The following is a 72,089-nucleotide window of genomic DNA, read 5'->3' as shown; positions in this document are numbered from 1 at the left end:
ACACTGATGACTGAGACCAGATGAGTTGTGGAATGACATCAAGGACATCATACATGAAGAAAGCAAGAGGTCATTAAAAAGACAAGAAAGAAAGAGAAGACCAGAATGGATGTCAGAAGAGACTCTGAAACTTGCTCTTGAACGTTGAGTAGCTAAAGCAAAAGGAAGAAATGATGAAGTAATAGAACTGAACAGAAGATTTCAAAGGGCGGCTCAACAACACAAAGTATTATAATGACGTGTGCAAAGAGCTAGAGATAGAAAACCAAAAAGGAAGAACACACTCGGAATTTTTCAAGCTAAAAGAACTGAAGAAAAAATTCAAGCCTCAAGCTGCAATAGTGAAGGATTCCATGGGGGAAAATATTAAAGCACACAGGAGGCATCAAAAGAAGATGGAAGGAATACAGAGTCATTATACCAAAAAGAATTGGTCAGCGTTCAACCATTTCAGGAGGTAACATACGATCAGGAGCCAATGGTACTGAAGGAAAGACAAATAGCAAAATAATAAAAGAACTCAACAACACCATCAACACACAGAATTTAATCAACATGTATAGAACACTCTTCTCAACAACCACATAGTACATTCTTTACACAGAATGTATACCTAGATAGACCATATCCTGGACCACAAAGCAAACTCCAACAAATTGTTAGAAATTGAAATCATACAGAGAGTCCTTTCTGACCATAATAGAATCAAGCTAGAAATCGATAGAAAGATAACAAGTAAATCTCCAAACAAAGAGGAGCCCTGGTGGCACAGTGGTTAAGAGCTCCTCTGCTAACCAAAAGGTCAGCAGTTTGACTCCACCAGCTGCAACTTGGAAACCCTGTGGGGCAGCTCAACTCTATGCTATATGGTTGCTGTAGGTTGGAATCGATTCAACAGCAGTGGGTTTGGAATTTTGGTATTCAAAGAGTAAGTCTCAAATAAAATAAAATAAATTGAACAGAACGAAAATGAAAATACCGCATATCAAAATACATGGGATGTAGCTAAAGCAGTACTGAAAGAAAAATTTATAGCACTACATATTTTCCTTAGAAAAGAGAAAATATCTGAAATCAATAAGCCTTAGTTTGTACCTCAAGAAACTAGAAAAAGAACAAAGTAAACCCAGGGCCAATAGTAAAAAGGAAATAATAAAGATAAGACCAGAAATCAATGATATTGAAAACAGGAAAACAACAAAGAAAGTCAATGAAACCAAGAGCTGACTTAAAAAAAAAAAAAAAATCGATAACATTGATTACAACTCTGCTAAAAATGACAAAGAAAAAAAGAAAACAGAAATTAGTGATATCAGGAATAATACAGGGGATATCAATACAGATCCTGTAGCCATTAAAATGATAATAGAGGATGCAAGGATTGTTCAATATTTGAAAATCAGTTAATGTAATCCACAATATTAACAGGTTAAAGAAGAAAAATCTATCAATTCAGAAAAAGCATTTGACAAAATTCAATATCCAGTCATGATAAAACTCAGAAAAATAAGAATAGAAGGAAAAATCTTCAACTCGATAAAGAGTGTCTGCAAAAAACCTACAGGTAATATCATACTTAATGGTAAAAGAATGAATACTTGACTCCTAAAATTTGGAGTCAAGAAATCAAAACACACGTTGCATTGGGCAAATCTGCGGCAAAGGGCCTCTTTAAAGTGTTGAAAAGCGAAGATGTCACTTGGAAGACTAAGGTGCGCCTGACCCAAGCCATGGTGTTTTCAATCCCATCATATCCATGCAAAGCCTGGACAATACATAAGGAAGACCAAAGAAGAATTGATACTTTTGAATTATGGCGCTGGTGAAGAATAATGAATATACCATGGACTGCCAAAAGAACGAAAAAATCTGTCTTGGAAGAAGTACAGCCGGAATGCTCCTTAGAAGCAAGGATGCATAGGGTCACTATGAGTCAGAGCCAACTCGATGGCACCTAACAACAACAACAACAACAAAATTTGAAACAGGGCAAAGATGTCCACTCTCAGCACGCTTATTCAACACAGTGCTGGAAGATCTAGTCAGTGCAAAAAGGCAAGAGAAAGACAAGTCATATACACTGTAAAGGAAGAAATAAAATTGTCTTTATTTACAGATGACATGATTGTCTATATACAAAGTTCCAAGAAATCTAAAACAAAACAAAATTCCTAAAGCTAATAAGTGAGCTCAGCAATTTTGCTGGCTAAAGGATACCAAAAAAAAAAAAAAAAAACCCAAACTCATTACCGACAAGCCGATTCTGACTCACAGCAATCCCATAGGACAGAGTAGAAATGCCCTATAGGGCTTCCAAGGAATGCCTGGTGGATTCAAACTGCTGACCTTTTGGTTAGCAGCATGCAGAAATTGTTTTATTTCTATATACTAGCGATAAACATGTGAACACAAAAATTAAAAATACAAATTCATTTATAACGCCTTTCCCCTAAAAAATGAAATACTTCGATGGGAATCCAAAAAAACATATACAGGACACATATGCCTAAAACTACAAAACACTGATAAAGAAACAAAGACTATAAAATAAATGAAGAGCTATACCATGTTCATAGTTTCCTAGTACTAAGTCCAGTGTCTGGCATAGAGCTGAAAATCAATAAATGTTTGTAAAATAAAATTTTTAATAAAACACTAAATATCTTCTAGTTTATTTATAGTTTCTTATTCACCAAACCCTTAACCCCAAATTGAATGTAAAAATGAAATGGGAAACATAGAAGTTTGACAAATTAGTTTTCTGTTATCTAAGAGTTAAGGAAACATAGTCTTTTGTTCCCATTATTTTTATCTGTATTATTTAAAGCTTTTGCTTTTCTAAAATTAATTCCATGTTTTGTTTTGTTTTTGTCTCAGCATTTATTGAATTTTATATTTATGTATCCATGTATCTCCACTCCTTTTTTAAATTACTCATCCCAGGGATTAGTCTAATGCTCCTACTCCAAGTCAAAAGGCTTTGGGCAAGTAATTTCTTCTGATTGCAAGCTTCCTCATCTGCAAAATGAGTGCAAATCAGCTCTATCTTCTCATAGCATTGTTATGAGGATAAACAAACACATGTAATATTCAGAATCCCTGAGCGGTGCAAATGGTTAACATGCTTGGCCGCTAACTGAAAGGTTGTAAGGTGCCTCCGAAGAAAGGCCAGGAGAACTACTTCCAAAAAAATCAGCCATTGAAAACCCTGTGGTGCACAGTTCTACTCTGACACACATGGGGCAACCGTGAGCCGGAATCAACTGGTGGTTTTAATGTTCACTGCCACTTCCTCTTACTCTGTTAACTTCAAGCCCTACAATTTATTTCCTTCTCTTTTTTGCAATAGCTGTTCTGGGTAAAGAAGTCACATAAATCTAAACTGGCTCTTCCCGGAACATCCAACCACAGCACAGCATTAGATCAGTTACATATATGAACAATAACCAATTGCTAATTTAATCCTGAGCATATTGATTTAGCCAGTATTGATTAAATAACTACTTAAGTCATTGTATTAGGGGCTCCAAGAGATACAAAAGTAAATGTCACAATTATCTAACATCAGAGAGACTCTAGTTTTAAGAATTACCCCAAGGGGATAATTGTGCTTGTTGGAAAAAATATAAAATGAAAAAAAAAGAAAGAGAAGTAAAATGTTTTATAGTGTTTTTATAATAGATAACAGGAAGAAAAATAAAGAAAATTATGCAGCAGGAGAGATTGGATGAATGAACCTTAAAGAATTATTAGCCTAGAATAATATGCAGTCATCAAAACGGTATATATTTCTATACCCTGACACTGAAAATACATAAAGTGTATAATTAAATGAAGAAAAGTGTTACAGAAAATAAATGTTGCTCTTTGTACAACTTTTACACATGAATCTAGGTGCCTATATGAAAAACTTGGCAATATTTCTAAGTTTTTCTTTCTTTCTTTGGATTCTTTTGTGGTGTGACTCATTTTTTTTTTTTTTTTCATTTACAATGAATAAGCATGATTTCTTCAGAAACATTAAAGCTATTTCCAAAGAACTGGAAACAGCTGTCATAGACCCAATCTTCAAATATTTTACAACTAAAAAAAAAAAAACCAAACCTGTTGCCATCATGGCGATTCCAACTCATAGCGACCCTATAGGACAGAGTAGAACCGCCCCATAAGGTTTCCATGGAACACATGGTGGATTCCAACTGCCAACCTTTTGGTGAGCAGCTGTAGCGCTATAGCAAGAGCTATAACATATATAAAACAACTATAAAAATTAGTAATGGCTAAGTAGGAAGTAGGATGTGAAAGGTAAGCATGCAGTATCATCAGAAGAAACGAGAAATGAGCAAGAATATTGGAGCAAGCAGAGATAGAAAAAGTATTTTAAGCAGAAAGAACAAAATGGACTAACAGATTAAAGGTATTGAGATAGAAATGTGTTCTAATTCATTAAGCATACTTTACTACAAACAGAAATTTCACTACCAGGTTTGAAACTTTAAGGCCAGGTCAGAGGAAGGAGTTGGGCCTTTGCTGAGCTGCTGATGGGAAGTGTGATAATTTTGGAATGGGAGAATGGTATACTTAGATTGCACGGTAGAACAATCCGTGGATGCTTTGGTATGGCGCCTGGCAGTATCGCCCTTAGACTCAGGCATGAAGGGTCCTCATCATGGGCCCACTTCTAGGGACAGCATAAGTTGTACCTGTCGTTCCAGGGTTTGAGGTCTCCAACAAAAGATGACACACACGCTCTGACAGTGCATGGGAAACGCTTTACTCACATGGAGAAGGGAGAGAGCAACCATAGCTTCACTAATGGGCACTGGTCTGCCATGGCCAGCAAGATCATCCCGCATATGGCCAGTGTGGGGCAGATGTTCTACGTTCATCCCTCTAGTGCCATAGTCAGAAACCTGTTCCCTCACCACCGGAAACAGATTCAGAAGAGGAATTGGCCAGATGCAATATGGTGCCCACACACATGTGCGAGAGACAGAGAAAGTTACTGTGTGCCCAGAACAGGGGGAAGGCTTCCCTGATAAGGAGAAGGGGCTGGGAAAGAGTGAGAGACCTAAATCCCAGCCTCCTTATCAGAGATGTTCTGGGCTTGAGGCTTTTTCTTGGGTTACCTGGATGGAAGGTGCAGAGGCCACGTGGCAGACCATCCCCCAACAGTACTGTGAGTTGAAGAATGGTGCAGTGGTGGACTGTTGTGTGACTTGTTATGAGCTTGGCTGTACAAACTGCTGTATTTAATCCATGTGTGCCAGGTCCCTCACAGTATGGGATATAGCCAGGAGTAGGAAGAGGATCCATGGGCTAAGGATCAAGGGCAGGGGACTGGTGGCTGATAATACGCTCTTTCTGCACTGCCATGCTGGCAAGGAAGACTGAGGTGCTTGAGAATTCTAAATCTGAAGCTGGTCTTCCAAGTTTTTATGAAGGCATATTTGTCAAGAAAGGAAGAAGGACTAATTTCATTGAATACTTTGCCAGTTTGATTTATAAGCATTATGTATGCAGACATATGTGTGAGCCTGTAATGGTGCTGGTGAGCTGAGTCCTGCAACTGTGAGTGGCAAGGTTTCTGCCTGGTCTATAGTAGACGCTCAGTAAACATTTGGTGAATGCCTACACGGCAACAGTGTAGGAGAAGACTCAAAATGAGGGGAGACAGCAGAGAGTAGACCAAATTGGCCGGAATCCCCAAGTGTGGAAGTGTTTTGCAACAGTTTCAATTAATGTAGGCAGTGAAACAACATACTTTCAGCTATTTAGAAGAAAGCCAGGAAGCCATGTTTGTTATTGTATTTAAAAATGCTTTGTATTTTTTTTTAAGAAATTTAAATTGAATAAAAAAAATATAAATGCAGCTCTAAAAGCAGGGGCTTAAGGATTTCTTTTCAGTTCACCATTTATTCCTGGACACTCCTACTGGAGAAACTTGCCATGATCCCTGGCATGGAAATCCCTGATCCAACAACATGCCTGACTCATTGAGTGTGACCCAGGCCAAGTCACTTGACTTCCAAGCACCTCAGATCATTCAGCTGAAAACAGGGGTGTAAAGCAAGAGACTGTTGAAAACCAGATGCTACTTCTAAGGAGGTTTCCCCAGGTAAATAAATTATGAAAGAAGCAGACGAGCTTTCCACTCTTTTGAAGGATGACTTTCAGGCCTTTTAAACATGGGGCTTCCGATAATTGAGGTAGATTTAGTAAATACGTTAAAGGAGCCCTGGTGGTGCAGTGGTTAAGCACTCTGCTGCTAAAGGAAAGGTGCGCAGATCGAACCTATCAATCTCTCCTTGGGAGAAAGAGTGGGAGTCTGCTTCCATAAAGATTACAGCCTTGAAAACCCTATGGGGAAGTTCTATTCTGTCCTACAGGGTTGCTATGAGTCAAAATTGACTCTAAGGCAACTTTTTAAAAATTTTTTTGGTTGGTGGGTTTTAGTAAATACATAGCAGACTCTCTCTGAGGAACATACTTCCTGCTGGGTACTAAATTAGTATTACAAAGTGATTTTCTTCAGGAGTTTGTAAAGCAAATCTGTAGCTTTTAAATCTTTAGGAGGACTTGGCCAGCTTTTTAAAATTTTCTCCCAATTCTGAGCATAATCTAGAAAGTACAGTAGCAGGAAGCTTACCAGAAATTGAACATCTCCACTGCAACCATGGAGCAAGTTTTTGGGGGCAATGAGCATGCTTATTTTTTTACTTAATCGTGTTTTCAGCAACACCAATCATTATGACTAACATGTATTAAGTGCTTACCAGAGCTTTCAAAGTATGATTTTATTTAGTCTCCACAGTTAACTACTAAGGTAAAGCCTTATTACTATTCCCATTTTATATGGGGAGAAACTGAGGCTTAGAGAGATTAAGCAATTTGCTAAGGACCACATAGTAAGTGCAGGGGTGCTGAAATAGGTTGGCTGAGTCCAGAGCCTCATTTTTGTACTTGATGTTGCCTCGCTTAAAGTAGAAATTGCTGGATTAATGTGCTGGCAGATAACCTATTAAATAAATTCTCGTAGTGTTGAAGGAAAACATACTGTCATTATACAGAGGAATTCTTTAGAATTCATAATGGTGTTTTGTAAAAGAGGCATTGTTACTCTTTTAGTATCCAAGTAGAGTTAAAAACAAAAATCCAATTTTAAAGGGCTATCAGTTAAAAAGAAACCCTGGTGGCATAGTGGTTAAGAGTTTGGCTGCTAACAAAAATGCCGGGAGTTGGAATCCACCAGGCCCTCCTTGCAAACTCTATAAGGCAGTTCCGGGTATTGTGCTATAGGGTTGCTACAAGTCGGAATCAACTCCATGGCAACGGGTGTTTTTAGTATGTGTTAAAAGCCCGGGAAAACCTATTTCTTTATCTTCAGTATCCTTAAGGCAGGAGTTCCCCAGCTTTAGAGTACATAAGAATCACCTGGGGGAGATTTCAGACTAGGTGTATTCCTAGGACTCACCACCAAAAATTCTGACGTAAAAGATTTGGGGCACAGCCACAGACTCTGTATTTTGAAAAGCACACAGGTGATTATGATGGCCACCCACGGCCCGCACTTTAAGAACCAGCTTTAAATTTCTTTTTGCTGCTGTTTCTTGGAGCCACCTGACTTTTCAAAACAAACAATGAGGTGACTTCCTAAATTGCATAATTAGAAGTCTGACAAATTTGGGGTTAACAAACAACAGGTGCTGTCTGTCAGCTATAAGTCAAAATAGGTCCTGGTTCTTTGCTCAAATGTAATGTATGAATGGAACCACTGCACACTAAATTCTCAGACCTACACAAATCTGGGTGAAACTCTGGAACCTTAAAATACTAGAAAGAAAATGCTATGGAAGAGAACACCCCTGTAAGTGAGAAAGATGTAATTTCTTTGGTAACTGTCACGATTGTTTATTTTTATCTTCGAGTTTTCCTGAGATGACTTTCAAGGAAGTCAGGGTGTGACTAAAGCAAGGAGTCACACTTCTTAATGATATTTTTAAGACTGATAGTGGCACTACCAGCCTTCAGGTGCCATTGGAAGGGCAATCCTGCTAATTGGGTCTTGGAGCTAATACCTCTCTTGGATAAAGGTAGGAAGTCTCACTTTGTTGAATTGGTTCAGGTTTATCTCATTAAGGAATTCAGCCACTGGTACTTGAAGGCAGGCTTAACTTGAAAGCTTAGAATTGTATTTGGATTTCCTGTTTCTCCTAAAAATCAGATTTGAGTGCCTGAGGGAGGAAAAAATAAAATGGATTCCTGGAAAATCTTGTATTATCAGGTCCTTATTCCTCTTTTTTTTTTATTCCTCTTAACTTTCTCTAAAATGAGTAAGAGTCCCTTCGAGAGCCCCTTCCCCATTGATGCAATTTTTAAAAATGAATGCAAAGCACTGGAGAACAGAATTGGAGAGTTTTCTCTCTGTCTCTGTCTTTTTTCTAAAAGTTTTAAGTGTATGCTTGTGTTTTCCAGTTATTTGGAGGAAATTTATAGTTTCATAGACTTTTCAAAGACTGCACAACACTATTCTTGGCTAAGGGAATTTTTCTCTGTCGTTGGACAGGTTTAGAGGAAAGCAGTCTGTGAACTCACTAAATTTTTATGGAAATTTTTAAGTGTATATTTACTTTTCTGAGAATAGAGCTACTTTTTTTCTCCCAAAATTATATTAAAATAGAAGTTCCCTTTACCTAGAAAGAGGACCACTGGTGGTGCAGAGGTTAAAGTGCTCGGCTGCTAACCCAAAGGTCTGTGGTTCGAACTCGCCAGCTGCTCAGAGGGAGAAAGATGTGGCAATCTGCTTTCATAAAGATTTATAGCCTTGGGAATCCTATGAGGCAGTTCTACTCTGTCCCACAGGGTTGTTATAAGTCAGAAACAACTCAACGGCAATGGATTTAGTTTTGGTTTTCGGTTACCTAGAAAATTCTAGCAAAGAATAAATCAGTTTGTAGAAACTAAGCGTATTTTCTTAAGCTTCTTAAAAAGTTGGAAAACTTCTTAAGCTTTCCAGGAATAAGATACAAGTGCACAAGTCTCCAAGGAAGGTTATTTAGATACAGTCCAGTGTCATTTAATGTCCATGATACGTTCTATGAAATAGGATGTTATGTGATTTGGACATTGTGTGAACACCATACTATATACTTCCCCCCCCAAAAAAAAACCCATTGCCATCTAGTTGATTCCGACTCATAGCGACCCTATAGGATAGAATAGTACTGTCCCATGGAGTTTCCAAGGAGAGCCTGGTGAATTCAAACTGCCGACCTTTTGGTTAGCAGCCTTAGCTCTTAATCACTACACCACCAGGGTTTCCATTATATACTTAAAAAAAAAAAAAAAAAAATTTGCTGTCAACTCATAGTGACCCTATAGGACAGGGTAGAACTGCCTCTATAGGGTTTCCAAGGAACGCCTGGTAGATTAGAACTGCTGACCTTTTGGTTTGCAGCCATAGCTCTTAACCACTATGCCACCAGGGTTTCCTTTTGTAGTATTTCCATATCCATACTTCTCCTTTGCCTCTTGCTGCTGCTATCACTGGCACTGGTTTTGCTGTGTTTGGGAGCCAAGATGCACTTCACAGTAATATTTTCCAGAGGAAATTAAACAGAGAGCTAACGCTGCAATACTCCAGAGATGTGCAATACATGAGATTGGATGTTGCTGCCTATGAGTTGAAGTACACACTGTTATATGGTAAACTTTTTATTTGTAAATGGGGAAAGTTCACAATAAAATACAATAGAAAGGGCAGTACAGTACATACATAAGCCAATAACATAGGCGTTTATTATGACTATCAAGACATTCGTGTTATAGGTTATATGTGTACTGTACCATTATATGCCTGGCCCCACAATCACTTTGTATACAACAGACACGAGATACATGTGTTGCCTGCGGGAAGCTGTCACTTTCACAGCATCCAGTAGGCCCCCTACGTTCTGCTCTCTGATTGGGATTTCTGAACTATATTATAATTTGATGGAACCACAGATGTATGTGCAGTCAGACATTGCCCAAATGGACATTACAACTGAAATGTAATTACTTAATGTATCTCCATAAGGAAAACTATTAGCAATGGCTTATGGACAAACACACACATTTCAAAACCTCCTCCTTAGTCATTACAATTAAGACTACTAAAGAATCAAAGGGAAATTAGATTACAGACATCCATGCTGAGTAGCACTATCTGCTTTTGTTGATTTGTCATGTAAAATATAAACCCCCGCTGATGGAAATGTTGGCACTTAAATGAAAGGTCAATTAAAATTCTGACCTTTCCAGTAATCTGAATAAAATGATTTTATAATCTAGATCTCAAAGAATATTTAAAAAGTCTTCTGATTATTTAATAATAAAAGAGTAAATGTAATAAAACCCAAAAATTGTTTTAAAAGTAAAGGAAAACTAAAAGTGCATAGACTGGAAAGTATTAAACTCGATAATCTATGGGTCACGTATTTGTTTCAGATGATTTTAATTTTGCTCATTGTGCTGTTCTATATTTTCTAAGTGGGCTACTATAACCCAACCAGTTGTCTGTGATCGGTTCCAAATCACGGCAACCGCATGTGTGTCAAGAGTTGAACAGCGCTTCGTAGGATTTTCAGTGGCTGATTTTTTGGAAGTAGATCCCCAGGCCTTTCTTCCCAGGTGCCTCTGGGTGGATTGAAGCCTTCAACCTTTTGGTTAGCAGCCGAATGTGTTAACTCTTTTTAGCACACAGGGACTACATAGGCGACTATAAACATGTTACTTTGGTAAGTAGAAAAGTGAATATAAATATTATTTTGAAGAGTTAAGCAAGACTTTTCTCCTACCTTATGCAAACAGGTCAGAATCTGTCCTTTTTTTTGGGGGGGGGTAGAGAAAAAAGTCTTTGCAGAAAATACTTTTATTCAGAAATAAGAAAGCCTTTCTCATTCTCCTTTTTATTTCTCATTCACTTAATGGTCTTTTCTCACTTTGCCGTTTTTCTTCTTTTGTAAGTAATACATATGTCACTTACCAAAAAAAACCCGTTGCTGTTGAGTTGATTCCAACTCTAGGCTATACAAAATACCTGAAATATACATTGGTCTGTCTGGAGATAATTTTTAAAATTTAAATAGGCCAGTAATATGAGAGTAAAGCTCCCTTCCAGACTCTAGTTCTTTAAAAAGTGTTGTTGTTGTTAGATGCCGTTGAAAAATGTTGGACTGCATAGTTATTCAATGATTCAAGGTAGTTTCAAAATACAGTTTTGTTTTGTTTTAAATAAATGATCCAGGTTGGGTACTTTTGGGTACCCACCTTTTAGGGTTTAGCCTAAGGCATGTAACATTTAAAGCTGATTTCCTCATCTATGGAAAGGGCCATTCGAAGACAATTATGAACAGGGTGGCTGATTATTTTTGGATTTTTGTCCTTTTCCTTTTGGTAATCCTTAAAAAATATCTCAAACACTATTCAGAGTCTAATTTTTAATGATCAAAGATTGGTAAATTACCACTATATCTGATATAGTGATATCTTCAAAACTAAGATGGGAAATAAAATTTAAAAAACTCTTCTACCTTTATCAATGAGTCAACTAGTATTTTGATTATGATTTTTTTTCTATTTTTTTTTGGTGTCTAATAGATGCTTAAGCATCTAAGATATCCCTCTATCTACATCTTGAATCTAGTGACTATCACAAGCATATTATAGCCATACCCTCTTCAAAAATTTTCTTGAATTAATCCTAGGACCATGGGAGATAGGCCGTGAAATTGGCATTTAAGGTCAAGTAGTCCAATCTCTATGTGATGTTGGAAACCCCTTTGACTGTCTAAACTGGGAGCTAGAAAACTAAATTCTAGGTCAATCTCCTTTCATTTTTACACATTTCAGACTCCTATAAAGTTCTACCATTCATGGAGCTGAAATATATTGTGTTTTAATCCCCACTGGTATTGAGTCTTAGGGTCATGGAGAATATGTCCAACCTCAAATGTATAAGTGAGTCCTATAAAAGATTTGGAGCCCTGGTCGCACTGTGGTTAAGAGCTCAGTGGCTAACCAAAACGTTGGCAGCCCGAATTCACCGGTTGCTCCTTGGAAACTCTGTGGGGCAGGTCTGCTCTGTCCTATAGGGTTGCTATCAACTCAGTGGCAAATGGTTTGGGGTTTTTTGTTTTGTTTTTTGGTTTTATAAATTTTTCCGATGTCTGCCATATTCTCTGATTCTTCTTTGTGCCATCCGAGGCATGTCTTTCCTACAGACATGATTTACATTTCAGAGTTGATACTGATATTCTTCTTATTGCAAGATCTCTTCTCAATGTGGAAGAGTTTGTCTATATATATCCTTCTTAAAGTACAAAATCCAGAACTGTATACAGGGCTTTACTTGGTACGCACAATATAAAGGCAGTAACTTTCAAAGTGTGGTCCATGGACATCTTGGGGGCCAGAGACCCTTTCAGGGGATCAAAACTATTTTCATAATTATACCCAATGCCATCTAGTCAATTCCAACTCATAGCAACCCCACAGGACAGAGTAGAACTGTCCCATTGGGTTTCCAACAGGGCTTTGAACAGGTTCCTTTCAGTTGGAACCCATCCTGAGAGTTTGCATTTCTAACAAGTTCCCTGTTAAGAATTTGCATTTCTAACAAGTTCCCAGGAAGTTATACATGAGAATAACCTGGGGATTTGTTGAAATGTAGATTCTGATTCAGTATATCTAGGGTTGAAATGCAAATTCTCATCAGGGAACTTTGAAGCCCTGGTTTCCAAGGCTGTAATCTTTACAGAAGCAGACTGCCACATCTTTCTCCTGCAGAGTGGCTGGTGGGTTCGAACCACTGACCTTTCAGTTAGCTATGGAGTACTTAAACACTGCACCACCAGGACTCCTTTTCATAATTATACTAAGACATGATTTAAGATCTTTCATTTTGTTGACATTTGTGCTGATAGGTAAAAACAATGGTGGCTCCAACTACTAATGGCTGAGCATGAATCAAGGCTGTTGTTGTAGTTTGGTCCTCTCAAGTCGATTCCAACTCATAGTGACCCCATGTGACAGAGTGAACTGACCCATAGGTTTCCTAGGCTATAATCTTTGTGGAAGCAGATTGCTGGGTCTTTCTCCCACAGAGCAGCCGGGTGGGTTCTAACTGCCAACCTTTCATGGCATCAAGCTCTACCAGGAGTCATTGTATTCTTTATTGCCACACACTCACGGGGAGGGGGAAGGTCAGTTTAATTTAAGAAAGCCCTTGACAAAGCAGTAAAAAATATTAATTTCCTTAAATTGCCACCCTTCAGTATATGTCTTTTGAATATTCTGTGTGAAGAAATGGAAAGGACACATAAAATACTTTTGCATACCAAGTTACCGTGGTCGTCTGCGAAAAAGCTTTCATATGATTGAGTTGTGAACTGAGCTAGCCATTTTTATTATGGAACATCATTTTTACTTGAATGAATAACTGACAGACAAATTGCTATTATTCAGACTTGGTTATTTGGAAGACTTTTTTCTTTTTTTTAAAAATGAATGAAGTGAACCTGTCGTTTCAAGGGAAACAACTGACAGAACATGTTGCTAGTGATAATACATGAATTTTCAAGAGAAAATTAGAATTTTGGAAAACTTATATTTCCCACCAGGAGCATGAATTCCCCAGTATTTGAAGACTTATTTGATGAGATCAGTGGTGATATCAATGACAGTGATTTTTTATATTGAATAATGAGATTGTCAACATTTAGAAAATCTGTATAACTCATTAAACCAGTATTTTCCAAATGATCAGTATATGATACTACAAATTCATGAATGATTGTAAAAGATTAATTTAAGGTGCACAAAGTCCCAATCTGGCAGCCTGCAGCTGCACACTGGTGAGACTGGCCTCCTGTATCAAGTGGATATAGCTTTCAGGCTTTGTCCAGCTGGCAGGTGGTGGTGGGGGCTGCTGCTGGGTCCACTGTTGCTCCTGTGGCTGGTGGAAGAGGCTAAGCGAATAACCCAGGGACCACCTACGTAAAATATGCTGTTTGCTCAACATCCGAACTGCATAACGTCCTATTTCATAGAATGTATCATGGATGTTAAGCGATTCATGACTGTACTTTAGTCAAAACAATAGATCGAATACAGACCCAAATATGAGAACCCAGTTGTCTTCTACTAAGCCAGAGAGTAAAGAGATTTGGAAAAATATAAAGCAATGCTACTTTTCTTACTATTTTTTTTATTTTGAAAAACAGTTACTTTCACCAAAATATGTTATTAAGTTATCATGTAATAGGTTTATCATTGTTATTTTAAATGAATTAAAATATTTTTAGAACTTTTTCAGTCAGCTTTAATTTCTAATGTGGTAAGTATGGATAGGTATAACCCATATAAACAATTTTTGAGGTCCTCAATAGTTATTGAGTGTAAAGAGGTCCTTTATACCAAGAAGTTTCAGAACCACTTATATGGGGTATTTCTATGACGGCACTAGATCCCTGCTCTGAATACTTTGACTCTCAGACATTTGAACACTTGATTTATGCTGTGGAAGGGAGATCAGCAACAATATACTGTTAAGTCACACTGACTCAAGTAAAAATTCCTATGTCTGAAGTTCCTTGCTCTGTATTTTATTGAAGAGGCATAAATAGTGATTCTACCACTTCTGTTCATTGTGCTCATTAGGAAATGTTGTCTCACAGAGTTGAAACATAATAAAGAATGGATTGGATGAGGTATGTCTTAGGATGTCAAAGCTTGAAGAAGCATTTGCCATCTTTGAAACCAAACAGAAAGATGTTTACCTGTGTTTTATTGACTATGAAAAGGCATTCAACTATATGGATCATAACAAATTATGGGTAACATTGCAAAGAACGGGAATTCCAGAATACTTAATTGTGCTCTCTGTACACAGACCAAAAGGCAGTTGTTCAAATAGAACAAGGGGATACTGCATGGTTTAAAGTCAGGAAAGATGTGCATCAGGGTTGTATCTTTCCACCATACTTATTCAATCTGTATGCTGAGCATATAATTCAAGAAGCTGGACTATATGAAGAAGAACAGGGTGTCAGGATTGGAGGAAGACTCATTAACAACCTGCAATACACAGATGACAAAACTTTGCTTGCTAAAAGTGAAGAGGACTTGAAGCACTTACTGATGAAGATCAAAGACTACAGCCTTCAGTATGGATTACACCTCAACATAAAGGAAATGAAAATCCTCCAAACTAGACCGATAAGCAGTATCATGATAAATGAAGAAAAGATTGAAGTTGTCAAGGATTTCATTTTATTTGGATCCACAATCAACACCCATGAAATAGCAGTCCAGAAATCAAAAGATGCATTGCATTGGGCAAATCTTCTGCAAAAGACCTCTTTAAAGAGTTAAAAAACAAAGATGTCATTTTAAGGACTAAGGTGAGCTTGACCCAAGCCATGATGTTTTCAATTGCCTCATATGCATATGAAAGCTGGACAACGGATAACAAAGACCGAAGAAGAATTGACATCTTTGAATTATGGTGTCGGCAAAGAATATAGAATAGAATATACCACGGACGACCAAAAGAACTAGCACATCTGTCTTGGAAGAAGTACAACCAGAATGCTCCTTAGAAGCAAGGATGGGGACACTTCGTCTCACATACTTCCGATATGTTTTTAAGACGGATGAGTCCCTGGAAAAGGACATCATGCTTGGTAAAGTAGAGGGTCAGCAAAAAAGAGGAAGACCCTCAATGGCACGGATTGAAACAGTGGCTGCAACAATGGGCTCAAGCATAACAAGGATTGTGGGGATGGCACAGGACCAGGCAGTGTTTTGTTCTGTTGCACATACGGTTGCTATGAATTGGAACCGACTCAAGGGCACCTGACAACAACAAACGAAACAGCTGAAATTTGAAATAAGAAAGCTGAAAATTAAATTAACTATCTAATGTGATTCAATTGGTTGGTGCCCTAACTTGTTTGTGAAACTGTGTCTCATGTCTCCTACCAAACCGAAAGCCAAACCCATTGCCGTTGAGTCAATTCTGACTCATAGAAACCCTATAGGGCAGAGCAGAACTGCCTCATAGGGTTTCCAAGGAGTAGCTGGTAGATTTGAACTGCCAACCTTTTGGTTAATAGCCAAGCTCTTAACTACTGCGCCACCAGGGCTCCCATGTCTCCGAAGCTGGTACTTTTTAATCTACATTTTATAAGTGGCTGTTGTTATTGCTGGGTGCCATCAAGTTGATTTTAACTCACAGTGACCCCATGTGACAAAGTAAAACTGCCCCATAGAGTTTTCTAGGATGTAATCTTTACAGGAGCAGATTGCCGGGTCTTTCTCCCAGAGATGCCGCTGGGTGGGTTCGAACCACCAACCTTTCTGCTAGCAGCAGAGTCCTTAACCCACAGTTACACCACTGACTCAGAAAAGAAGCAGGATTAATTGTGAAGATTTTGGTTATATGCATGGGCAGCGGTGTCACTGAGGAGGGGAACAGGGGGTATGGACCACATCGGGTGACCCTGTCAGAAGGGGTGACACCAAAATGACTGTCTATAAATTTTTCATGCAGTGTTTCAGCAGCAGAAATTTATTATTTTTTACAAAAATATCCCTGTAAAAATATACCTGTAGTTAGGTATAATATCAAAAGAATTTTTTGTATGCCCAGCTTACATGTATCACTTTACCTACAAGGCTAAAACTCTATGTTAATTTAGTTTTTAAACCTTATAATGTACTCCGGTCAGAGATATAACCACTATCCAATTAAAATGATGCTTCGAATCACATGGATTCGTCTGCCCACGCTACAAGCAAATGCATGCTGCCGTTTTTGTTCCTGCTAGTGTTTTTATACCCATTGATTTTGTTAAATTTTCTGGTGTTTTAGCTACAGTATTGTGCTAATTAGCATGCGGGGGGGGGCACCACCATGAGTTATCCTAGGTGACATCAACCCTAGTGACGCCACTGTCTGTGGGCACACAGAATACTTCAATCTATGAGAGTTTTTTTTTTTTTTTTTTATGAGAGTTAGTGTGGGGAACCCGAAGCAGGTCAAATAAAAAAGCATAGGATGAAGTGGTAGTTGATGCCTACCGAGAATAACTTAATAGAAAGCCAGGTACTGATGTTTTTTGGGTACTAACAACAGACACCATACTAGGCTCTCACCATATTTTAACATGTTCAATCATCATAAGGATTATGGAATTGGGATTTTCACCATTTTATTAACTAGGAAATGAACATTCAGAGAGGTGAAATAAACTTCCAGGATCACACAGGATTTGAATTTAAGGTCCCCTTATTCTTTTTTTTTTTTTATTCTGGGTCCTCTCTTTGAGAAACAAAATCACCTGGGTACAGTTCTCTCTGCATTTGAAAAACTCTTACCTCCAGCTTTAAATTGTCCTAACCTCTTCTCTATTCTCATGGGGGAAAACACTGATGACAATGCTATGTTATATTCACCCATTTTCTGGGAACACTTTACATTTACTCTACGGGCCATGAATTATAAGTACAAGGAAAGAGACAACAAATACATTTTTGTTTAATAAAGAAACCCAGTTTTATTAAATGTTCTCCTTGCTTGAACTATTAGCATAAAAAACCCATTGCCATTGAGTCGATTCTGACTCATAATGACCCTATAGGACATGGTAGAACTGCCCCATAGGGCTTCCAAGGAGCCGCTGCTGAATTCGAACTGCTGATCTTTTGGTTAGCAGCTGAACACTTAACCACTGCACCACCAGTAACAGTTAAATGCTACTAAGCAATACCTGGCAGGCTCTTGCATTAAATATAATAGTCGTGGAAGCTTAGAGCTGAAAGGTTAAGTGTTCCCATGAGGGAACAACCCACAATTTCCACCTTATTCCTAAATCAGTTTAATCCACTTTAAATATAAGAATGTTGTTGTTGGGTGCTACAGAGTCGATTTCAACTCACAGCAGCCCATGTGACAGAGTAGAACTGCCCCATAGGCTTTTCTAGGCTATAATCTTCACAGAGTTGCCAAGGAGCGCCTGGCAGATTCTGGCAGATTCGAACTGCCAGCCTCTTGGTTAGCAGCCCTAGCACTTAATCACTATGCCACCAGGGTTTCCTTGGAAACTCTATGGGGGCAGTTCTACTTTGTCCTGTAGGGTCTCTATGAGTCGGAATCGACTCGATGGCAGTGGGTTTGGTTTTTTTGGTTTTAATCCTCCCAGAAGCAGAACTCTTGGTCTTTCTCCTGTGAAGCCAGGGTGTGGGTTTGAACTGCCCATCTTTTCGTTAGTAGCCAAACACTTAACTGTTGCTCCACCAGGGAAAAAAGACTTTAAATACTGTATTTTTAATTATCATTTAGCATAAAAGTCTACTATAAAAATAAAAATCAGGAAGCTTGAGTGAGTCTGATTAAGTGGAATGAAATTGAGCTCTGAAATTTAAGTCAGTCCCTCCAGAGTTGAGCCACCTAAGGCAAGGTTCAAACAAAGGCTGAAGCCATGAAGGTTCGTTGGGGGAAATGAGTAAGTGGGTCTCCCTGGAGCGATGTGAAGTCATCAGGCCAAAGTAATACTTCCCAGGGGTGCAAAAGCTGTGTGTGTGTGGGAGGAGCACACATGTGTGGGAGGAGAGAGAGGTGGAAATTCGTGAAAGCAGGTACTTTGCAGGTCAGCCTCTGGGGACTGGGTTGGCGGACTACCTGGTATTGCAATAAAATTCTTGACCCCTAATCAAATCCCTTAGACACCACATCCTGAGCGACATGCTGCCGTTGCTCCCAGTTTCCTTAAAGTTTTCTGTTTGGACTTGTTCATTGTTGCCCAATATGTGTAATAAGGGGCAAGAACCCAGTTTTCAAGGCCTGGTCGAATCTGAAAGTAGTCATCACCTCAGAGAAACCTTGGAAAGGAAAGAGGAAAAAAAAAAAAAAAAAGTAAAGAAATCTGTTTTACCCTCTAATATTTCAGTGGAATCTCAAAAGACCAAGTCAGTTAAATGTGTAAACTCATTCTCATTTTTTCCTAAACAGTGCCACCTACTGTCCATTTTAAGTCATTACGGGGTTTGATGGCTAGCACTCTTAAGAAAGAAAAAAGGAAAAAAAAAAAGGAAAGAAAGTAACTGAGAACAACACTAACTCTTCCCAGCTTTGGGTCATTGGAAGAAAGACGAGGAAAGACCATCGAAGCCAAGTATTTTGAGTCATTCTCTTCGTAGAAGATTTGTGAAAGCCACTTCAGCCATTTCCTTAGAGATGGCTAAATGTTTTAGGCGCGTTGTTTCAAGTCCTCCAGAGCTCGATTTTTATTTTATTTTCAGTGTGCAGTGTTTGCATATTTTTACTTCAGGGGACTAGTTTGAGCACAAAAATGGAATTACTTTCTACTTTTTCAGCTCACCGAAAGCGGAAGTTTCAGTGTAATGGACGTTTTGACACTTGACTACAGCTCAGCTCTTCTGATTTGGCGGGAAGAAAGGGTTAACAAGTGGTAGACCAGTCGCCCATTATTTAGAGTTTCCGTTAACTTTGGGAGTTTTCAGGTATGCAAATACACACACACACACACACACACACACACACACCTCCCGCTATTCCTTCCCAGAGCCATCACTGGACCGAATGGCACCATTTGGCCTTAAAACAAATTATTAAACACGACAGGGAGTTTAGCGCGACGATGAGATCCTTGTAACTCAGACAGGAGTTCTGGGATTTCTAAAAAGCGTGGGCTCCCGGCTCTGCCTCTGAGGAAGAGGGAATGAAGTTGTGGCCAGCATGTGTGCACTGCCTTTCTCTGCACACGTTAGCAATCAAGTTAATTGAATTCATTGGAGTTTGGAACCGGCCTCCAGCTCAGCGAGGGCTTTGAATGGCCAATGTCTCCTTCTCCCTCTCCCCTCCCCTCCTCCCCCCACCCCCGCCGCCTCCCAGTGCCCTCCCCTCCCGGCTCCCCAGTGCGCACCTCCCTTCTCCACTCCCCTCACCCCACTCCCTCCTCCGCTCTATTAAAACACCCACCAGCTCACTTGTTAAGACCCCCTTAAGTTGGAGGAGGCAGAAAGGCAACAACAGCGGGGAAGGAGAAGTCAAGACGTCTGGAAAGAATTACCCAGTCCTGGCTGCGAGCAGCCCATTGAACCAGGGACTTGAACCAGCCCCAGCCAAAGACTTTCTCCCGATGCTGCCTGGGTTCTGCTGAGTCTTCACCCGGCTTTTTGTGATATTGGAAGAAAAGACTTTCCGATATCGGGGGAGGGGTACTGGAGAGAAAGGAAGGAGAAAGAAAGAAAAAAAGCCAGAAAGAAAAAAGGCTGAAGTGCAACGGAAATAGTAAAGAAAATCACAGTGAAATTTCCCTGAAAAGTGGGGAGAACCAAACATTTAGGGTTCCCCCATCCTTTTTAAATGTTGTTTTTAATTTTTTTATTCTTTTTGGCCGGTCGTCTCAAATTCATCTGATCTCTTATTACCTCAATTTTGGAAACTGCTCGCCACCTACCCTCCGGGACCACACAGATAGATTGAGGACGACTTTATGACCAAAAGCTGAACAAGGTACGTTACCCTGGCGCGCTTTGGTGAACGATGAGGGTCCTCAAATAGGCCAGGGAGAGGGAAGAAATTATATATGGGATTAAAAAAAAAATTGTTTTCCGTAGAAAAAGTTCGAAGTCTGAAGGTTTCCAACAGACTGAAAACCAGGGGATAGTTCAGCTCACTGTCAGGCTTAGCAGCACATCCCTTCCTGTCTGTCGAACTATCCCCATCCCAGCAGCGCTCCCCAGAAACCCTATGTGTCTGGGCACACAGGTATCCTCCCTGGCTAAGGACGGCACGTCCGGGATGTACTTTTCCATCGGCATCCTCCGGAGCTGCAGAGAGTTAGGAAACAAGAATTTCCACTATGTAAGGAAAACGGGTTTTTAAGGAAAATGCATTCCGCCCAGCCGCCCCTTCCCCTCTCTTCTCACCCTTTCCCTTCTTTTTCCCACACGCTGTACGGAGACGACAACTCTGGCACAGCCCAGCGCGTTGCACTTTTAAGTGGGAAGTCCGTTGGAATGCAAAGGGTTAAGCGATCCCGGCTCCCAACTCTGATGAACTGAGACCCTAGAGAAGGAGGGCCTTTGCCACCTCCCCGCCGCTACCGGCCGCGCTCAACCACTCCCCCCTCTTCTCCGGGCCTCCCTAGTTTGCACCCCCACTCCCATTAAAATGTCAGGCTGGGTCTCCTGGCTCCGGCGGCTCCGGAAGCCTGACTCGGGCCGGGGGTCCCTGACGCTGGCAATGGCACGGGTCCGCGGAGCAGGAGGAAGGCGCGCGTCCCACCTCTCAGCGCCCGATGGGCAGGCGTGCGTGGGGACCGCGCGCCCAGCGCGCACGCAGCTGCAGCATCCCGGCAGCCAAATCAGACGTGGCACCGAGCACGCCGGCGCTGCTTTCTGCAGCTGCAGCGCGGGGCACTGCCGCGTGGGGGTTCGGGGGTGCCGCCCCAGCGCCCAGCGCGGGGACGGGGCGGGGGGCCGCGGGAACTGAGTGGAGGTGGGCGGTGAGCCAGAGGCTGGGTTGGGATGAATAATCAACACCTTGGGCGGAATTCGTCACGCGGGTTCCCGCCCAGCGGGAACCAGGGCTCCGAAATGGGTCCCTGTGAACAAGAGGGCGGGTCTGAAAGGAGGGTCTGTGTGAGGGCGTGAACCGGGAGGCGAGGGAGTCTTTTGCCTCTGGCCAAGGAAACACTGCCGAGGGGAAACGGCGCTGAAAGGATAATTAAGGCTAGAAAGAGGGGCTGAGGACGTAGAGGCGGTGCTTGGGGAGGAGGGCTTACAAGACCTGGGTCCTATTACACAGCCAAAGGTGCTAGCTTCCCCCAGCGCCTCTCCCTCCAGCCTCCAAACGTCCGGCCTGAGTATTTGGACTCGCGGACATCGCGCGCCTCTGAGGCGAGCCAGCTGCGACAGGCCCCGCCCTGTCCAGCTCCCCACCTTTGGGACGGACGCAGCCGAATGTGTCTCACGAGCAGTTGCCCAGAAATGCTACACTCTTCAAACCCACGTGGCTGGGCTGGGATTGCCTTTGACGTCACACCCAGGGGGGAGATGTGATGCAATAGATCGGGAAGCCCTGATTGGCCATAAAGGGCTTCCCCGAGCTGGAGGCCAGAGTCTATATAGACTTTCAGCTCAGCTTCAGAGGGAAGTGAGGGAATGTGTAGTCGGGCTTTCAGGAAGAAGAGAAGAGGCTGACAAGAGGCAGAACCACTTCACTGCCCATTGTAGGTTTCGAGGCTTGTTCTCATTGCATATGATAATGTACCTTTGGGGGTGTTAAACTGGATTGTAATTTTTTAAAGGTTAATCCATATTCAAATGTATGCAGATGAAGCCAGATTTAAAATTAAACAATATTTTTATATAGAATGGAAATCCTGGTGGCGTAGTGGTTAAGTGCTAAGGCTGCTAACCAAAGGGTCAGCAGTTTGAATCCGCCAGGCGCTCCTTGGAAACTCTATGGGGCAGTTCTACTCTGTCTTGTAGGGTCGCTGAGTCGCAATCGACTCGAAGGCACTGGGTTTGGTTTTATATAGAATGGGCTAGAACAGTTTTTATCAAACTGTTTGGAAACCCTGGTGGAGTAGTGGTTAAGTGCTGTAGCTGCTAACCAAAGGGTCGGCAGTTTGAATCCGCCAGGCGCTCCTTGGAAACTCTATGGGGGCAGTTCTACTCTGTTCTATAGGGTCGCTATGAGTCCGAATCGAATCAACGGCACTGGGTTTGGTTTTTTTTTTTTTTTAATCAACTGTTTACAAATACAGTTTTAAAAGTTACAGGAGAACTGGGTTGAAAAAAGCTCTTAAATTCTACACTTTTTCTCATTTTATTCCAGTGTGTACAAGTTGACATATTTATTAGTTTTCACTACAATTTTCTAGAGGCTTAACAAGCTTATAGGAAGAGATACGGTTTCTCCAACAGCCATCAGACTCTTCCAAAGGTTTTCCTAGTTTTATTTTTTCACTTTTTTTTTTTACATTTTCAGTGATGGTTTAACGCTTTAAGAATTGCAAAGTGTCTGTTGTAGTATGTATATAATGTGTGTGTTGCCAATGGTTGGACCAACAAACAATTCAGTATCCTAGATGGACGTTTCAAGATTAAAACTTTGTAACTAGAATATCTTCCGTTCTCTTTTTCTTATTAATGTATTACTTGAATTGGAAGTATGTAGAAAAATGTATTGTAAATATATCGACAAATGTATGTCACCTGAATTTCTTGTATTGTAGCTGGAATTGAATCTTTACCAAAGAAAGGTGTGCAACTTATAAAAAAATCCAAGGACTTAACAGTGATGAGCAATAATTTTGAATGTCACTCTCCACAAACCAGAGGTGATGTTTAGTCAGCTACCTTCCTGGAAAACAGGAGTTGTGCAACAAATGAATAAGAAACTGTTACTAGAAAGTAAGTTAGCTTGGAGCCAATCATTTTTCTTAGGTCTATGGAATATCACCTCACAACACTGAATCTTATAAATACTTTTTCACACATGATTTTTCTTATCAGCTAAAATTTTTTAAAACAAAATTCTCAATTTTTAAACACAAGCTTTATGCTTTCACACATTCGTTTATTATCTATTATTGCCGTTGTGGGGGAAAAATTTTTGTCTAGGGATCAAGGTGGAGATCCCCTTTGGCAAAGTTATATTTATACTATGACATTTTTAATCTAAGAACAAGTAGTTTTGTTCCATTTTTAGTCTCCTGGCTTTTGCATTAAGTGGGAGTGATGAGCTAATGTAATAGGAGAACTGAGCATGGACCCCAGTGTCTCTTTCTGAATTCTCCCTTTTATCCCAGCATACCCAGGCTGTGGTCTTCTAAGAAGCTGCAAGGACAGAGCCTGTGGCAGCTGGTATGACAGCTGAGTTGGGGACAGTTCCCTGTAGAAAACTCATTTCCATCACTCCAACTTGGCTTTAACCCTTTCCCCTTTAGCAGCAATCTCTATAGAAAATGTACAATGGCACTGCATATAACTTCAAATTAATTAAGCTTTGAATGCCATCTATTTGGAATTTGTATATATAGAGTTGTCAGTTGCTATCCAGTCTGTCCTGACTCATGGCAACCCCATGTGTGCAGAGTACAACTACTCCATTGGGTTTTCAAGTCAGTGACCTTTCTGGGTGGTTCGAACTGCCAACCTTTTGGGTAGTAGTCCAGTGCGTAACCATTTGCACCACCCAGAGACAACATATGTAACTGTATATATAACTACATATATATGTCCCCATTGCCCCATGTCAATTTCAACTCACAGCAACCTATAGACAGAGTAGAACTGCCCCTTAGGGTTTCTACGGAGCCGCTGGCGGATTCAGTCTGCCGACCTTTTGGTTAGCAGCTAACCTCTTAACCAGTGCACCGCCAGGACTTTGTTTTATATATATATATATGTGTGTGTGTGTGTGTGTGTGTGTGTGTATACGGAAACCCTGGTGGCATAGTGGTTAAGTGCTATGGCTGCTAACCAAAGGGTGGGCAGTTTCAATCTGCCAGGCACTCCTTGGAAACCCTATGGGACAGTTCTACCCTGTCCTATAGGGTTGCTATGAGTTGGAATCGACTCGAAAGCACTGGGTGTTTGTATATGTATATACATATATATCTTTGTCCACAATCTAGAAAAAATGTTACTTATGTATGAATCAATTAGATAATCAGTATCATAATGTTAAATATTTTATTAAATCAATAAATTTAAATTAAATAAATGCTTATTAATGAATGCCTCTTAAGTGCATACATCCGTACTACAGATTCTTCAAAAGTGAACAAGATGTAGTTCACATCTTCATGGAATTCATCATACAAAAAGTGTACTCAAAGGAGTCTTTAAATAACCATTCTGCGAGTCGAAATTTCATCTGGCTCATTGGAAAAATAACTTAATAGCTACTGTTTATTACATGCTTAATGTGTGATACACAATTTACATATATTGTATTTATTCCTAACTTGCAACTAAAATTGTATAACTAAACCTTGCCTCAGAAAGGTTAAACAACTTACTCAAAGTTACAGTGTTAGTAAGGGGTGAGAATGGAATTTACTCTTAAGTCTCCTTGAATGTGATGCGACTGAACTGGACTATGTCGTATCTCTGTTAGCCAAGTTTTATGGGAGTTCAGACTGAGAAATCACATATGATTAAGGTTTTGACCTATAGAGATAGTGCTCAAGAGACAATGTAGGTACATATAGGACTAAGATTCCATGCCAAATCATTTTGTAATTTTTCACTCTGTGAACTAAGTTTAGGATGGTGAAGTTCAGGAATCAGTAGGGCAGCTGGGAAAATTGACACCCTAGGAATAATTGATTAATACTGATGGTGCAAAGGAAGAGAAACCAGAAACCTGAAGCTCTGGGTCCAGACACAGCTGGAGTCCAATTCTAACCCTGCAACGTTGGCTCCAGGGTCTCTGCTAGGATAACTTCAGTGGAAATGGAGAGAAAAAGACAAACTTCAAAGCCAGACAGGGAGTAGAGGTCAGAAGTCAAAGAGGCTAGGGGAGGGGGCCTTTAAGCCTTCCTGCTCTGTGTCCCATAGGGTAATATGCTGTAATGTGAAGACTTCTGGGGGATTTCATTTGGGTACTTCTGCCTCTTATTTCTGGTTGGGAACAGAGTGGCAGAGGAAGTAGGCATAAGGGATGTGTATCAATGCAAACGAGGTCATGAAAATCTACTTTGATTTGAAGCCAGTGGTTTCCAAACTTCAGTGCATATTAGGATCACCTGGAGCGATTAAAAAAAAAAAAAAAAAAAAGCCTGGTATCCTAGTTGAACCCCATACCAACAAACTGAGAGTGGTGTCGGAGTCACAAATCAGTAGTTTTGAAAGATCCGCAGATAATCCCAGTGCACAGCAAAGCCTGGGAACCACCAACTTTAACCTTTTGCTCATCATACCTTCCTACTCTATTATCAGCAAGCATGTGGCTAATCCATTGCTGTTGAGTTCATTCCAACTCATAGCAACCCGTGTGTAACAGAGTAGAACTTCTTTATAGGGTTTCCTTGGCTCTAATCTTAGTGTAAACAGATTGCCAGGCCTTTCTTCCACAGCAGATGGCTACCAGCTGAAAATGTCTTATTACAAAGGAGCAGGTTTCCATACTCCTTATGCTATATGGGAAGCCCTGGTGGCACAGTGGTTAAGAGCTATGGCTGCTAACCGAAATGTCAGGAGTTCAAATCCAGCAGGCACTCCTTGGTAACCCTATGGGGCAGTTCTACTGTGTCCTGTAGGGTTGCTATGAGTCGGAATCGACTTGACAGCAATGCGTTTGATTTTTGGTTTTTATGCTACATGCCTACATTAGTGTTCCCAGTTCTAATCCTGCATATGATTTGAGGCCTATTCCCTCCCTCTTCCTATATCACATGAGTTAAGGGCTAAGGAAAACCTGTTTTCCAGAACCAGTTCTGCTATTTATTAGGTGCGATTTGGACAATGTATTCATTACATAAACATTTCAGTAGAGAGTCAGTGAAAACGAGGAAGACCCTCAACAAGATGGACTGAAACAGTGGCCGCAACAGCAGGCGCAAGCATGACAACGATTGTGAGGCTGGCGCAGGACCGGGCAGTGTTTCGTTCTGTAGTCCATAGGGTCGCTGTGAGTCGGAAGCAACTCCATGACAGCTAACAACAACAAAAACAAACGTCTCTTGTCATCCTTTGTCCAGTATCTGTTTGAGTATTGGCTATAAGGTAAAAAGGCCCTGACTTGGCCTTCTGTAGATTTTAGAATTGAAAGGGGAAAAGAGACAAATGTATTTCATAACTTCAGTTATTCTTCTTTGTGTTAAGATACTGAAGACATTAATAATAAAAAATAATAGTGACAGCAATAATAATCATAGTAGTAACTGACGAGTGAGTACATACTATATTTCAAGTGCAGGGCTATACATACATTTTCCTTACTGGCTATAGTAACCCTGCAAGGAGGGCATTATTCCCTTTTTGCCAGTGAGGAAATGATACTCAAAGAGTGGATACAGACAAGAGTTTCCTCTCTACTTTCATCATCCTTCTCCAGGCAGCTCTGATGAAGAGTGTGGAATTGGTGCATGTAACACGTCCTGCTTACAGACTCTCAGCTGTGAGTGGTAGCAAGACCAAAATGGATAACACTCTCAGTTCCAGCCCTAAAACTTTGAAGGTCAGAAGTACGAAGTGAATTGTCCGAGGACATACATACAGCTCATTCACATGGCCCTCAGGTGGTTTGTCTGTCAGATAGCTAATACGAGGCAGGGCCTGAGTTTGAATGAATTTCTTCAGATTCCCATACCTACTGTTGTTTCCATCATGCCACGGTTATCACTTCCTAACTAATGAACACGGTTTCAAAAGGGAGCAGGGTTAGGCTGGTCAGGTAGTTACTGGCAGAGAGCTAACATTATTGAACTCCGACTGATAACAGTACTATTTCTTTAGATCTTTTACATGAGTTCCCTCTTTTAATCTCATAATCTTTTTTGTGAAGTCAATGTGATTAGCTCCATTTTATAGATGAAAAAAGTGAAGATCACAGGTATTATGTAATTTGTTCAAGGTTACCCAGCCATTAAAGGAAGAACCGTGATTGTATCCTAACTGAGAGCGGTTCCAGAAGCCAAATTCTTCCGGTCTCCAGGAGGCCCACAATGAGGTCGAATACATAGTAGATAGCAGAGGTAGGGTTTGAATTTGGACTCTCTGGGTGCCACAGATGGTTAAGTGCACAACTACTAACCAAAAGGCTAGTAGTTCTAATCCACCCAGAGGCATCTAGGAAGAAAAGCCTGGTGATCTACTTCCAAAAGGTCACAGCCATTGAAAACCTTATGGTGCACAATTCTACTCTGACATTCATGAATCGGAATCCATTCAATGGTAACTGGTTTGGTTTTTGTTTTTTGTTTTCTTTGGTCATATCTGACTTCAGAGCCTTTGAAAATCTTATTAACAGCACACCACATAATTTCTCCCATTAAGTAGATGAGACTTATACACGAATACACTATAACAGATGATCCCGCCAGTTTAACTCCTGAATTCATCAGATTGCAACTCAAAATTGACTAGAAATTCTTGTGGGGGCCATATTCCTTCTCAGTTTTTGTTATTCAAGAGTTTTCCTACCTTGAGACTGCTGGGCAAGAAATTATGAAGCTAGTTAAAAAGAACGAAAGAAAAAAATGCTGGATGAGGGGTCCTCTGAAGGGTCCAGTGGACCCTTCGAATATAATCACTGTTCCTGGGTCAAAGATAGGAGAGCAGTCTATGTCCTCTCAGCCTGCACTGATTGAGTCCAAATGGGCTTACTCACTTACTCACAAGGTGTTTACTGAGTATGGACTCCGTGCCAAGCCCTTTTTTTGGCACAGAGATACAGCAGTTAATTGAGTCAGACAAGTCCCCGTGGTCATGGAGCACATATAAAGTGCTACTTAGAAAATAAAGCAGAGCAAGGGAAGAGAGGGTGACAGGGAGTAAAGAGAGGGCAGGGTTGAGGAGTTACTTTAGAAGGGAGTGGTCAGCTAAGGGATCATTCGATCTTATCTCTGCAGACTTTCCAAGAGGCTGACTAATCTGAATTCCCTTCCATTTCCCCCAGAGCCCAAACCGAAGGGCCACTTTATGAAAGCGATGGGAATTCAGTTCGCACCACTGCACTAGCATAGGGAGACACACTGTCATTCTTCCTTCACCCAACCCTTTGCCCTGTGGCTAATACAAGGTCAAGGGGGAGGAAAAGGCTCTAGTGCCCAATGACCCATAGAAGCCCTCTTGGAGTGTATGAGCTATGAGTGAGACTTTATATCTGCTCCTCGGAAATAAAAACGATGCTTCCCTTTTTGACATGAGGGTTCAAATCTATTCAGCAAATATTTGCTGGGAGTATCCTAACCAACTAGCATTATGCTACTGTGTGGATTCTATTCCTGGCTTTGTGACTTTGGACAAGTTACTTAAACACTCAGAGTCTTAGTTTCTTTATCATATGAATACCTCACTTGTAACATGAGATTAATAATATATTTACCACTTAAAGTCCTTAGGATTAAATAAGATTTTATGCTATTTAACAAAGCAAATCAAAGCAAATAAAATGGGCCCCACTTCCTGGATGATAATAAATGTTAGCTGTCATGATGATGATGGTGGAAATGATGAATAAAATTCATTCGTTCAGCAAATATTTATTAAGTAAATATTTATTAAGTACCAACCATAACCAAGGCAATGTTTTATGTCCTTGGGGTATATCACTGAAGAGTTAAGAGTAAATCCATGACTTCATGGGGCTTACGTTATGGTGCATCAAGCTATTCTCTAACATTCGGTTTGGCCTAAAATTCTGTAGAGAATAGTAGTTAGTGAATAATTGGTATTAAGTCAAATAGCAATTTAATAATCAATCAGTGGGCTAATATACTACTAGGCAAAAAAAAAAAAACTACTAGTTTTATATTTTGAATGTTTATGAAGTATAGATTTTTAAATCCTCTCCCTATGGAGCAGTAAGCTGTATGGTCTAGGATTGTGCTAACCATATTTTCCAATTTAACAACAAAGCCACATGTCTGACAGAGAGAATGTGCTTATGAAAACATAGTGTTTGAATTAGGGATTGTCTATGAAATCACCCAGCGGAAATCATAGAGAAACACAGCCTGTGTGTTACTCTTTGAGATCAATGTATTGCCTCCACAAAGCTGGCTCTAAAATGTGCCTTTTGCTCTTTGACCTGTGCTGAGAAGCTGTATGCGTCATATGACGCAACAATGAGATACCTTGCAGAAATATAAAGGTTCAATTCTAGCCATGTTGCTGCAGTTTACTAGTAATTTTTCCCAGGCTTCAAAAGGACATTCTGTAGACGCCTATGATGTAAGAGGGTGTTGCCACTTCAGCTGTGGCCAGCAGATGCTATGTGAACACTCGTTGTGTCCACGTGTGCTGATAAAAGCAAGGAAAATGTGAATAATGGAAAAGAATGGCAGGCCGTTTTTTTGCTGGCTAAGGTGATTTTAAAGAAAAGCTAAGCACACACTTAAGCTTCTCCCTGGCAAAGTGTTTGAGTCCCCTTGAAATGTTTCACTCTTGTGAGAATGACTCACGTCTTGGAAACAACAGCTTCAAGTCTGGTGCTCCCAGCACCTTTATGCCTTGGTTAATGTACCTTTGGGGAGTGTCCAGCATCCCATCAGCTGTGTTAATTAACGAGGGATGCTGTACTCTCTTGCCTTTAGCTAAAAAGTCAGCATTTCACCATTCCCCATCAGCCTGAGCTTTCCATTTCTGGTATGATTACTTTCCTCAGGTTCACATATTGCATACTGTGAAGTCCTGCATAACTGCTAGAAGTGGAGCCACACCTTTGTTTTGTTTTCTAGCTTCATAGTTAGCAGATGGAGCCTGGTAGCATAGTGGTTAAGAGCTCAGCTGCTAACAAAAAGGTCGGCAGTTCAAATACACCAGCCACTCCTTGGAAACCCTACAGGGCAGTCCTACTCTGTCTTCTAGGGTCACTGTGATTCGGAACCTACTCAACAGCACCTAACAGTTAGCAGATAGGTCCCTGGGTGGTGCAAATGGTTTGCATTCAACTGCTAACCTAAAGGTTGGCAGTTCAAACCCACCCAACACCACCATGCAAGAAAGGCCTGGTGAACTACTTCCATAAAGATCACAGCCAAGAAAATCCTACGCAACATAGGTCTACTCTGTAACACATGGGATGGCTGTGAGTCAGAATCAATTTGATAGCAATGGATTTGGTTTGGTGTTTTTAGTTAGCAGATACTTTAAATTTCTTTGCATTTCTGGTTTTTTAAAACACTTTTGTAAACACTTTCATTTCTTGGCTTTGACAAACAATATCATCTCCAATTAGCAAAGGAAAATGATGACTATAAGCTAAAATCCTGGTCTCCAGGCTGCTTCATGTTATCTAAGTTGCATTAATTAGGGTGATCTCAACCTCAAAATGCATAGTGGGTAAACAAAAAATCATACAAACAAGTGAAAACTCAGAAGATTATTTCTTGCTAATGCAAGAGTGCTAGGCAGGTATTTCCGATTGGTGGGTTGCCCCCTTCCATGTGGCAATTCAGAAACTAAGCTTCTTCTACAGTGGGGCTCTGCAGTTACCTAGGGCCTTGTTGTTGTGTATCAAGCCTGTGGGAGATTGGAGGAGGCCCACTCTCTCTCTAAAGTCCCTTCTGGAAGTGATACATCTCAGATTTTCAAAGGCTTGAACTCCATGGTGACAGTAGGTACTCTGTGTTCAGGGAGGGGAGGTAACACAGTGGGTGAGCAGCCACGCTAAGGTTTCCCCAAAGTATACTGCATACCCACTCAGGACAACTTCCGTGTACGACTGCAAGGAATAAAATGTGAATGTGAGCAGCATGGTGGTCCCATGACTGGTAATCACCAGGATAATTTTTGGTGGACATTTAATTTTAAGTTTTAATATGAATTAGGAAAATATAAAGAACATATCGATCAAGAGAATTCGCAGAGATTCTTCCTTAGTATAACTTCTCATTTAAAATAAATTCATTTTGGTGTTCACAAATTATTTAAATTAAATAAAAAGGTGAAGTACTAATTATATGTAAATACTTAAAATTATATGTAAGTATGACCAAAATTTGAAGTTAGCATGAATGACTGAAGTGGGGGACACTGTTACACCATTTGTGTTCCTTAAGATGATCCACTCTTGGCAGAGGAAGGAAATCAGCTTGAGAGAAAAATAAATAAGATGCAAAAGGCTTACCAAGCATCCCTCCTATGTCCAGCATTAGAGATGTTTTAGGGAATACAGAAAAATTGTCCTTCTGTCCTCAATTTATTCAAAACCTTATTCGGGAGATACACAAGCTTTAGGGAGGAGTCTAAAACTAGCTCTTATTAAGTGCTGACATTTGTTTAGGTTTAATATGCTGCAGCTTTCAAGAAGATGGGGAACTCTACTGTTAAAATTAAGCCTGATGTTATTTCCTTAATTTATTATTTCCACAAACACTTATTGTGCACGTACTATGTTTCAGGACGTATGCTAGGCCAGAGAGACACAGAGCTGGATTTGACCAGGTTCCTGATCCTCAGGATTTTACTCTCTGGTGGTTGGTAGTGGTGGATGGGGAAGACAGACCTCTGGACAAAGGAGTGTAACTCAGAATTACAGGAGCTTCAATAGCTATCTGTGCAGGATATGTAGAGATAGAGTATTTTTAATGCCAACAGGGACTCTGGAAACAATTGAGTCTAAACTCTCTCCCTTATCAGATTAAAAAAACTGAACCCCCTCCCCCACACAGAGGTAAAGTGACTCACCCAAGGTCATGCAACTAGTTAGTGGGAGAGCAGGCACTAGAATCCAGCATCCTGATCTCCAGTCTCAGCTGACTACATAGAAAGGGTGAGATTCAGAAGATGTGGGTTGGAGGTGAGATGAAATTACAAATAAGAAATTTAGCAAAACCTTCTGTGGATTATTCACTGGTCAGTATTGAAAGCGAAGGGGGGTAGGCAGTGATGCAAGAAGAAAGATTACCCTGGGAGTTAGGAAATTTATGTTCTAGGCCTGACTATGACCACATCTGCAAAGTGCAGGCTTAGACAAGTGATCTAAGACATTGAGAATGATACAGCTGTGTATTTGTTTAACGTCGTAATTTCCAATAATACATTGCACTATCATGTCGTCGAATTTTTGAAACAGCCCTCTGTGATGTGCTGGAGAGACATCCTTATCCCTATTTTGCAGAGAAGCAAACTGAGGTACAGAAAGGCAAATAGTTAGCTAAATGAGAAATGCAAGGTTAGATCTCCTGGATGCTTCTAGTCCAATATTCTGTCCATGATACTGTGCATATAACAAGTGGGGGACAAGACTGATTAACCAAGCCTATCACTTTATTATGTTACAGATGCATTGTGAGAGGTTTCTATGCATCCTGAGAATAATTGGAACCACACTTTTTGGAGTCTCTCTCCTCCTTGGAATCACAGCTGCTTATATTGTTGGCTATCAATTTATCCAAACGGATAATTACTATTTCTCTTTTGGACTGTATGGTGCCTTTTTAGCATCACACCTCATCATCCAAAGCCTGTTTGCCTTTTTGGAGCACCGGAAAATGAAAAAATCCCTAGAAACCCCAATCAAGTTGAACAAAACCGTTGCTCTTTGCATCGCTGCCTATCAAGAAGATCCCGACTACTTAAGGAAATGTTTGCAATCTGTGAAAAGGCTCACCTACCCTGGAATTAAAGTCGTCATGGTCATAGACGGGAACTCAGAAGATGACCTTTATATGATGGACATCTTCAGTGAAGTCATGGGCAGGGACAAATCAGCCACTTATATCTGGAAGAATAATTTCCATGAAAAGGGCCCCGGTGAGACGGAGGAGTCACATAAAGAAAGCTCACTACATGTAACCCAGTTGGTCTTGTCCAACAAAAGTATTTGCATCATGCAAAAGTGGGGTGGAAAAAGAGAAGTCATGTACACGGCCTTCAGAGCCCTGGGACGAAGTGTGGATTATGTGCAGGTAGGTCTCCAAATTCCTGCCAGTGCAAACATACATTTAAATAAAGCAGCTTTTGTATCTTTCTAGTCGTATGCTGCAGCCCATCCTTGTCCCTTCTGAACACAGTACTCCTTTCAGTTCATTTGAAAACAGCTTGACTGTTGAAAGCACATTTTGAAAGAGAGGAAAAAAAAAAAAAAACTGTTAAGACTATCTATGAAAATGCTTAACTTGTGCAGCGTTATTGGTTGGAAATCAAGATTATTTCGAACATGAGACCCTTCCTTCCCTTTTCTCCCCCTCCCTTACCTTCTCTGCCCCCTGGCTTCTGCCAAATCCAATCCAACGTCATTTTCCACACTCCTAAAACCCTCAGCCTCGTAAGAAAATAGTGTCTGCTAGCACGTAAGGGTCTTGAGACAATCTAGAGATCAAGGGGAAGGCTTAGAAAATGTTTTTTTTTTTTTTACAGAGACATGGGTGACATAGGGAAGGCGAGAACAATTTTGATTTAAAAGGGTAAAAAAAATCAAAATTGAGAGAAAGAAAGGGTGAAGGGAAAACAGAAAAAAAAAAAAAAGGATTCTCGAAGTTAGAGTAATGTTTACTTCACTCCCCAAACAGGATTACCTCACTCACTGCAACTTGACCTTTGGAAGCATTTGTGATGGCTTTTGCTTGCATAAAATTTCTGCAGGCCATGTTCCTCATTAATTCACTAACTGCTCACTCTCACGTCTCCATTCTCCTAGCTGTCATGGAGGCTTTCTTCCTTAGGACATTAGGTCTCTGTGAGCTTCCTAGTTCTATGTTTCTGCAGACTCTTTAGTTAGATTTTGGGCATGATGATATCAAGAAGGGAGAAATGTCTTGGTTTTTAAAAAAAATCCACTGGGACACTTTTCCTCTCCTCTTAAAAGTGAAATCCTAGTTTTCAGCAGCCTCATCATATCTTTTTAAGGACTTTTACTGCCCCAAAAGAGTCCCTGGCTGGCATAAACGATTAACCTCTCAACTATTACCCCAAAAGTTGGTAGTTTGAACCTACCCCCAGGTGCCTCAAAAGTCAGTCCTAGAGATCAGCTCCGGAAAGGTCACAGCCGTATAAACTCTATGGAGCAGTTCTACTCTGCAGATATGGGGTCAGCATGAGTTGGAATTAACTCGAAGGCAATTAGCAACAGTAACAGAAAACTGCCCTCAAATCACACCCAGTGGTTCCTTCAGTGTAATGGGGTGGGAATGGGCACTGGCTTGGGATTCAGTGGACTAAGGTCTAATCATAGGTATTACTAGTTGTTTGACCTCGAACAAGACCACCTCCCTGAACCTCAGTTTTCTGGATAGAGTAAGCCAGTTTCACAGGGATTTTGGGATGATCACATCAACTAATGCATTTCAAGTCCTTAGCAAATTTGTTAGTGATAATATTATTAATATGATTAAGGTTTTTACTTTTAATATTATTGTTATTTATTATATTATGAACCTGTGGAGTCTGTGGGTGGTGCAAAAGGTTAACACAGTTGGCTGCTAATTGAAAGGTTGGAGATTGAAGTCTGCTCAAAGGTACCTCAGAAGAAAGACCCAGTACTGTATTTTTATGCAAACAATGTCCACATTCTATGCCCTCCCAACTAGATATTTTTGTAAATGCCCCCACTAAGCCAATTATTATTATTTTTTTTACATGTTATTGTAAAAAAAAAATTAGCGATGTGCTGCTTAGGAAAATACCTCAAAGAGGGAGAGTGAGGTTGACATAGAAGGTGAGCATTATTTGTGTAAAAATACGGTAATCTACTTCCAAAAAGTCAGCCACTGAAAACACTGTAGAGCACAGTTCTACTCTGACTGACATGGGGTCTCCATAAATGCGAATTGACAGCAACTGGTTACTGTTTTTTCTTTCTTTTTTTTTTTTTTGTTTAATTATCTAGTCTTTACTGGAAAACTAGAGTACCAGTTGATTGCCACCATAGGGTTAATTCTAGTTAATATTTGAAGAGTTTTGAAGCTTTTCTTCAGTTGATGCAAAACTGGATATTAATCTCATTTCTAGGGAATTGGTAGAATTTCTCTCCCAAGTTTCTCCTAATTTCTCAACTGTCAGTCTTTCACAGTTAAGGTAGTTTCAGATATCTCAAGATAGCCAGTCTTTACATAGTGCAACTTCAGGCTCAGATGAGCTATGACATGACATTTTAAAGGAAGGGGTGATTGGGGAACACAAAAGAATTCGAAGAGTAATGTTCTGGGCCTACGATGAGAATACATCTGTTTTGATAATTTGCCTTTAATACTAGTTAAAAACAACTGCTATGTTTGTCATCTCTAATCAAGGCCTCATTGTGTGGATTTTTTGTTTTTAACCTGCTGCTCCCAAACCCCCTTCTCCCATCAGTCTTGTTTTGAATTTTGTTTGTATCCTTGACAACTTTACACTGTGCTTGTCCAGGAAAAAATAATACAAAATAGGAAATGCCAGAGTAAGCTTCCTATGAGAGCCCTAGTCTCCTTACACAGTTAAGCAGGATTGAGAACTTGCCTTTGTTCAGGGGGGAAGCTTCTGAATACACTGACCTGAACCGTGGCTGTTAGCAAGGCTCTGGCACCTCCTGGGACTTGTAGTCAGTTGCAAGCACTCAAAGGAGAATATCAAACCTTTCTCATTCTCAAACCAGTTAATTCCATCTTGCCATCCCTCATCAAATCCTCAGATATTTAGTCATTGTGGACCTACAAAAATGGCAGTATCAAAAGGTTCAACCTAACACTCTCTCATCTTCTATTCTGACAGACCCAGGGTTCAAAAGTTGCAGAGTAGAAGCCACATAAAGACAACAGGGAGAGGAAGACAAGAGTGTTGGCTACTAAGCATTACAAGTGATCAGACTTGGAGTGAAAATTGGTTAGAGGAGGAAGGAAGCAAAGTTCAAGTGCAATACACTAGAGACATGGGGACTGGGGCAGGGGAATGGACTGTCTTCTCACGCACATGCTGACCTGGCTGGGGAATACTGCTTAACTGTGCAGAGATGGCCAAAAAGATTGATTTCAAATTGCAGCTGGGTCCTTGGCGCTGGTCATGACTCTTCAGTTGATTTTGAATAGATGTCTTCCTTATTGCTCTCATGATCTATTATTTCATACCTTCACCACTCTCCCAGGGCCCTACCCAAGCGCCTCCCTCCTTAACTACTAACAGATGACCTTGCTGTCTTCTGAAGAGAAAATCAGAATTACTCGTTCTGAATGCTGTCATGATCTTCTTTACTCTCTCCTGCTTACAGTTTCAAGGTTACCCAGCCTGATTTCCTGGCTCAAGCGTGACCTTTCTACCTACGCTCCTGGGTCCTCTAGGTCTGCTCTCTCTGTCTTCTCTGGAATAAGTCTTGGTCAGTTGCTACCTCGCCCTTAGTCTTTCTCAGCTTTAATCTCTAGGCTTCTCCATGGCTACTGTCTCAGCCTTTTGCTATTCAAATAATTAAATGTTGGCGTGGAATACTGAGGGGAACTCTATCCTAGGAGAAAACCGGTGTGATAGCAAATTTATCTGATGATGCTGGTGACCACTTTCAGACACACATTAGAAAAAAAAATAACAAAGTGAGAAAAGATCATAAAGTGAATGAGAAATAAAGAGGAGAATGAAGAAGGTTTTCCTAATTCTGAATAAAAGTATTTTCTAGAGAGACTTCTCCCCCCATCCCCTGAAAAAGGACAGATTCTGATCTGTTTGCATAAGGTAGGAGAAAAGTCTTGCTTACCTCTTCAAAATAATATTTATATTCACTTTTCTACTTACCAAAGTAATACATGTTTACAGAGCCTCTGTAGTCCCTGCATGGTACAAAGAGTTAACACATTCGGCTGCTAACTGAAAGGTTAGAGGTTTGAGTCCACTCACAGGCACTTGAAAAGAAAGGCCTCACAATCTACTTCCAAAAATCATCCATTGAAAACGCTATGAAGCCCAGTTCTACTCTGACACACATGTGGATGCCACGAGCTGGAATCAACTCAACAAGAAGTGGCTGGGTTATAGTAGCCCATTTAGAAAATGTAGAACAGCACAGTGAGCAAAATTGAAAGCATCTTAAACAAATACATGACCCATAGATTATCAAGTTTAACATTTTCCAGTGTATGCTCTTTTATTTTTCCCTACTTTTAAAACAATTTTGGGATTTTATTATGTTTACTGTTTTGTATCATGTTATTTTTTCTTGCTTGACAATATCAGAAGACTTTTTAAATACCTTTCGAGATCTAGTTTATATAATATTTTTATTCATCTCTTCTATCTCTGAATATGACTATAACACCTTCAGTGGCCACCAGTATATGTCACAAAAAAAAAAAAAAAACAATGTGTGCATTAGGGATTTCACAGATAGAAAATATGTAATAAGTATGAACATTTCCCAAAAGAGAAAACTATAGGGGGCAACGTTATTATTAATTTAATCTGGCAGCATCCCAGGTATATGGAATTCTTCTAGTGAGAAGAACGTAATTGTATATAACATTTGACTGGTCCTTGTTCTGTGTAGGAAGCCTAAACAATGGAAATTTACTCAAGGCTGATGTTAAAAATATTACGTGTTTCTCTGTATCCCTCGTTTTGGAGGATAAGATTAAGAGGATGCTTAATGGAAAATGGAGAAACCTGAATTCTAAATCCAGCTCTGTTGCTTACTTACTATCGCCATCAATCAATTGAACTGGTAGAACAGAGATTTCTAAAAGGTCCCTCCCAGTTTAGCACTATACTCAGTACTGTTTTAATTTCTCTGACAACCAATATCCTTCCAAGAACATTCCAAGTCTCTGCTAGAGTGGGATCAAAACAAAGCAAAAAGGGCTATCAGAATTTTCTTTTCATTTATCAGTTACTACTGCATTTCTCACTTTGATTTGTAATCTGTCCCCTCCCTCAAGGTTGGGTTGTTGATTATCATAAACCCCTACGCCCCCCCCCCCCTTTTTTTAAAGAGCCACCCTTATGGGCTTTCAAGATTTTTTTTGTTTAGAAGGAGAATTCCAACCATTTGGAATAAGAGTGTTTCATGGCTTAGGCCTTAAAGGTGACAACATTTGGTTTCCCACTTTTCCAGTTGCCTTGTCACCTTTGCTTGGCACCTTCTGTAACTTTCATTCCTGGTTAAGCCTTCCCAAAGAGGAAAAAAGGATATCCAAACAACTTTTTTTTTCAGCTTAGTGCTTGGAAGAGATACTAGGTTGGCTGAAGGCAGGAATTATTTTCTAACAATTTGGATAATATATTCTACCAAATAAGGGCTTATGTCTTCCCAATTCCTTTAAAAAGAGCAACAAAGAAGCTCCAAATTGCTTAGGTATCTATATTGTAGAAGCCTGAGGGGCTTCCCATTGGCTTAATTTGAAAGCCTGTATCATAAACCGTCACTCATAGCAACTCACACAGGGTTGCTATGAGTCAGGATTGACTCCAGGGCAGTGGTTTGGTTTGAGGTTTTTTTTTGTACCATAAACCAAATTACCATAAGAGAGGATCATCCTTCCAATGCCCGCCCTCTCCAAAGAGGAAAGATTATCTTTCTTTTCCTTTGAGGGCATTGTTTTTCCTCTCCATTCTGTAATGGTCTTAACTTCAAAGTCTTCGAAGCTCTAAACATGTTAGATTTTATGATTTTGTATTTGTACCTTCAGTTAGATATATGACTTAATCTAAGGCTGGTAAGCTTAGCTGTAAGCCTATGTATAAATCCCATTGATTCAGAGTACAAATAAATAGAAAATCAAGAAAATTGTTTTATGAGAGTATCATGCTAATATTGATAAGGTCCTATAGGTTTGTTGTAATATGATTAATGACCATACACTATGAACTTTTGACTGGCTATATGAGAAATTTCAAGTTGTATGCAGTGTCCTATTGTTGTGGAGGTTATTTTATATCCTAATTCATTGGTTTCCCCATCTGCCACATGTGTATAGTGCCACACAAATTATCTGGGACATATACCATTTTTCTCCAGATAGCACAGTTCACAGGGACAAGAAGAAAAAAAAAACTGCAGAATTGACATATTCATTCATGTCCCTCCTAAACCAAAGATTATATCCTTGTTTTAATCAGTATCACATTGAACAGCTCCAGTGTCAAAGGACAGAGAGAGGACAAGTCAAATTTGGATGCAAGGAACTTGTGTAAGTTTCTATAGGTCCAGGGTCTACCCTTTGCTATATGATGAACTTTTACGCATTTTACACCAACGATACATTCCACGCCATACATGAAAAATAATCATCCACAGAGCTCTAATTACTTTATTATTTTCTCTAGCAAATAACCCAACCTAAGGACATTTACATTGCTTACTATAGAGTTCAACTTGTTTAATTTCAGTGTGTTGGGTCCTTTGTACACGGTATTGGGCTAGGCTTTGGTTTCCTGCTCTAATGGTAAGTCATAGTGCATTTGTAGTAATAATAGGAAGAGCCCTCTCTGTCCTTGGACTAGTGTCCTGTGTTTGTGCCTCTGGATTTGGTTTTTGACTTCTTAGTATATATGACTTCCATTTATTGAACAATTATTAAGAGCTAGCTACTATTAAGCATAGCTAATCATTATTAAAAACTTAGGAGGTAAAGATGATTAACCATTATTTTTTACATGATGGACGGAGGCTTAGGGTGGTGACGTAAGGAGTCCAAGGTTAAGAAGCTAGTCCAGATTTACATAATGGGTAAATGGTAGACTAGAATTAGACTCTTTTCCTTTCAGCTGCATTTACCCTGACGCTGTACTGTTAGGGGTTCAGGAAGATTGGCATTATCTTGTGTTGGCTAGTACATAACTAGCGTTTGTGAACATTTTAGTTCTGAACCCTACCCCCTTTTCATTAAAGACATGGAAGGAGGAGGGACTTTCCATTTACTATGTGGTTAAGTTGTGGCAGGGAAACTGGGTAGCAGGTCATGACCAAGAGTAAATTCCACTCACTTTAGAAATAAATAGTTTCAGTGGGTCAAGCTTAAGATGAAGGGTCAAGGCTAAGACAGGTTTGAGCCTTATAAGCAGGGAAAGAGTGAAGGCAGTTGCAACAAAAGGGGTCTTGATTTATTTTCAGCCTGTTTCCTCATTGAAGGCAGCTGGAGTAATTAAGATTTCCTCTTTCTGGGTTGGCTCTTAATCCCTATTGACACGGTGAGAGTGCATATGTGTGTGGAGGAGGGACCACCAGTCAGTCTGAAAGGAAAGATGTTTAAAAAAGTGAAACATAGAGACTTTTGGCTTTTGTCTTAAAATTTGAAAGGCACATGCTAGAAGAAATAACAATATTTCTGGAGGGATTTTTATTTAAATTGTTGTGAGGTGTAGATTAACTGTATAAGACCAGTGAGATAAGTTGGTATGTACAGGAATGATATAGACAAAGGAGCCCCATGGCTCGCTTGATATGTAATCAGTTGCCATATTCCTTTGAATGAGGCTCTTTAATGATTGTCATGAACTTTTTGGTGTGGGATTACTTAGGGAGTATAACAGATTCAAGGCTTATTACCTAATACTAGTGGCTTACATCTCTACCCAAACCAAAAAGCCAAACCCATTGCCATGGAGCCGATTCCGATTCATATACATCTCTACAGTCCCTTATGATTCACAAAGTACTTTTATATGCCGTGTCTGATATGAGGAAACCCTGGTGTCATAGTGGCTAAGAGCTACAGCTGCTAACCAAAAGGTTGGCAGTTTAAATCCACCAGGCGCTCCTTGGAAACTCAAAGGGGCAGTTCTGCTCTGTCCTGCAGGGTTGCTATCAGTCAGAATCAAATCAAAAGCAGTGTTTTTTTTTTAGTCTCATATAAGGAAGGTAGGTAAATGATTTGTTAAAGACCATAGAGATAATCAGTTACAGAAATCAAGAATTGAATCTAGGCTTCTTGATTCTGAGGACACGTGTTCTTAGAATAGGTCAAATCTAGGCTAAAGAAAATCCAGTTCATTAATATTTTATGCTTATTATGCAGTTACTGCTACTTAGGACACACAAAGATGGAGGCAACTTTAAAAAAAAAAAGGCGTTAAAATCGGTGCTGAAAACATATTTAATTTCCATTTTCTTTTTATGAAAGTAGAACCCTCTTCCTCTGACCAATTATTTTAGACCAGGGGCCAGCACACTTTGTAAAGGGACAGACAGTAAACATTTGGATTTGTGGGCTGTATCACAACTACTCAACTCTGCTGTCTTAGTGTGAAAGCAGCCATAGACAGTATGTAAATGAAGGAGCCCCGATGGGTTCCAACAAAACTTTATTTACAGACTCTAAAATTTGAATTTCATATGATTTTCATATGTAACAAAATATTCCTTTTCTGATTATTTTCAGCCATTCAGAAATGTAAAAAACATTCTTAGCTCATGTGCTATGTACAAACAGGTGGCAGGCCAGACTCGCCTGCAGGCTGTAGCTTGCTAGCAACTGTTTTAGACTATAGGGAGGATGAGGGTGTGTTGTGCTAACTGCTGGCTGGAAAAGTGAAGAAGGAAGGGTGATAGTCTTCTGCGCTTCAGTTGATGAACCTGTGTTTAAGGAGAGAGCTGGTTCCTTGCTATGAAGTCTTTTTCTCTTGACATTTTCCATTTATTTTACTTAAAAATTGGCGACTTCCGTATCTCTTAGTGAGAAATCTCGTGGTGAGTGATCATGTGGTTTAAACAAAGTACAAAGGATACACTCAGTGTGGCCAGAATATCATTTTTTGATTTGTTCTCTAATTGTTTCCCGTGTGCGAATCATGTCCTGTAGTTTTTCCCTACGTGAAGCTAAGCTCTGCAGAACTGGTGTTATGTCTCTGAAAGATTCCAGCCCAGAGCTAAATAGCCAACATTCATGAAATTATATACTTGGTATTAATTGGTGAGGAGACACTAGAAATTCTGTCTCCGCTGATTTTAAGAAGGGCTAGAGTTACACTCTTTACACTCTACTAAGTAAATGCTGGTCTGTCGATGAAGACATATGTTTTTACAGTCTGTCATAGACAGTGGCTTTAGAGTTGGCGCTCTATCACCAAACAGCTTCCAGAAGTGGGATGTCTTTAAAGCTCTCAAATCCCGCGATAACCCGTTTCCAAGAGATTTCTGAGAGCTCTCCCTTCTCACCAGGCGAAGTCCTCCTCGGGAACAATCTCTCTGAGAGAACTTCTGGCACTTCGCTGCTGGAAATTGTGAGGATCAGGCACTAGTTTAAGTGTACAGAACCTCAGATATGTGGTTGGAGTTTAGTCATTTCAAAGAGGCAGCTCCCCTGGCTTGCTGTGCTTGCAAGCAGGAGGAGTTATTTAAACGTTAATTCTGGACTGCTCCCTTCCTGTTGTCGTTAGTCTTATTTTAGCTTTTTGGTTTTACCTTTCCCAAGTTAAATCAATAGAGGTGGTGGGTGTGGCCATGCACTCTCAGGATGCTGAATTCTAAAGGTGGTTTGGATCTGTGCCTTCACCTTTCTGTACCCTCGTTACAGGGCTCCTGCCCAGCTTGTAGCCATACAAACCAGTGATAGACCAGTCGTGGGAGAGGCAAAGCATCACTTTTGGAGGAATTTGCTAGACTCCTCTGGCTTGGGACGCTTGGGTACATATCCGAGAATTAGCAGAGTCCTTTAAGAAAAAAAAAATAAGAAGCCCTGGTCTAAGTGTTAGGCTGTTAACTAAAAGGCTTGTAGTTTGAACCCATTCAGTGGCTCTACTCTGTCACTTAGGGTCACTATGAGTCCAAATCAACTTGACACCTAACAACAGCAACATTTTCTACTAGGAAAAACTAATGCCTAGCTTTCTGCCTCTTATTATTTTTTCTAAAATAAATGAGACCATCTTGAACCAAAATGGAATGCGGAAAACCAATTAAATGTGTGGGTGTGTGCACGCGCACGTGCGCATGCTTCTAAATAAGAAAAACAAAAGAAAACGTTCAGAAATTAACCCCAAATTTATGATCATTAATTATATCTGGAGGGGCGATAGGTTCACTTTTTACAAACAAATGCCTGATATACTTCTTAAGTCATAAGTTACAATAATGCATTTAAATTATTTTCATTAACTTTTTCATTAACATATAACCTTTTCAGAAGAAAAAAACTATTAATTAAAAAAAAAAAGAAAAAGGTAGGTGCACTTTTTAGAAAGGTTGGGGTTTCCAGCTAACAATGGGAGGGATTCATGCTACATACATATTTAAAAAAAAAAAAAACATTACCCTCCAGTTGATTCCAACTTGTAGTCCTATAGTAACCCTAAAGGACAGAGTAGAACTGCCCCATAGAGTTTCCAAGGAGTGCCTGGTAGTTTCTAACTGCCAGCCTTCTGGTTAGCAGCCAGACTCTTAACCGCTACACCGTCAGGTGTATATGTTTCCACAAACATATAAATCCCCCTTCAACTCTTAGAGTTATGATTCTACACATTGCTTTTGTTTTATTTTAATTTATAACTGGTGCATCAAACCTTATTATAAAGAGTTTTATAAAGAGTAGTTTGGAGAACTGTTCAGTTACTTCTGATGTAAATAAGTAGGTTAAATCTGTATCAAATTCAAGCAGCATAGCCAGACTAAATGGCAGAACTGCAAATAACTCCCAAGTCTCCGCCAATCATGTCATTCATTGTCTGGATGGGGGTGTCAAACTGGTTCATCACCTGCCAACTCTGGTCAGTTTATAACTGTTGCCTGGAGGATTCTCAGGCCTTGCCGCATTTAGTAGAAAAGAATGTGATGTCTGATTAGGAAGCTTTGGAGATGGGGCACTTCTTGTCTACCCTGGAGTTGTCCCTGTGATCATGTGGAGGAAACACCACACACAGGTGGAGACTCCCTGGGCCCTAGCTGTCTCATTTCTTTGCCAAAAGGAGAGGAGTAACTTAATCTGATTGGTGAGTTTGGAAGAAGGGTCCAATAGGTATAGCCTAGCCTCTCCGTCCCCAAGGAGCAGGCCTCTGCCATACATTTTCAAGGGGTAGGCTCCAGATCTACTGGATGAGGCTGGTTCTGCCTTCTCTTTGGGACTATGTAAGACTGGAGAACAGAATTATGAGGCTCACTTCACAGACGTAAGCCATATTCTCCATATCAGCTTTATCGATACAATGACGATATTTTGGTTTCACATTTGACTTATTCTTTAGTTTTGTTTTTCAACTAGTTCAGAAGTTAGGTTGGAAAGAGAAGTACTGTCTACCTTCTTAATCTCACAGCCCTAGATTCCTGAGCCCCTGTCAGGGGTTTATCAGCAATGACTTGTCTAGAGAATGGCTATCCCTGGTTCTGATGAATTCCAGTAATAATTGAGGTTTTATTTGGTTCGGTTTCAGAAATGCTTTTTTTTGACTCATATAAAAGTTGTTTTTAAGAACAGCAATTGGCGTGTCTAGAATGGCTTAAGGGTAATTACATCTGCTTTTAAATCCAACGACCTAGATAAATACTTTTCTGCTCTAGAGAAATGGGGTGTTCTGAAGGTCATTCTAGTTCTTTTCGTGGTGCATTATCATCTGCTAAGCCAAGGACACCTGAATGTCTTGCTGCTTAACTACACAACAATCAGTGGAATCATTGGTCTCCCTTCTTTTATTCATCATATTAAAATGGAAAAAAAGAATTGTGAAACACACTACTGTCAATATTGTTATAGAATTTCCTCATCATCATTCAGAACTTAAGGGCAAGTTGTCTAAAAGCCTTATTTAAGACAGTGGAAGGGAAAAAAAAAAAAAAAAAAGATATCTGGGGTCCCAGTTTGCCCACAACTGGGGTGTTTCTCAGGATGTGGGACTTTCGATGCTAAAATTGGGGATGTCCCTGGAAAACTAGGACAAGCTGGTCACCTTACATGACATACTTGGCACATCGCTTCAGCTGTCCCAACCAACAATGTTATTAATGTAAACACTGAGTGTGCTAAAGACAGGCTCTTTGTGTTAGCCATGATATAATTAAACCCTCTGTCATCCCTGTGATACTTGCTTACTGAGGCTTCATGACAGTAAGACTGAGGGTATAATATCTATGCCCAATTTTGGTGGTATGGCATACACTCATAGTTTGCCTTTTCTTTAACTCATTTTCTACTGTGTTCTTTGTAGGTTTGTGATTCAGATACCATGTTGGACCCTGCCTCATCTGTGGAGATGGTTAAAGTTTTAGAAGAAGACCCTATGGTTGGAGGAGTTGGAGGAGATGTCCAGGTGCATATGTCTTTACTTTTTGCAACAGACACTTTTAGTAGCACTAATTCTTATTCATTAATTGAACACATATATATTATGCACCAACTCTGTACCAGGTATTGTGTTTTGTATTGGAGACACATTAGAATGTGCCTCGTACCCACTGCACTGCCTCTTCATCTGTCCAGATTGAAATGCTTTCCTTACTTAATTCAGGAATAAAATGCATGTCTGTAGGGACAGATAAGTTATAATCAACATAAATAAAGGTGTAATTATTTTTGCCATACCTCTCTGAGTGATAACTTAATGTTTTGCTAAAATTTGATGTTAAAAATTCATTTACTTGGAGGGTAATAAAATGGAAGTTATGGCATGGAATGGATTCCGTATCCTTTACCTATGTATTTAAAAAGTGGCAGATATGTGATGGATCAAAAAACCCAAATTAGAAAACAAATGAAGAATTTAGCAACTAAAGTTCAGACTAGCGAGAAAGGCAAAGAAACACCTACATATTGGGGTCCATAAGATGACTCATAATTTTCTACCAATGGAGAAACAATGAAACAAATATCAACGAAGGTAATTTGTAATTTGGGGGATAGAAAAATAAATAGATGAAAAGATGTGAAGATTAAAGGGAGTCCCTTGAAAATGTGAAATCAGATTTTAGCAAAAAGTAAAAAGCACATGGGAACATTGAATTAAAAATGTATTTTGTTGCTGTTTGTCTATGATGATAGTAAAGTCAAAGAAAACACACTACAGAGGACAGAGAAATAGCCTGGCAATATAAAGAATGAAAATGTGCGAGGTCTACATGAAAACCAAACAAAGTGAGACAGAAGGGAGAATTCAAGGAATATTGCCAAGAGAAACCTAATAAATTTCATGTAGAAAACATCATTTCAGGACTGAAGTTTTGGAAGGCCATAGCAAACCCTGTTATCACTGGTGGTGCAGAAAAGCGTGGAGGAAGGAGAAGGAAAACAGGCAAGAAGTGGTTGAGCTGGAATGTAAGCAGAATAGGAGACAGTAGGACTTAAATTACCTTCTAGGAAAGAGTATCTGGGAAAAGAATTTGAGGACTGAGAACTAAAGTCTAAAAACTCGTTATTATAATATGCTAAAATAACAAGAATAAAAACTATAACAGCAAAAAGAGAACAGAGGGTTTGAAGAAGAAATAAAAAATACCATCAAAGGGTCCCTGTCAAATACACACACACAACAACAAGTTAGCAAATTAATCTAGGTGGCTCAATGGTCAAGAGCTCACTGCTAACCAAAAGTTCAAATCCCCCAGCTGCTCCTTGGAAACCCTATGAGGCAGTTCTACTCTGTCCAATAGGGTCTCTATGAATTGGAACTGATTCAATGGCACATAACAGCAGCAATACAGAATCAGAGAAAACGGCATTAAACCATGTCAAAAAGAGCAAGGAAGCCAAAATAGAAGGATAAAATAACAAACCTCAGGATGCTACAGGTTTTGTTGGTTATTTTGGGGTAAAGCTTAACATTTATTTGTTTCTTTATTCATTTATTTATTTATTATTTTTCAGATTTTAAACAAGTATGATTCCTGGATCTCCTTCCTCAGCAGTGTGAGATACTGGATGGCTTTTAACATAGAAAGAGCTTGTCAGTCGTATTTTGGGTGCGTCCAGTGCATTAGTGGACCTCTGGGAATGTACAGAAACTCCTTGCTCCACGAATTTGTAGAAGACTGGTACAATCAGGAATTTATGGGCAGCCAATGTAGTTTTGGTGATGACCGGCATCTAACGAACCGGGTGCTGAGTCTGGGCTATGCCACAAAATACACAGCTCGATCCAAGTGCCTTACTGAAACACCTATAGAGTATCTCAGGTGGTTAAACCAGCAGACCCGTTGGAGCAAGTCCTACTTCCGCGAGTGGCTGTACAATGCCATGTGGTTTCACAAACACCACTTGTGGATGACCTACGAAGCGGTGATCACTGGATTCTTTCCTTTCTTTCTCATTGCCACAGTCATCCAGCTCTTCTACCGGGGAAAACTTTGGAATATCCTCCTCTTCTTATTAACTGTCCAGTTAGTGGGTCTCATAAAATCATCCTTTGCCAGCTGCCTTAGAGGAAATATCGTCATGGTCTTCATGTCCCTCTACTCAGTATTATACATGTCGAGTTTACTTCCTGCCAAGATGTTTGCGATCGCAACCATAAACAAAGCTGGGTGGGGCACATCTGGAAGGAAAACCATCGTTGTTAATTTCATAGGACTCATTCCAGTATCAGTTTGGTTTACAATCCTCTTGGGTGGTGTGATTTTCACCATTTATAAAGAATCTAAAAAGCCATTTTCAGAATCCAAACAGACCGTTCTAATCGTTGGAACATTACTCTATGCATGCTATTGGGTCATGCTTTTGACGCTGTATGTGGTTCTCATCAATAAGTGTGGCAGGCGGAAGAAGGGGCAACAGTATGACATGGTGCTTGATGTATGATCTTCCATTGTTTGACGTTTGCAGACACACACAACACCTTGGTTCCCCTAGGAACTGGACAATATTGTGGCATCAGATAATGCCACCAAAAGAGACATATCACTGCTGCTGGGACTTGAACAAAGACATTTCTATGGGTTTATTTTGATTCTGCCAAAGTAAAATGATACATCAAACAAGAAGAAACTCAGATTTAGCCTTTTATCCCTATGGAAATGGGATGACTTCTTTGTTTATGCACTTTTTCCTTACTGTGCATCAGCCTGACAGTGTTTTGCCCTATATACCTCACTAGCCATGCTTTATGTGGGTTATCATGGAAGAAAAGGATTTTAGAAACTCAAGGAAAAGTTCTTTCAACCTATACAACCTAACTTATGGACTGTTTTGATAGCTAATTTTTTTTTTTAGGAAGGATTTTATGTTTAACTCTACCAAATGAAATGCCAAAGGAAATTTTAAAGGCCATTGGCTGTGCTGTATTTTTATATAATTGTACTGTGTTTTAAAATTTTGTATGCCAATTTTTTAAAACAAATTTTGCATATTCTATATTTCACTTCTCTGCCAAAATATACTTGTTCTTCCTTTTTTTTTTTTTTTTAATAAAATAGGTCTTGAAAAGTTTATACTTAAAAAAAATCCTGCCCAAAATGTGAAGGTTGGTTGAATCATGTTGTTCATGTTAGAAAGAATAAAATGTTTCTCTCTCTCTCTAACTTTCAAAATTGAATAGTTTATTTCTGTGAAAAAGTATTTAAACTTTGAATATTTTAACTTTTTTTTTTTTTTTTTCCATTTCTTTTAGAAAAGGCCAATATAACTGTCATACTTTGGGAGTAAAAGTACTATATTTTAAGCAAATAATGGGTGTCTTCTACATTTGTTTACCCACCATGACCTCCCCCATAAGGCATTATCATAAGCATTGCTATGCCAATTTTTTTTTTAAATGTTGCTATAAAAAAATTAGCATAGCTCGTTTATGAAAATACCTTGTGGGGGGAGGGCATAGTTGGCAAACAAATGAAGAAGGCGTGTGTTATTAGCGTAAAAATATGGTATATTCTTGAGTGTACAAAAAGAATTGAAAATCAAGGCCAAAGGGGTAGAAAAGTGCAATTTTTTCACAAGATAAAAGGGAATGCTAATTCTTGGGAGAAAAAAAAAAGACACCTAGAATGCAGCACTGGACAAAACATGCATATTAAAGATGAATAATCTTTGGCCATTCTGTCAGTGTTGTCCCAGGCCAAGTAAAATGGGAAATGGAAAAAATTATCTATATAATTTGGACACACACAATGCAGTTCATCGAAAGTTTTGTTCCATGGCCTGAATTCTCCAGATCCTGCCTGTGTATCGAACGTGTTTTACCTTTTTTCAGTTTGCCAGTACACTTTACTTGTTAGATATGAGGTTTACGTGGGAAAATCGGATAAATTATAATAAATGTAAAGCAAGTAGATTCAAAATTGGCAAATTCAAACTCCAAGTGCCCTCTTTTACTTCCCAGGGAGAATTTCTTCTGAATTATACAGATAATTGCTTCATCTCTCCTGTACTTGGCCTAATATAAATATGTTTACACAGTAGAAATGATATCAAGGTTTAATAGCTCTATTAAGAATTGGCACATATAAAAATTGATGAGCCAGGCACTCTGAACTTGGTTGATTTAATTACTCCATGGCCCCAACTCTCCAGCTGGGCTTTTGAAACAACCAGTCTTGCCTTGTAGCTGGTGCTGTGTAGACCTGGTTAAAAACACAATTAGAGAACATGAATAATTGCATGAAAAGCATTGTGGTGAAGCAGATACAGGTGGGGAAGCGTTCAGCAATGTGCTTCCAGCCTTTCTGTGTCCTTTTTGTGCAGATATCCGTGTTACAATAATCCTGCCTAAGAAAAAGCTGCACGTTCTACCTTCGGAGTACAAACACGTACATTACGTTGTGAAACTCAGACTCTCAATAACCAGAGAGCTTGTGGGAAACAAACACGCCATGCCAATAAACGAGACTAAAACTTGAGTTTGCCTTTTTAACTATTTATGTTCTAAGTTAAGCTTTGATAACATTCAAATGTCAAATTCTCTCATTCTTTTAAAAGGTTGAATTAATTGCCTGTATTTATTTTAGCAATTATTCAATGTATTTCCAGCATAGGATGTATAGTATAATTGATTCTTTTGTAAATAAAATATTTTTGATAAGATCACTGCCTTTTTTTCTAAGGGAAGGGGGAATTTAAAACAAAACAATGCTATGTTTTCCTGATTGTAATGGTATAGGCTTAAGAATGGGGTATATAGGGGAAAAAAAAAAAATTGTGGTCGATCAGAGGTAACATAAGTCACATAATGTTACTTATCTTAAGGTAGAAATCTCAAAAATTGGTATGTGAGAGAGAGAGAGACTAGTTCTGTCCCAATTAACATTACTTTCTTCCCATTTGTCTCCAAACTTCTCTTTCTTCCACTGCCCTTGAAAGCAGCCCACATTTAGAAAAAAGTTATTTTATTATGGTAATTTATCATAGCAGAAAAAACATCACAGATTTGCATTAAATTATAAGCAAGTTTGTTTATTACAGCATTATTTACATATAATAACAAAAACCTGAATAAATTGCCAATAATGAGGGCAATAATCAAATGAATTATGGCATACCAAACAATGGAGTATCATTCGCCATTAAACACGATGTTTTCAGAGATGATATGAGGATATTGGAGAAATGTTACATTAAAAATATACTATCATTTTGTACAGTAACATCCCAATTTTGTAAAAAAAAAAAAAATGTTTAAACGTGGTTATCTCTAATACTGGGAATATGACCGATTTATATACTGTATACATTTTTGTATTTCCAAATACCATAAACATGTATTGCTTTTATGATGAGAAAAAAGGACAATAAATATTATTGTTTTTTTTAAAAAAGTGGGTTGGGACATCTAATAGCATTTCCTGGTTTGGGGAGCTTTGATGCTAATTATCCTATTTTACCACTTATCCCTCAAATTTGTCTTATTTTCCCATCCCTCTTTTATCATTGGTATTTAAGAATCCTTTAGTACTTTGGTAGTTACGTTATAATAAACTATAGCCACTGAACATTATTGCCGCAGTAGACAACAGAAACATTGATGATTCTAGTTCCAGTAATTCACTGATAAAGTCACTTGCTGCTACATTACGGGTTAGCAATCTTTTATGGTAAAGTGCCGGCTAGTCTGTACCTTAAGGCCCGCTGGCCACATAGTCTTTGTCGTGACTGCTCCACTCCTCTGTTGTAGCAAACAGCAGCCGTAGATAATACATCATTGAATGTGTGTGGCTGTGTGCAAATAAAACTTTATGGACACTGAAATTTGAATCTTACATCATTTTCACGTGTTACAAGGCATTACTCTTTTAATATTTTTTAACCATTTAAAAATGTGAAAACCATTCTTAGTTCACTGACATTACCAAAACAGGCAGTAAGCCAGATCTGGCCTGAAGATGTAGTTGAACAACTGCCCTTGAGGAGTTTGTTTCCTTATTTGTAATAATAAATACTCTTGCTAAAACCCAGTCTTGTTGATGCCCAGTATGAGACAGGTGCTGCCAGAGCGTGTTTTATGGATTAGCTGTTTGAGCTCTCCTATCAGTCCTGAAAGGTACCATTAAACATAAGCCATTGCTGACCAGTCGATTCCAACTCAGCGACCCGTATAGGACAGAGTAGAACTGTCCCAAAGTATTTCCAAGGAGCAGCTGGTGGATTCAAACTGCTGACCTTTTGGTTAGCAGTTGTAGCACTTAACCACTGCGCCACACAGGGCTCCAAAAGGTACCATTAGTATTTCCATTTTATAGCTGAGGAAGTTGAAGCTTAAAGAGGCTCAATAAACCAGTAAATGGTGGAATTTAAGCCCAGGCATTCTGATGACAAACTTAGCCCCAAAGCCAATGCTACTGAATATGTTGTCCACAGACCAGCGGCATCAGCAGTATTAGCAGCATCTGGGAGTTTGTTAGAAATGCAAATTCATGGATCCTACCCCAGACACAATGAATCAAAATCTTTGGGGCCGGGACCAGGAATCTGTGTTTAACAAGATCCTCAGATGATTTGTACACATGTTAAAAGAAGAAGAAGTGTTGATCCAGTCCAGTATCTTATATTGCTCCCTTTAGGCTAAGTATAATTTCTAAGACAGCTGTCAATTAACACATTTGTATTCTCCTACAGAACATTTCTACTTTTAATATAATTTATGGATGTTGGCCCTGGTGGCACCAGGGTAAGTGCTAGACTGCTAAACCAAAAGTTTGGGGGTTCAAACCCACCCAGCCGCTCTGCACGACAAAGACTGTAGATCAGCTCCAATAAAGATTACAGCCAAAAAAACCCTATGGGGCAGTGCTCTACTCTGTAACACGGGGTCGCTGTGAGTCTAAATGAACTCCACTGCAGCTAGCAACAACAACCACATGGATGTTGGCAGATATGTTTTGAATTAAGTTGAATTAGCACCTGTCATGGGCAAAAAGTGGAGAAGTGTACATTTTCTTTATACTCAGAGCTTATAATTCAGTAAGAGGTATGGTAATTACACAAAGATTTAAGGCAAAACAGAATAACAGGAGTATAAAGACTGGCATGGGAATATAAAAACAGGGAAGGAACACATGAAATTAACTCTGTAAAGGTATGTTTCATGATAGTGTGGGGTTGGGGTGATTTTTTAAGAATGGGCAAATTTGAATGGGAACTGAGAACTTTCCAGGTGGAAGGAATAATTATAAGTAAAATGATAGAGGTGTGATTTTGTGATGTGGTCCTTTAAACAGAAGTAACAAGTTTAGTTAAGGTGTAGGTTATATTTAGCCAAGAAATGGGACTTAAATCTAGAAAGTAAGTTTGAAGGTGGATCATAGATCATCATCCAACTAGGAGAAATACTAGAATGATGAGTTGAAATCAAATTTGATAGATAATAATATATGCCCATATTTTTGAACAGGACACAAACATCATCAGAAACTGAACTACTTTTTGGTGGTTTGTGTATGAACACCCCACATACACAATTACGTTTAGAAATATGACTTGGTCAGAGTGTGCTTGCAATAAACTGGCATTGTTCTCTCAGGAACTTGACTACATTCATCATATTCCCTCCAAGTTTGCCTCCCATGTCACATCCTTAGTGAATGAATGGCATCACCTCCAGCCAGTCACCCAAGCACTATCTTCTTATATGTACCCCATATCCAGCTAGCCACTCCAACCATTTGATTCCACCTTTTCCACGTAACTCAAATTCTTCTATCCCACCCTGATAAAAACTTCCTTTACCTCTTGAACTATCGAAGATATCTCCTCTACCCTTACCCCCCATTTTTGTTTCATTCTATGAATTTTCCACATTTATTTCAAAATTATTCTTCTAAGGCCTAACTCTGAATACAAATATTTAACTTCACCCCAATGTCAATAAGATAAAAAAGCATGAAATCTTTAAGAAAGCACTCAAGGCTTGTGCCTATCTGCTTATAATCTATCTTACAGGCCTTAAATTTTATTATTTTCCATGGTTCCAACAAACCAGATTTCTTTGCCCCTTCTTGAGCACACTTTGTCCTTCTTTTTTACCTGTGTTCACACCGTGCTCTCAACCTGGAATGGATTTCCTCCACTCCTCCCACCTCTATGTCTACTTGTCAAAATCCTTCCCCAACCTTTAGTCAAGGCGTAATTGTACTACCATTTCTGTCATGAATCCTTCCCCAAATACCTCAACTTGAGAGATATCTCTCTCTCCTTCATTCTCATGATATTTTACTTTATATCTGCCACGCAGTCCAGACTTCCTCTGCCTTGTGTTATGAATATTCATGCCAAAGATAATGTCCCTGGTAGACTCAAAGACTTTCGTGGCCAAGGCTATGACTTTATCATCTTTGTATCCTCAATGGTACCTTGTTGTTGTTGTTGTCAGGTGCCATCAAGTCGGTTCCAACTCATAGCGACCCTATGCACAACAGAACCAAACACTGCCCGGTCCTGCGCCATCCTTACAATCGTTGTTATGCTTGAGCACATTGTTGCAGCAACTGTGTCAATCCACCTCGTTGAGGGTCTTCCTCTTTTCCCCTGACCCTGTACCCTGCCAAGCATGATGTCCTTCTCCAGGGACTGATCCCTCCTGACAACATGTCCAAAGTATGTAAGATGCAGTCTTACCATCCTTGCTTCTAAGGAGCATTCTGGTTGTACTTCTTCTAAGGCAGATTTGTTCGTTCTTTTGGCAGTCCATGGTATATTCAATATTCTTCACCAACACCACAATTCAAAGGCGTCAATTCTTCTTCGGTCTTTCTTATTCATTGTCCAGCTTTCACATGCAAATGATGCTATTGAAAATACCGTGGCTTGGGTCAGGCGCACCTTAGTCCTCAGGGTGACATCTTTGCTCTTCAACACTTTGAAGAGGTCCTTTGCAGCAGAGTTACCCAATGCAATGCATGTTTTGATTTCTTGACTGCTGCTTCCATGGCTGTTGATTGTGGATCCAAGTAAGATGAAATCCTTGACAACTTCAATCTTTTCTCCCTTTATCACGATGTTGCTCATTTGCCCAGTTGTGAGGGTTTTTGTTTTCTTTATGTTGAGGTGCAATCCATACTGAAGGCTGTGCTCTTTGATCTTCATTAGTAAGTGCTTCAAGTCCTCTTCACTTTCAGCAAGCAAGCTTGTGTCATCTGCATAATGCAGGTTGTTAATGAGTCTTCCTTCAATCTTCATGCCCCGTTCTTCTTCATATAGTCCAGCTTCTCGTATTATTTTTTCAGCATACAGATTAAATAGGTATGGTGAAAGAATACAACCCTGACGCACAACTTTCCTGACTTCAGACCAATCAGTATCCCCTTGTTCTGTCCGGACAACTGCCTCTTGATCTATGTAAAGGTTCCTCATGAGCACAATTAAGTCTTCTGGAATTCCCATTCTTTGCAGTGTTATCCATAGTTTGTTATGACCCACACAGACAAATGCCTTTGCATAATCAATAAAACACAGGTAAACATCCTTCTGGTATTCTCTGCTTTCAGCCAGGATCCATCTGACATCACCAATGATATCCCTGGTTCCACATCCTCTTCTGAAGCCAGCCTGAATTTCTGGCAGTTCCCTGTCGATATACTGCTGCAGCAGTTTTTGAATGATCTCCAGCAGAATTTTGCTTGCGTGTGATATTAATGATATTGTCCTATAATTTCCACATTCAGTTGGATCACCTTTCGTAAATATGGATCTCTTCCAATCAATTGGTCAGGAAGCTGTCTTCCATATTTCTTGGCATAGACAAGTGAGCACCTCCAGTGCTGCATCTGTTTGTTGAAACACCTCAATTGATAGTCCATCAATTCCTGGAGCCTTGTTTTTTGCCAGTGCCTTCAGAGCACTTTGGACTTCTTCCTTCAGTACCATCAGTTCCTGATCATATGCCACCTCTTGAAATGGTTGAATATCAACTAATTCTTTTTGGTAGAATGACTCTGTGTATTCCTTCCATCTTCTTTTGATGCTTCCTGTGTCATTTAATATTTTTCCCATGGAATCCTTCACTATTGCAACTCGAGGCTTGAATTTTTCTTCAATTCTTTCAGCTTGAGAAACGCCAATCGTGTTGTTCCCTTTTGGTTTTCCATCTCCAGCTCTTTGCACGTGTCATTATAATACTTTAATTTGTCTTCTCGAGAGGCCCTTTGAAATCTTCTGTTCAGTTCTTTTACTTCATCAGTTCTTCCTTTTGCTTTAGCTGCTCGACCCTCAGGAGCAAGTTTCAGAGTCTCCTCTGACATGCACCTTGGTCTTTTCTTTCTTTTCTGTCTTTTCAGTGACCTCTTGCTTTGTTCATGGATGATGTCCTTGATGTCATTCCACAACTCATCTGGTCTTCAGTCACTAGTGTTCAATGTGTCAAATCTATTTTTGAGATTGTCTCTAAATTCAGGTGGGATATACTCAAGGTCATATTTTGGCTCTCGTGGACTTGCTCTGATTTTCTTCAGTTTCAGCTTGAACTTGCATATGAGCAATTGACGGGTCTGCTCCACAGTCGGCCCCTGGCCTTGTTCTGACTGATGATATTGAGCTTTTCCTTTGTCTCTTTCCACAGATGTAGTCAATTTGATTTCTGTGTGTTCCATCTGGCGAGGTCCATATGTTTATAAAAAAAAAAAAATTTTTTTTTTTTTTTTTTGTAGTCGCCGTTTATGTTGGCAAAAGAAGGTATTTGCAATGAAGAAGTTGTTGGTCTTGCAAAATTCTATCATTCGATCTCCAGCATTGTTTCTATCACCAAGGCCATATTTTCCAACTACTGATCCTTCTTCTTTGTTTCCAACTTTCACATTCCAATCGCCAGTAATTATCAATGCATCTTGATTGCATGTTCAATCAATAGCTCAATAAAATTGGATAAATAAGCAAAGGAATAGTTGAAGGAACAAGGAAAGAAGGGAGGGAGGGAGGGATGACTCAAAATAAATGAATCTTCTTTTAGGGAGATAGCAGCATTCTAGAAGCTTTGCTGCAGAATAAGCTTTGGGGTATGTTATGGATTGAACTGTGTCCCCCAAAATATGTGTGTCAACTTGGTTAGTCCATTATTCCCAGTATTGTGTGATTGTCCACCATTTTGTCACCTGATGTGATTTTCCTATGTGTTGTAAATCCTATTTCTATGATAATGAGGTGGGATTAGGGACAGTTGTTTTAATGAGGCAGGACTCAATCTACAAGATTAGGTTGTCTCTTAAGCCAGTCTCTTTTGAGATATAAAAGAAAGAATCAAGCAGAGATATGGGGACCTCATACCACCAAGAAAGTAGCACTGGGAGCCGAGTGAGTCCTTTGGACCTGGGATTCCTGTGTGGAGATGCTCCTAGACCAGAGGAAGATTGAGGACAAGGACCTTCCTCCAGAGCCGACAGAAAGAGAAAGTCTTCACCTGGAGGACTATATACCCAGTGAAGGTATTCATTTAACAAATGGTTTTTTGAGAAGTGATTATGTGCCAGACTTTGCTGGGATTTCAAAAATAAGAAATCAGGCCTGCCTTCAGGAATTCTTTGACTTCTTCCAACAACCATGCTCCTGCCCTACTGTGGGCATTTCAATAAGCCCCTCCTACCCCACTTCCCTCCCCCCATCACCTTTGTCTAACTCCTATTCTTTCTTTCAGCCTCAGTTCAAGCATCGCTTCCTTAGGGAAGCCTTCCCTGAACATCATCATTTTCTCTAATATATTCTCTTACAGAATGTCTTAGTCCTTATGTTTTTGAAATTTTCATCTCTATGAGGCTGTGTTTACTATCTGTTTCTCTCACTAGAGAATAAACTCCATGAGGGAAGGTACTGTGTGACATTGCCTCAGGATTGCTTGCCCTGATCCTAGCACCTTTCTCACAGGATTGTTGTTGTTGTTAGTTGCTGTTTAGTCAATTCCAACTTGTGGTGACCCTTGTATGCAGGGTAGAACTGCTCCATACGGTTTTGAAGGCTGCGACCTTTCAGAAGTAGGTTGCCAGACCTGTCTTCCAAGGCACCTCTGAGAGGGCTCGAACTGCCAAGTTTTGGGAGAATAGTCAAGCGCTTAACCATTTTCACCACCCACTCAATGTAAATTTGTGGACTGAGTAAAAGGGTGAGGAAATGAAACTCCCAGTGGATGTTGGGAAACAGTCATAGCATCAAAGTTATAAAAAAGTAAAATTCTAGCTTGTCATTTATAAAGAACACCTACACTCCTGGCTAGGTTTGTAACTTATACTATGGAGAGAAGCCAGTATGGGTTTCATCAATTCAAAAAACAGGAAATATAGGTAAGAAGCTGTTTTTTAGTTGTGAGAAAGATGGGGTAGCAGAGAATTCACTAAAATTCCTATAGTCAAGAGGTACAAACTCCTACAAAAATTGTGCATTTCAACTTACTAACTTAAACAGTAAATGCTATATTTTCTATTTTGGTTCATGGTATGTGTTTTCCTTTGATGTAATTTGGTAAGTATTCTTGACAACTGTTACCCAGTTACGTGGTTTCTGGAATATAACACTACTCCTCTCATCTAACAAACATGTTTCTGGCAGTAACGATGTCCTCAAAGCATAAGATCTTTTTGTGTTTGTACATGCTTAATAATTGTTTAAATGAAGGGTGCATGCAGACTTTCCTATAGATGCACAGCATATATATTTGGAGAGCTACCTCCTTACTCTCATGTGTCCTTTAAGTGTCAGTTCAGATATCAGCTTCTCCAGAAATCTTTGCTGACCCTTCCTCTTTATTCTGGAGCACTTCAGAGTTGCCATTAGCTGTTTTTCTTCCACATGTGATGTTGTGTTACTATTGTCTTGTTCTAGACACTGAGTTCCTCAGTACCTAGCATGGAGCCTCTCAAACAGAAGGAGCTCAATAAATGTGTGTTAGGTGTATTTCTACGGAAAAAAAAAAAAATATTGTTACAGGACGAGTTTGTTCATAAAAAATACTCATTTCATATGACTTCATTGATGTACTCCTTTGATCTTCAACATTTATTAAATGCCTACTATATGTCAGGCTTTGTGGTTGGAAAAGGAAGAACTAATAATACAGTAAGAGCTTGCTCTATCAGTGTTCCAAGACTTTGCAAGGTTGTCTGTGAAAAAAAGGGGGTTCTTTATTCTCAGGCATGGAAACCCTGGTGGCGTAGTGGTTAAGAGCTATGGATGCTGACGAAAAGGCTGGCAACTCAAATCCACCAGGTGCTCCTCAGAAGCCCTATGGGGCAGTTCTACCCTGTCCTATAGGGTCGCTATGAATCAGAATCGACTCGATGGCAATGGGTTTGGTTTTTTCTTCTGAGGCATGTCTGGGAGAGGTTGAGTACATCAGTTTTCTTCACTGCAGAAATTCTCAGAACTCTTGAATGCACTGACGAACTTTATGATGCTCTCTGCAGGGAAGACCATCACATCCAGAAATCCCCACACTTATTTGAGTATGGTACCCTTTCCTCTGGGAATGTTTTTAAAATCTGGATTAACGTTTTTATCCTGCAGAACATAGTTTAGGCAACACTGGTGTATAACTCCTGACATCACAAGTTGGATTTGTTTTCAGTCCAGATCTAGAAACAACATCCAGGGCTTAACCTCCTTATTACTTGAGTAATCAGTTCCAGGTGTGCAGACCACAGGGGTAAGAAAGAATGGACCCTTCAGGCTCATTTGGCTCAGACTCTGAGCTACAGAAACAGGCTCCTCTCAAAAAGACTTGACTTCACTTCGCCCGTGTGCTGTTGGAAAGCTCTCCACACTGTTGCTGAGACAAAGCTAAGGGACTTGTTTTAGCTCTGCTATTAAGGGCAACAAGGAGTTTAATCCTGATACGCTAGGAAAATGTACAATTAACCTAATCTTTGAAACGACTTTGCCAAAGTATGAGAGCAGGGACTGGAAAGAAGAACAATGGCTTCATAAAATAAGGGAAAGTTTGTGTTTTACTCTTTATCTTGGATTGAGTCACAAAATCAAGTGCAGTTGTTTTTTAACCTGGGTCAGGAGAGAGTCCAAGCGCAGTACACGTGTCCAGCCTCAGAAAGAACAGAAGCACTGCCCTGTCACATAAGTAAACAATGCACTTCCTCCTTTCCAGACAACGTGTGAGGTGTCTCTTCAATTAAACAACAACAACAAAAGAAGAAGTTGAGAGTTTTAAGGGAATAAAAATTCTGGAAGGATTTTGGGAATCAAAGTTGAATGGCCAGTAGTATACTCACTGTAGAAAGGAAGCTTAGTTCAGCTGCCTCAAATTTTGTTGGAAGGAGGTAAGAGGCAGAAACAGAAAGGGGGTATGGAGAAGTCCAGGTTCCTTATGGCAAATAAATAAACCATGATCCACTTGATTCTAAAGCCTTGCGCAAAGCTTCGCAGCTGGTTACAAACTGAGGTGCTAGCCTAAGTGTTCTTTACCCAGATAAGTGTGTGGAATCTGCTTTATAATGCAGAAAACCTTCCATTGGCATTTTCTAGGCTGCTTCTCTACGATTGTTGTTGTTGTTAGGTTCTGCCAAGTTGACTCATAGCAATCCCATGAGACAGAATAGAACTACTTCATATGGTTTTCTAGGTTGTAATTTTTACAGGAGCAGTTCACCAGGTCTTTCTCTCTCAGAGCTGCTGGGTGGGTTCACACTGTCAACCCTTTGGTTAGCAGCCAAGCACTTAACCATTGTGCAACTAGGGCACCTTCCAGTACAATTTAGCTTGACATATTGGGGCTATGCTTAAATTCATTTGCCTCAAAAGGCTATTTAGTTTGCCTAAAGTGCCCTTTTCCATGAACTTAGCATGACTGGCTTCTTCTTGACATTTAGGTCACCTCTGCAGAAAGGCCTTCCCTGAGCACCTTATCTAGAACAACATCATTTCCCGCCAGCCACTTTTTATCACATTATCCTGTTTTGTTTTTTCCAAAGCATTTATCATTACTGGAAATTATTATTCACTTGTTTACTTGGCTGTTGCCCCAGCACCAAGAGTATAAAATCCAGGAAAGCAGGGGCATAGTCTGTCTCTCAGAGCCTAGAGAGTGCTCAGTGAATATGGTTGAATAAAAGCAAGTATAAAATAATGGTATAAGTCTCGCCTCTGCTTATCCAAAACTGAGGCATAGGACAGGCCATAGTAGACATTGAGTTTACAGAGTGACTCATTTTTTCTTCTTAAAAATGAAAGGTCTCTGTTTTCCCTCTCTTCTGTTTAGTCTCACAAATCTAGTACTTATCCTTATAAACTAACCCCCCCAATACTTAATAAAACTCTGTTAGCTTGGTCACGCATTGACTGTGGAACTGGCAACTTCCTCACTTTCTTCCTTTCTTCCCTCTCTCCCTCTTTCCGGGTTTCTGTCTTTTTTGTTTCGATCAATACTGTGTGGACGTATATTTAAGCTCACAGGCCAGAATTTCATTCAATTGTTTAACTTGCTTCGGTAGCTATTATTATTTTTCACGTCTGAGTATCTGGAGAAGAGGATGTAAGAACGAGAAATACCCTAATCCTGCATGTACTGAAATACCCTAATCCTGCATGTGCTGAAATACCCTAATCCTGCATGTGCTGAAATACCCTAATCCTGCATGTGCTGAAATACCCTAATCCTGCATGTGCTGAAATACCCTAATCCTGCATGTGCTGAAATACCCTAATCCTGCATGTGCTGAAATACCCTATTCCTGCATGTACTTGTCCAATTTTCAGCCCCACCCGGAAGAAGTCCCACCAAGGATAGCCAAGAATCTTGGCATGGGATGGTGAATAAGGGCCAACATCTAAGTAGATTTTTTGGCAGAAAAAATACAGCCGGAGATTAAGGAGTGCAAAGAGGGCTAGAGACTAATTAACCCTCCAGGACCATATAACTGAGGATACTTATTTGCTGTGACCCCACAAGATAGTCTCTTTCCAAATTGTTTAGAACGTTACTTCTGGGCCTATAGATCTGATATCTCACTGGATGGATAGAAGCCCAACCTGGACCAGGTCCAACTTAGAAAGTGTCCCCACCGAAATGATAATATCTGGCAAGGGACAGATCCAATGATGCCATGGGTATTTTCCATCTTTTCTTTCCATGATTGAATCATTTCCTTCATAAACCAGATAACAGTCTACAGCACTATGACTGGGTGATAATCGGTATGTAAAGGTTAAAATGTTTCTCCAGAGTTGATCTAACCCAGCTGAGCTTCTGCAGCCAGGCAATTATGTTGAAACCTCATGCATTTTTTTCTTTTACAATGGTCAAAGAGAACATATAGACTAATGATTTTACTCTAAATCCATTCATAAAGTGAATTAGTTCCCATACCTCCACCCCGCTAAAACTAAGTTGTCAGATGTGAGTGGTAGGGGGAGAGAGGCCTGAGTAGATGATCTTGCTAATTCAACTAGTTCCTATCCATGTGTCCTCGGTTAATTAATTTAACTTCCCTTACCTTTTCTCTTCATCCTTCAGGGCCTAAGTGAAATATAAACCTCCTCTCTGAAGTCTTTCTGGGAATCACTAAATAAGAGTCAGTGACTCCATCCATTATTCTCTCATGGCACTTATGTTTTTCCAGTAAGATAATACTTGGTATGCTATATTAATTATTTATACTGACTAGTAATTGGCTGGAAAGAGTCAGTTTGGGGCAAGTTAACTCCCTTCAGCCTAGGGCAATTCCTGAGGTGTGATTCTGTCAGCCAACAACAGCCAACACTATTGGCAGCTGTAGGAAAGAGTACCTGAGTCCTGAGACAGGGGTAGAGGCATCACATCTACCACAGTGCTCATTAGAAGTGCAGATCCCCACATGCTTAGTGTACTTAGCACTGCTTCTTATTCCATAAGCCCCAAGTGGGTCCCAGTAATCTGTGCTTCTTAACAAAAGCCCAGGTGATTCTTATGTAGCTGGTAGTCTACTTTTTGGTAAAAACTGCTCTGCTGAACAATGAATCCCTCACCTCATGGGCACTTCTCTTTATATTCTCTTCGATATCAATTTTTTTTTTTTTCTAAATCTCTCCAAACAGCAACAAGCCTAGCTCTCCCCAGCCTGCAATAAGATATTAGGCTTTACAGCCAAACCTTGGAAAAAAATCTCTGGGCCTCCTACAGGTACTTCACTACTACATTTAGCTATACTTTAGTGGAAATTTTGTGTGTGCTGCAGGAGTCTGCCAACACTGGGAGCAAGGACCCTTCTTCTTGCAAAGTCTCTATGGAGACACAGTGCCCTCTACTGACAAAGTTTAACATTGTGCCAGCTGGCAAAGAAAAAAAAAAATTTAAAGGGCCCAGATCCATTTTCATAGAACAGGAAAAATGGGTGAACTTGGAGCTGGTAGGAAATAAATGAATAGCCAACACAGTGCTATGCCCATCAATATTTAAGTGTTGATAACAAATGTTTAAAATTAACATATTGAAGGACAGTAAAAGAAAGGAAGGTGGAGAAAGGGAAAAAGAAAGAAGGGAAGACAGCAGAGGAAGGAAAATAACTGGAGGAGAAGAGTAAGAAGAGAAAACCCACTGCTGTCAAGTTGATTCTGACTCATAGCAACCCTATAGAACAGAGTAGAACTGCCCTGTAGAGTTTCCAGGGAGTGCCCAGTAGATTCGAACTGCCAACCTTTTGGTTGGCAGATGTTGCTCTTAACTACTATGCCACCAGGGTTTCCAAAGAAAAGAAAGTAGGAAATTTTTGATCTTCCAGACAAAGATTGCTTACCACTATTAATGAGTAGAATCTTATGATAAAATTACAAATATTCTTATCTTCTGTTATTAAACACAAAAATTGCTGCTCTCATTCAGTCATACCTTTCAGAATAATTGCCCTCATACTTTAGAATTTTTTTAAAAAGTCCTATGAGATTGATCCCCCACGTGTCTGTCAGTTTGTCGTACTGTGGGGGCTTGTGTTTTGCTGTGATGCTGGAAGCTATGCCACCGGTATTCAGATACCAGCAGGGCCACCCATGGAGGACAGGTTTCAGCTAAGCTTCCAGACTAAGACAGACTTGGAAGAAGGACCCGGCAGTCTACTTCTGAAAAGCATTAGCCAGTGAAAACCTTGTGAATAGCAGCGGAACATTGTCTGATATAGTGCTGGAAGATGAGCCCCCCAGGTTGGAAGGCACTCAAAAGATGACTGGGGAAGAGCTGCCTCCTCAAAGTAGAGTTGACCTTAATGATGTGGATGGAGTAAAGCTTTCGGGACCTTCATTTGCTGATGTGGCATGACTCAAAATGAGAAGAAACAGCCGCAAACATCCATTAATAATCGGAGCCTGGAATGTATGAAGTATGAATCTAGGAAAATTGGAAATCATCAAAAATGAAATGGAACATATAAACATTGATATCCTAGGCATTAGTGAGCTGAAATGGACTGGTATCAACCATTTTGAATCAGACAATCATATAGTCTACTATGCTGGGAATGATAATTCGAAGAGGAATGGTGTTGCATTCATCGTTAAAAAGAATGTTTCAAGATCTATCCTGAAGTACAATGCTGTCAGTGATAAGATAATATCCATATGCCTACAAGGAAGACCAGTTAACATGACTATTATTCAAATTTACGTACCAACCACTAGGGCCAAAGATGAAGAAATAGAAGATTTTTATCAGCTGCTGCAGTCTGAAATTGATCGAACATGCAGTCAAGATGCATTGATAATTACTGGCGATTGGAACGCGAAAGTTGAAAACAAAGAAGGATCAGTAGTTGGAAAATATGGCCTTGGTGACAGAAACAATGCCGGAGATTGAATGATAGAATTTTGCAAGACCGAAGACTTCTTCATTGCCAATACCTCCTTTCGCCAACATAAATAGCGACTATGCACATGGACCTCGCCAGACGGAACACACAGAAATCAAATTGACTACATCTGTGGAAAGAGACAAAGGAAAAGCTCAATATCATCACTCAGAACAAGGCCAGGGGCCGATTGTGGAACAGACCATCAATTGCTCATATGCAAGTTCAAGCTGAAACTGAAGAAAATCAGAGCAAGGTCACGAGAGCCAAAATATGACCTTGAGTATATCCCACCTGAATTTAGAGACCATCTCAAGAATAGATTTGACGCATTGAACACTAGTGACTGAAGACCAGATGAGTTGTGGAATGACATCAAGGACATCATCCATGAAGAAAGCAAGAGGTCACTGAAAAGACAGAAAAGAAAGAAAAGACCAAGATGGATGTCTGAGAGGACTCTGAAACTTACTCTTGAGCGTAGACCAGCTAAAGCAAAAGGAAGAATTGATGAAGTAAAAGAATTGAACAGGAGATTTCAAAGGGCCTCTCAAGCAGACAAAGTAAAGTATTATAATGGCATGTGCAAAGAGCTGGAGATGGAAAACCAAAAGAGAACAACACGATTGGCGTTTCTCAAGCTGAAAGAATTGAAGAAAAATTCAAGCCTCGAGTTGCAATAGTGAAGGATTCCATGGGAAAAATATTAAATGACACAGGAAACATCAAAAGAAGATGGAAGGAATACACAGAGTCATTCTACCAAAAAGAATTAGTCGATATTCAACCATTTCAAGAGGTGGCATATGATCAGGAACTGATGGTACTGAAGGAAGAAGTCCAAAGTGCTCTGAAGGCACTGGCAAAAAACAAGGCTCCAGAAATTGATGGAATATCAGTTGATATGTTTCAACAAAGATGCAGCACTGGAGGTGCTCACTTGTGTATGCCAAAAAATATGCAAAACAGATTCCTGGCCAACTGACTGGAAGAGATCCATATTTATGCCTATTCCCAAGAAAGGTGATCGAAATGAATGTGGAAATAATAGAACAATATCATTAACATCACATGCAAGCAAAATTTTGCTGAAGATCATTCAAAAATGGCTGCAGCAGTATATCAACAGGGAACTGCCAGAAATTCAGGCTGGTTTCAGAAGAGGATGTGGAACCAGGGATATCATTGCTGATGTCAGATGGATCTTGGCTGAAAGCAGAAAATACCAGACGGATGTTTACCTGTGTTTTATTGACTATGCAAAGGCATTCAACTATGCGGATCATAACCAATTATGGATAACATTGTGAAGAATGGGAATTCCAGAACACTTAACTGTGCTCATGAGGAACCTTTACATAGATCAAGAGGCAGTTGTCCGGACAGAACAAGGGGATACTGATTGGTCTGAAGTCAGGAAAGGTGTGCGTCAGGGTTGTATTCTTTCACCATACCTATTTAATCTGTATGCTGAACAAATAATCCGAGAAGCTGTACTATATGAAGAAGAACATGGCATCAGGATTTGAGGAAGACTCATTAACAACTTGTGTTATGCAGATGACACAACCTTGCTTGCTGAAAGTGAAGAGGACTTGAAGCACTTACTAATAAAGATCAGACACCACAGCCTTCAGTATAGATTACGCCTCAACATAAAGAAGACAAAAATCCTCACAACTGGGCCAATGAGCAACATCATGATAAAGGGAGAAAAGATTGAAGTTGTCAAGGATTTCATTTTACTTGGATTTGCAATCAACAGCCATGGAAGCAACAGTCAAGAAATCAAAAGATGCATTGCATCGGGTAAATCTGCTGCAAAGAACCTCTTCAAAGTGTTGAAGAGCAAAGATGTCACCTTGAAGACTAAGGTGTGCCTGACCCAAGCCATGGTATTTTCAATCACATCATATGCATGTGAAAGCTGGACAATGAATAAGGAAGACCGAAGAAGAGTTGACGCCTTTGAATTGTGGTGTTGGCGAAGAATATTGAATATACCATGGACTGCCAAAAGAACAAATCTGTCTTGGAAGAAGTGCAGCCAGAACGCTCCTTAGAGGCAAGGATGGCGAGACTGTGTCTTACATACTTTGGACATGTTGTCAGGAGGGATCAGTCCCTGGAGAAGGACATCATGCTTGGCAGAATACAGGGTCAGCGGAAAAGAGGAAGACCCTCAACGAGGTGGATTGACACAGTGGCTGCAACAATGAGCTCAAGCATAACACAATTGTAAGGATGGCGCAGGACCAGACAGTGTTTTGTTCTGTTGTGCACAGGGTTGCTATGAGTCAGAACCGACTCGATGGCACTTAACAACAAGAACTTGAGATTGACCATTATCTTGAGAATTGGGAAGAATTGTAAGAGCTTTGCCTTGCCTGCTGTGTCTCATTATTCATAATATATCCTCCATGGTTAAGAAAGCTCCTTTGCATTGACAGAGGAACAAAAAATTAATCAAAGAAACAAAGAATTTAAAGTAGAAAGGAACATTGGACATAATTGAGTCTAACATTCACATTTGGGAAAATACTAAAGCTCAGACAAGAAAAAAGGACTTGCAAAAGATATTTTGTAATCATTGTGTCTTTAGCAATTACATGAACAACTTTGGGAATAAATGGTCAAATGAATGAGATAACCTATAAGATACCTTCTCATATGTGAGGCATTTTCAAACCAATGTGTGCTGGGCTGTGTAGGGGGCATGAGTCATGGCTTGTGTACATTAAAGACGAGTTGTATGTCTGGGGTCAGAAATCTAGGAGCAGTGTACAAAAGTCAACACTAGGCCAGGTCTCTGAATAAAGAATCAGATGAGCTAGTCTTGGCATAGAAGTAGTGGAGAGGGAGCCAGTGAAAGGAAATGAGGCCTGTCTGGGGGAAGGGAATAGCACTGTCTGACTTAACTCCTGCAAACAGAAGTTTCATTTGTTCAAAGTTCATTGGTTAGGTGAAGGGGTTTCTTAACCATACCTAACCAACTGTTTTCATTTTTTTGTAAAAACAACATCCTCCCACCTCCAAAAAAGAAAAAAAAAATAAGGAGATATATGTAGTATACTCAGCTTTCTGGAGGCTAAGCAGAGAACACAACATTCTGGGACCTTAAGTACCCCAAGATCCTTATAACAAAGAGGAGGGACCCTGGCAACTTGCTCTCATTACACAGCTTCTGCTTAAACTTTATGGTCCCCGAGGGTTGGCCACTATGGTTTTCCTTTAGGCCTGATTGGGCCCCCCAAGTAGAAGACTTGGAGAATGCTTCTGAATCAACTCTGTCATGCAATACTCAGGGTGCCAGGTTTGAGCAAAACAAAGCAAAACAAAAAACACTCCTGAAATCCAGCAGAGTTTGGCTCAAACCTATGTACTCAATAAACAACAAGAAAGAGGGAAAAGTATGTGTTTTGTCCTAAAAAATATAGAGTCAGTGTTTTTATTTATCATGAAACTTATGACAAACGTCAGCCACAGCTGGTGCTAAATGCATCCAAGAGAGGACTGGGAGGTGAGCGCCTAGGTTGGGATTATGAGATTTGCTGCTTGATGTAGCTTTTGCTTTCAACACCCAGGCTAATTACCCAGGCAAGGGCAGCCTAACTACCAGCTATCTCTGACAGAGAGATTGGATTCCACATTCAGTTTAGTCATTTAAGCCACTTCGAGTGTCCAACCCCTACTTTCAACCCACACTCTGAACAGGCTGTCCCCAGGCCGAGTCTACCATATCGGAGAGGAAAGAGAAGGCGGAGAGGAATTCTTCCTGCCCATGAAAACTCCAGCTGAGCCCAAGCTTCAAAAAGGCAAATGAGAGATTCCTATATCCCTGCTCTTGACCTTTCCTGCAATTCAATTCCCAAGATTTGAAGGATTTAAAACAAATGTGTCTCCACCCTGTTTGGAGAGTGTGATGGAAATCTCCAAACAAAGTTGTATTTCACTTTCACTCCAACGTGTAGGGATGGCCTGCCAGCCCTTATCATCTGTGCTGCTCCCTTGGCCCTTGGGTTTAGATGGCGTTGTAATGATTCTTCAGTGCTTGATGGGTTTTTCCATTAAACTCTTATCTAGTCACGGAGTGTAGTAGTTTTGAGTGCAGGCTGGAAATCAGGTTGCTTGGGGCCAAATCTCAGTTCCATTGTTTAAAAATTGTGTAACCTCAATCCAGTCAACCCCATGAGTCTGTTTCCTCATCTACAAACTGGAGGTAAGAAAAATAGATAACATTTATTGAGCAGTATTATGGATTGAATTGCTTTCCCCCAAAATAAATGTTGGAATCCTAAGCCTTATACCTGTGGGTGTAACTGGTTCATGAATAGGGTTTTCTTTGATATGTTAATGAGGCTAAATCATTGTAGTGTGCATCCTAAACCTAAACACTTCTGAGTTATAAAGATCAGCATTGACAAAGAGACAGGGAGGCACAAACAGGGGTAGACAGATGCTTCGTGAGGATCATCAAGGAGCCGAGAAACACTGGGGCTACAGAAGCTTAAAAAGATGGGGATCTTCCCCCAGAGCTAACACCGTGATTTTGGACGTCTAGCCTCCTGAACTATGAGAAAATAAATTTTTCTTCTTTAAAGCCACCCACTGGTAGCATTTATGTTATAGCAGCACTAGCTAACTAAGACAAGCACTTACTATGAAATGTGTTAAAAGCATTTTATATTTTCAGTTCATTTGATCTTCATAATATTTCTATAAAGTAGGTGTTTTTGTGATCATCACTCTCATTTGAACCCAGCAAATTTATCTCTAGTGACCAAGTGCCTAGCCACTATAGACATTATTTCTTCCATTTGATAGAAAAAAAAAAAAGAAAAGAAACAAGATTAGAGAGGCCAAAAGACCAGCCTGTGGTACCACAACCAGAGTTTCTGAGCCAAGGTTCAAATCCAGGCCATGGTGCCATGCCACTGTGGCGGTGCTCAGTGATTGTGTGTGGAAAACAATGGAATTGAACTGAGTAGAGTCCCTAAGGTAAGAATCACCCTTCGTCTCTGCAGCATTCTCTCATTTGACATTTATCGAGCATCTTGTAGATAGGAGGCCCAGTCTGCCTGACAGCATCCATAGCCCCTGCATTGCAGGCATTCAGAAGTTGTTGGCCAGTCAGATGCAGGGCTCCGGAGCTGTTATAGCAAGAGACAACTGTCCAGGAAGACACTAAGCAAGGACAGGGACTTATACTTCCAAACAGTTGGAACTCTGTTGTTTTGAATACCCTTCAGCTTCTCTTTAGTTCTCTGTAGGTAAAAATGGTTCAGTTGCCAAGAAACCTATACACGGTGATAAGTTCTTTCTCACTAAACAGAAACACAAATTTGTTGTTCTTTGAAGCTCTAAAAGATTGGTCTTTAAAGCTTCAACTTAAATTTGTAAAATATAAGATAGGCCTATTGTTTGATCATAAGACTATAAAATGTATTTTTATGTTTAAGTAGTATAAATTAAGAGACCATACTGATCACAAAAATTCAAGGACTAAAATAAAGAAATCAATCTCATCTCAGAGTTATTGTGTCTCATGTTCTGCCAAGACTCTGTAGGTTGAGAAAATCATTTTTGAGACAAAGATGTCATATTTTTAAGTGAAGAAAACTCAAGGCACACATTTTATAGAAGTAAATGATTTTAGGATCACAGGTCATGCTGAGAACGCAGCCTGACACAATTTAAGAAAGAAGAAAACCTGCCCTGGATCAGACATTATACAATACCTTATTTATCTTATTCATTTGCCTTATTTGTTATCTTTGCACCCCCAGTGTTCAACATGTGTTCAGCAAATGAATGAAAACATGCGCAATACATTGGCTTAAAGTGATCTCTCCATGTGGATGTTCTACTACCTATTTCCAGCTATCAAAATCAAACTAGGCCACATGAACCACAGCCTTCACTAGCCTGAGCCCAGAAGAACTAGATGATGCCTGGCTACCACCACTGACCGCCCTGTCAGGGATCACGATAGAGGGACTTGGGCAGAGCAAGAGAAAAATGTAGGAAAAAAATTCAAATTCACAGAAAAGACCAGACTTACTGGTCTGACAGAGACTAGAGGAACCCCTGAGACTATGGCCCCTGGACACCCAGCTAACTCAAAACTGAAGCCACTCCCAAAGTCCACTTTTCAACCAAAGATTAGCCAGGCCTACAAAACAAAAAATAACACACATGAGAAACCTGCTTCTTACTTCAATTAAGTATATGAGACCAATTAGGCAACATTTGCCCAAAAACAAAGACAGGAAGCCAGGAAGAAACAGGAAAAATGGACACAGGGAACCCGGGGTGTAAAGGGAAAAGGACAGAGTGTGGCACATTGTGGGGATTGCAACCAATATCACAAAACAATTTGTGTATACATTTTTGAATGAAAAACTAATTTGCACTGTACACTTTCACCTAAAGCACAATAAAATAATAATAAAAAAAAAATGAAACTAGTTTTTAAGGCACAGTTCAAACGGTCCCTTTCCCCCAGCGGGTTTTTCTTGATCCCTTTTATCACATTTTATAATTTTTTCAGGCCATGATTTTGTCTCCTTGAGGGGAAGTCTCCTTTACTAGCATTTGGATTCTCTGAAATGACTGATGGTGCTTGCATAAAATAAATGCTCCACTGCTCAGTAAACGTCTGTTAGATTGAACTGAACTAGTCAGACTTCGATGCTTCTGAATTGCCCTTTCTCAGCTAATGGTCCTAAGCTCTGCCTCGTGCTGTACCTGGTCACTGTCCTTTTATCCTGCACTTTGAAGGTCAAGCCGTCCAGGACAACTTTCTCTGTCCCTTGAGCAAGCCAATATTGTGCTATAAAAAAGTAGAACAGTGGACCAAATTTCAAGATTGAATATTCTTTAGAGACAAAACAACCAAATGTAATGAGTGAACTTGATTGGACTCTCGTTTGAAGAAACCAACAGTGAAAGACATTTCTTCAAGGCAACTTGGGAAAGCTGGTTATGAACTAGCACATTTGATGGTATCAACAGATTATAAAAATTTTTATTAGATGTGATAATAGTCTTGACATTAAAGACAAAAACTTACTTGCTTTTTGGAGATACATACTAAAAAGTATTTAGGGGTAAAATGTCATGATGTCTGATATTTCCTTTAAAGTAAAATCGCTGAAGCAAATATGCCAAAATGTTACCAATTGTTAAATCTAGATGATGGGTATGTAGTCATTACATGTTTCGCTATACATTATACATCTATACATTTTTTTTATACATTAAAGGAGCCCTGGTGGTGCAGTGCTTAAGTGCTCAGCTGTTAACTAAAAGGTCAGCAGTTTGAACACACCAGTCGTTGTGGCAGTCTGCTTCCATAAAG

General features: G+C 39.8%; 1 protein-coding gene across 1 annotated transcript; it reads left to right on the top strand.

Annotated features, from left to right (window-relative positions):
• Positions 1-20,018: 20,018 nt before the first annotated feature.
• Positions 20,019-48,964, top strand: HAS2 (hyaluronan synthase 2). Its single transcript, XM_003408169.4, has 4 exons — positions 20,019-20,581; positions 33,036-33,662; positions 45,781-45,882; positions 47,433-48,964. The coding sequence occupies exons 2-4, from the start codon at positions 33,036-33,038 to the stop codon at positions 48,360-48,362; spliced, it is 1,659 nt and encodes a 552-aa protein (XP_003408217.1). The 5' UTR covers positions 20,019-20,581; the 3' UTR covers positions 48,363-48,964.
• The last annotated feature ends 23,125 nt before the right edge of the window (positions 48,965-72,089 follow it).

This window comes from Loxodonta africana, chromosome 14 (assembly GCF_030014295.1).
Source record: "Loxodonta africana isolate mLoxAfr1 chromosome 14, mLoxAfr1.hap2, whole genome shotgun sequence".
Taxonomy (NCBI): Eukaryota; Metazoa; Chordata; class Mammalia; order Proboscidea; family Elephantidae; genus Loxodonta; species Loxodonta africana.
This window is presented reverse-complemented; position numbering and strand designations above follow the sequence as displayed.

Coding starts and splice junctions, on each gene's coding strand:
- HAS2 (XM_003408169.4), top strand. CDS start 33,036: ATGCATTGTGAGAGGTTTCTATGCATCCTGAGAATAATTGGAACCACA. Junction 33,663..45,780: donor GAAGTGTGGATTATGTGCAG/GTAGGTCTCCAA, acceptor TGTTCTTTGTAG/GTTTGTGATTCAGATACCAT. Junction 45,883..47,432: donor GAGTTGGAGGAGATGTCCAG/GTGCATATGTCT, acceptor ATTATTTTTCAG/ATTTTAAACAAGTATGATTC.